We start from the raw sequence: 56,587 nt of genomic DNA, 5'->3' as shown, positions 1-56,587 counted from the left end.
TCTTTTTGCTGAGGAAGACTGGCCCTGAGCTAACATCATGGCCCGTCTTCCTCTACTTTATATGTGGGCTGCCTACCACAGCATGGCTTTTGCCAAGCGGTGCCATGTCCACACCTTGGATCTGAACCGGTGAACCGTGGGCTGCCGAGAAGTGGAACATGCAAACTTAACCACTGCACCACTGGGCCGGCCCCTATGTATTTTAAAGAGGTTAAGACCCAAAAAACCGCTCACCTTTTACATTTACGCATGTATTTACCTTTTCTCATGCTCTTCCTTCCTTCCCAATGATCTGAATTTCTATCTGGTATCATTTCCCTTCAGCTTGAAAAACAATTTAGCATTTTTTGGAATGCACTTCTGTTAGTGATGAATTTTCATAGTTTCTTTTACTGAAATGCCTTTGTTCTTGCAGGATATTTTTTTCTTGCTATAGAATTCTGGGTTTTGTTTTGTATTTTTTTGAAAAAAGATATTGTGTCACTGACTTCTGGCCTCCATAGGTTATGATAAGAACTTGTTTGAATTATTTTTCCTCCGTAACATGTCATTTCTCTCTGTGTGCTTTCAAGATTATCTCATTACCTTTGGTTTTCAGCTGTGTGCATGCTATGGGTCAGTGTGGTTTTCTTTGTGTTAATCCTGCTTAGGGTTCTCTGAACCTCTGAAATCTGTACACTTATGCTTTTCACCAAGTTTCAGAAACTTCTGGCCATTATATCTTCAGATATATTTTCCTACCCTTTCTTCTCCTTCTGGGATTCCAAGTACTCATATGTTAAATCTTTTGATGTTGCCCCAAAGGTTACTGGCTCTGTTATTTATCTTCAACCTTTTTTCTTTTTTTCAGATTGGCTAATTTCTATTGCTCTGTCTTCAGGATCACTGATTCTTTTTTCTGTCATTTCAGTTCTGCTATTAAGCTTATCTAATGTTTAATTTGAGACACTGCATTTTTCAGTTCTAGAATTTTCATTTAGTACTTTTTTATAGTTTCTAATTCTTTGCTAAGACTTCCTGTTTCTTCATTGCGAGCATATTTTCACAATGCTTTTGATCCTGGTGAAAATATTCTGTATATTGATTCATGCTAGGAAAACATGTAAACTTACTAACTTATGAAAAGTTTCAGTTTCAACAAATGTCCCTACCCTTTTAGCTAGGTCACAAAAAAGGCTTTTCCTTTCCTTGGATTTTGTTCATATGCAGTGTGATACTGGTGAGAAAAGATAAATCACACTGTCATGTTTTGGGTTTTGATTATGAAATATTTGGCAAGTATTTTTCTTAAAGTCTTGAACTGGAGTTAAAAGTCAGTAAGTCTTTGTAAAACTCTTCCACCGTTCAACCAATGAGGACTTTTTTCATATCTAGCTGGAATTTTTTTGATGTATATGGAAGATTCAAAAATATCTGTGCTATGAATCTGATTTTGTAGGGTGCAAATTGACAACATTTCTTCTTGATTTTAAAGTCTTTTGAGACAAAATGTACCCACAGTATTAATTGGGCAGTGTCTCATATTGCACAACTCATCTAAAGCTGAAGAAGAGTATGTGTAGCCTTTCTAATCTTGAGTTAATTGCTCCTTGATATTGTTAGAAAGATCTTCTATGAGCAATTGTTTGGTGGCTTAATTGAAGATATTTTTCACTTTTTATAAAATATAATTTAGTCTTTTTTCATAATATCCTAAAAAATTTTCTATAAGTAAACTAATAATTTATCTTTCTATCTCTCCATCTAAAATTTGATTTCTTTTTTGTTTTTTTTTTTAATTTATTGTGCAAACAGCTTTTTTGTTTTGCTCTGTCACAGCAATTACAGTTGGCGTTCATTGTGAAATTCACAGTACCTCTTTTTCCAGTCTCTTTTTTTTTCACTGTTCTGGCCATGGCATTGGTCTCCACTTGATTGGGCATCATTAATATACTTTCATTTTAAGTTTAAAAATTTGGGGGCCGGCCCAGTGGCACAGTGGTTAAGTGCACGCCTTCTGCTTCAGCAGCCTGGGGTTTGCTGGTTCGGATCCCGGGTGCAGACATGGCACCACTTGGCAAGCCATGCTGTGGTAGGTGTTCCACATATAAAGTAGAGGAAGATGGGCACGAATGTTAACTCAGGGCCAGTCTTCCTCAGCAAAAAGAAGAGGATTGGCAGTAGATGTTAGCTCAGGGCTAATCTTCCTCAAAAAAAAAAATTTGTACATACTTATTTTTAAACCTAGAATAATAATTTAATTATAATTAAAGTAGCATTTAAATTTAATTAACAATTATTACTTTTTTCATATCACTGTAACTCATCTTCAGAAAATATGCAAATAAACACATCAGTTTCTTGACATCAACTAGATCAATGATGTGTTTATGTATAATGCTAGAAATAACATATACACACAACGTGTACACTCTAACACAAAAATAATACTATGCAACACAGTGGTTAAAGTGAAATGTAGTCCTACCAAAGCAATAAAGTGGTCAGTAATGGGAAAATATTTTACACTGCTTCAGCTTTTTAAATTTCAATTAATTAAAATTAGATAAAATTCAAAAGTTAAGTCCTCAGTCACACTAGCCTTGTGTCTTAGGAAGTTCGATCTGGTGGCCATACAGAATATACTAGATGTAGGGGGGAATGGAAGGAGCATCAGAAGACACTGACTGCAAGGTGTCTGCCCAATATTACCAGGTACTGCAATAATCCAGATTGGACATAAGAAAGATTCACTACAGCTGTGATGGTAGAAAAAGGTCAAATGTTTTTCATATGTTAAGTAGAATTAGCAGGATGTGAAGACTAATGGGACGTGAGAGACCAAAAATTCCAGAAAGATTATCAAGCACTGAGTGTTCCTGTCAGCTCCCAGTTCAGTTATTTAAGTCCAGCCTACTAGAATCTTTTGTACCAGTACTGATGTCCAGGAAGTTGCATTCCAAGATTGGTATTTGAATTAGGGGCCAAGTCTGCTAATTACCCCCAATATTCACCTCCCTTTCCTCCATAATAAAAAAAAAAATCATCACTTTTTTACTTGCTTATGTGGCACTCAGGATCATGATCATCTTCCTCCGCCTTATTGGTCCATGGGTCTTCAGTTAGGGCCAACTGGAGATAGCTGGAATTGTGTGGCAATTTGGGGGAACCTTCCTTTAATGCACCTGGTTCATCCCCTTTTCTTTCTTCCTCCATGAGTCCATTCTGCCTGGATTTGAATAATGTGATTTGGAGGGCTTTGGAGCAGAGCTACAATGCCAGGCTTAGACTGCCCACCTCCAGAATTTTATGTGACAGAAAAATTTTCTTGGTTGAATCACTGCCATTCTGGGTCTGTCTATCTTACTCATAGATGAACATAATCTTTACTGATTCGTCCAGGTTGCCATCTATACTATATACATCACACCCAACAATCTTAATCAAAAGCAGAGCAAAGATTTCTCATGAGTGTTCTCATGTAAGTACTCATCCCCACCTCATCAAACATTCAGAGTACTTGCAAGTGGGAGACACATTTATTTTCCTTCTAGGACATACTTTTCTGCGTTTCTGGTAGAATGAGAAAAGTGCTAAATGACCTTTTGAAAATTGCATGAACTTTGGAGGTAAAGGCATTAGGAGATGCTATTTGAGATCATCCGTAGGGAAAGAAGAGCAGCCATGTTAATTTATAGAACATTGTAAGACAGAAGCTTTAATAAGATGCTCCTAAGCTTGAGACACGTAAGCAGTGAGTGTTAGCAGAAGTAAGTGGAATTTCAAACCCTGCTATACTTGGCTTTTAAAATGGGAGCTGTTCCCCCAGGTTTGGCTTTGGAAGATTGAAATAGAGCGATGCTTTGAGGCAGGTAGAGAAAGGGGAGCTACAATCCGTGAGGGAACAATCCTGTCTTGCATCTCCTAACTGACCAATTGACGATAATTCCATTCTGAAACTTGGGCTTAAGTCTGGACTGCTATCTCCAACCTTGGGAACCCTTCATTCTTTCAGGAGTGAAGATAGAACTCCAGCCTATCAGGTGCCATATTTCTGATTTAGAGTTTGCAGAGAGGGCTTACAATTTCTCTTAGAAAAGGTAGAATTGGAACTAGACCCATGGAGAAGTCTGAGGATTGAGATCTACACCATGATGTCCATCCTTGATCTTTCCTGAGCTGAATTCCTGACAGAAAGAACCAGATAAAAGGCTTATGTCCATGTCACTGTAAGGATGAAGGTTTCCTAAGGCCTGGGATAGGTACTCCTGTGAACTCCCAGACCCAAATTACCTCCTGTAGACATACAATTGGCCCTTCTCCCATTCAACCCAGAAACAAATATTTCAATTCCTTCTTCCACCAGCCTACCATCTACTAAGTTTGCATAAGTTCCAATCATGACCTCTCAAACTTTGTCTCTTTGATTCATTTCCCATCAGGATGCTGGGACCAAGCACTTTCTTTTGTCCTACAGCTAGCCCTTCTACTGGGGACCCAGTGACAAATCTAAAATGTATCTGCCTTCAAAGATCTGCCTGTTGAGTTAGAAATGTAGACCAGTAAGAAGATGCTCATAATGCAGTGCAACTAAGAGCTGTGAAACAATGGTACAGGAGGCTGAAGTAGGTAGGCACCAAAAACAATCTGGCAGGACTTCATGAAATAATATGGAGACTTCTCTTTGGGCCACACTAGATAACCAAAAATCCTACAAAGTGTCTGGAAATGCTCAGTAAAATAGAAAAATTATTATTTCAAATGCTCATAGATAGTCTGTCAAATGTTTAGATAGCTGAGTATCTAAGAATATTAAATCTGCCTTGGGGCAAAATGGACAAAGAAAACTGAAAAGTCAGTAATGCTGGGCTCCCCTAAGATGTTACAAAATGAATGAACCTGGAGAAGAAAGTGATGCCAGAAGCTACAAGGAGAAATAGACACATCCGTCCACATAGTGGGAGACTTTAACATATCCTCAGTAAGTGATAATGCAAGCAGACAAAAATTGTGTGATGAACATACTGATTTAATGATAACATACTGACTTTATTATAAAAGCCATGCACTTAACATGCACTGAATACCTGCTAAAGTGCACATGGGTTATTTTAAAAAATTGACAAAGTTAGAGAAGTCAAACATCTTGATTTCAAAACTTACTACTAAGCTGTTGTCCTCAAAATTCTGTTACTGACATAAGGATAGACATACAGATCAATGGAATAGAATTGAGAGTCCATGAATAAACTCAACATCTATCATCAATTGATTTTGACAAGGGGGCCAAAACCATTCAGTGGGGAAAGAACAAATGGTTGAAAACTGGAAAAACTGGATATCCACATGCAAAAGAATGAAGTCAGACCCTTACCTCACACCATATACAAAAATTAACTCAAAATGGATCCAAGACCTAAAAGTAGGAGCTAATACTATAAAACTCTTAGAAGAAAACATGGGGGAAAGCTTCGTGACATTGAATTTGGCAATGATTTCTTGGATATGACACCAAAAGCACAGGAAACAAAAGAAAAAATAGATCAGTTGAACTTCATCAAAATTAAAAACCTTTGTGCATCAAAGGTCACAATAAACATAGTGAAAAGGCGGCCCTTTGAAAGGGAGAAAATATTTCAGATTTTTTATCTGATGAGGTTAATATCCAAAAGATGTAAAGAATACCTAAAACTCAACAACAATAAAAAACAACATAATTTAAAAATGAACAAAGGAATTGAATAGACATTTCTCCCAGGGAGATATACATATGGTCAATGAGCACATGAAAAATGATCAACATCATTAATCGTTAGGGAAATGCAAATCAAAACCACAATTAAATACTACTACATACCCATTTTGATGGCTGAAAAAAATAAAAAGATAAAAAGCATTGTTGAGGATGTGGAGAAATTGCAGTGCTTGTACATTCCTGGTAGGAATGTAAAATGGTGCAGCTGCTGTGAAAAACAATATGGTGATTCCTCAAAAATGTAAACATAAAATTACCATGTGATCCAACAATTCCACTTCCAGGTATATGCCCAAAAGAATAGAAATCAGGGGGGCCAGCCCCATGGCGTAATAGTTAAGTTTGGAGCATTCCACTTCAGCGGCCCAGGTTTGCGGGTTCAGATCCTGGGCACTGACCTACACTACTTGTCAGCCATGCTGTGGCGGTGACCCACATATAAAAAAGTAGAGGAAGTTTGGCAGCAGATGTTAGCTCAGGGTTAATCTTCCTCAGCAAAAAAGAAAAAAAAACGATTTGAAAGCAGGGACTTGAACAAATATTTGTACTCCAATGTTCATAGCAACATTGTATCACAATAGCCAAAGGTAGAAAAAATCCAAATGTCCACAATAGATGAATGGATAAACAAAATTAGTTTATACATATTGTGGAATATTATTCCAACTTTAAAAAGGAATACGTTTTTGATACGTTCTATAATATGGAAGCTTTGAACACATTATGCTAAGTGAAATAAACCAGACACAAAATGACAAATATTGCATGCTTCCACTTACATGGGGTGCCTAGAATTGTCAAATTCATAGAGACAGAAAGTGGAATAGTAGTTCCCAGGGGCTGGGGGGGGGGGGGGTGCAGAGGCCAAGGGATGGGGAGATGTTTAATAGGTACAGAGTTTCAGTTTGGGATAATGAGAAAGTTCTGGAGATGGATAGTGGTTGTGCAACAATGTGAATGTACTTCGTGCTACTGAATTGTACACTTAAAAATCATTAAAACTGTAAATCTTATGTTACTTATTTTACCACAATAAGAAAAATGATGAAGGAAACATAGACTACCCATATCTTTATAAAATATAAATGAAGGCCATTTAATCCTTGATGTGGGTACATGACATCCAAGTAGAAAACATAACGTATCTATGAAAACGTATCTATGAAAATAGAAAAACTTCCATTTCAGTACCTCCTTGAGCAAAGTTAAAAGTGAATTAAGTGGAAAATTTTTAACAAATTTACCAAAATTAACAAAGTTTGGAAACAATCAACAACAATTATGTATAGATAAAATGGAAAAATTGGTAGGCATTAATAATAATTATGTAGAAGTATCATGACTAATATTTATAAGGTTTTTAAGAAATGAGGAAAACAGGTTACTTGCAAAAATTCGAGGTCTCCCCAATTTTGTAAAAATTAAAGATATGCCCTAAAGTATAAATGTCTAATATATACCCAGTATTTTTTTTTATAAAGATTTTATTTTTTCCTTTTTATCCCCAAAGCCCCCCAGTACATAGTTGTGTATTCTTCGTTGTGGGTTCTTCTAGTTGTGGCATGTGGGACGCTGCCTCAGCGTGGTTTGATGAGCAGTGCCATGTCCGCACCCAGGATTCGAACTAACGAAACACTGGGCCGCCTGCAGCAGAGCGCGCAAACTTAACCACTCGGCCACGGGGCTAGCCCCTATACCCAGTATTTTTAAAGGCACATTTGATACTGGACGCTGGCTAATTCTCACGAGTTGATAAAACTTTCGAAATTGAGGTTTCTTCACTCCTAAGTAGGTAACAATTCCTTCTTTCATGTTTGTGTCATGTTGAGTGAGTAAGCCGTGAAACACAGCCGTTTCGTTCAAATCCACGTCACCCCCTAGAAGCTCATGGGCCTTGGCAAAGTTGTTTAACTTGCCTAAGCTTTCTTTTTCTTCATTGGTATAATGGTGACATGAGTCCCACATGCACAGGGTTTTGTTGCTAGATTTAAATTAGGTAATGATGTGAATCTGTATCTAGTGCTATGCCTGACACAGGAGAGTGTAAACATAATTGACTCAGCCACCCTCCTTGGGATAGGCGTGTTGTTGCTGGAATAGAACTGGCAGTGATCGTTGGGTGGGACACTGACAGTATCTAGTGCTCTGGCCAAGATACCCTGTCATATGAGAGCTGTGATGGTTCATTTCATGTGTCAGCTTGACTGGGCCACAGGTGCCCAGAAATTTGGTTAACCGCTAATTCTGGGTGTGTGTGTAGGGGTGCGTCGGGGGAGACTGACATTTGCATCAGTGCACTGACTAACGGAGATTTGCCCTCCGCAGTGTGAGTTGGCCTCACCCCGGCCATCGAAGGCCTGAATAGAATAAAAAGGCTGAGCAGGAAAGCATGCTTTCTCTCTGCCTGCCTTTGAGCTGGCCATCAGTCTTCTCCTGCCTTTGGACTCAGACTCCAACTGGAACTTACACCAGCTCTCCTGGTTCTCAGGCCTTCAAACTTGGACTAGGATAGACCATCGGTTATCCTGCTCTCCAGGTTGTCAACTGCAGATCTGAGGACTTCCTGGCCTCCATAACCGTGTGAGCAATTCCTTACGATAAGTCTATATATCTGTATGTACATATTTGTATCTATACACGTATGTATATATTATCTATATCTAAATTTATATTTCTACATAGATATAGATAGCTCCTATTGGTTCTGTTTCTCTGGAGAACCCAGACTAATAGAAGAGCGAAAGAGAAATCTCAGACATGCAGGGGCTCAGCATCATGCCGTCTAGACTAAGTGACCCCCAGAGGGTGGCTGAGGGAACTCAGGGGAGGAGGTCCAGCCAAATGATATTTAAATCAGAACCAAGCTTTCACGGAAGAGGAGATGGGGCTCACACCCAGCAGCGATGCTCCCACAGCTCTGACCCTCCTCCAGTTCCTCTCCGTCTCCATGCGCTTTCCCTTCTTGGTGGTGGTTTGCAATCTCAGGAGTTCCCGGATGAAATTCGAAACCGCCCCTACCCCTCCCCGCTGAGAGAGAGCAAGGAGAGTGAAGGAAGACGCAGACCACTCCGGTTTGGTAGGTGGCAGGTTTAATAAGCAAGGGAACTTACATAGGAAGCCTGTCTTGGGCAGCTGCAAGTGAGTCATCTCTGGACCACCTGCCAGAGACTTAAAAGTTTATACAGAGGCCTTAACTGGGTTTAGCCACATACCCAGTCCGGATGGTCTCAACACATTATTCTCTCAAGGCTGTGTCCTAGGCATGGCTGCTAGCGCAGGAACAGTGGGCAGAACGTACATGCCAAGGAGGAGGGTGGGGATGAGTGGGGAAGGGGCCTCCGGTTGCCCGGGGCCAGCTCTCAGGTCAACCAGCAGTCAGCTCCTCTCCATGACCTCCAACAGCCTCCATCTTTTCAAAGGCTGCCGGCGGGATTCTGCAGTCTTCTGTTAGGGCACCTCGCTATCCAGCGTTGTGGTCAAGAGAATAGTCATTTGAAGGAGTTCCCTGTTGGGAGCCAGCCCCAGAACACCCACTTGTCTGTTCAGACCTTTTGTTTCTTCCTCAAATTGTGCTCACACAGTGGGTCATTTTCAGGAAGTTTGTAGGAAGAAGAGATGTCTTTAACTTCGGATATTAAAAAGCATCTTAACATACAGAGTTCTATCACATTTTTTCCCTTTTTTCTGTAATTTTCTCCACAATTATTCATAAGCAGACATATCACATGGTGATTTGAATCATTCTACCACAAGTCATCATGAGACTCACTTTAAACTATATAATGTAGAATAATTTGCCGAACTTTTTCACTATTTTTATATGTATAAGAAATACATGTAAATTTATAAATTCATCTAACAGCTATGAACATGTTTATAGGAAAAGTTTATATTTTTTATCGATTACCATCATAGGGATAAATTATCATCTCTGAAATCATCAACTGTTGCTCAGTCATCCGCATAATGGGTTGTGTTGACTCACATTGATGCCAGCAGTGTTGGTCTAAGTCTGGTAGCTTCTAGTATGTGTCTAATTCTTGCCTTACTGTCTGTCCTTGGCATGGCTCACCCCTGCCCCATTAATGTTGCGCTTGGCCATATGACTTGTCTAATCAACAGAATATGGACTAATTAGAATGGGTGTATAGACTTTAAAGACACTTTAGGCCAGCCTTTTGTGCTTCTGCCATCTGCCATGAAAATAAGATGCCCTGGAACTTGCTGGCCAAAATAAAGAGACACCAGAAACAGAAGGGTAGAATAACCTTTTTAACCACGTGAAGTATTTCACAATCACCCCTTCTAAGAAAGCAACTGGAGGCTTTCCATCAGGTGAGCGAGTAGAAAACTGGAAATTCAATATAGGAGAGACGTGAAGAGAATCCCTAATGATGGTGATGGGTAAGGCCACAGTCTCTCTTGTGCACCAGGCACAGAGGGCGACCGGTCCAGAGTGGATATTTAAAAATTGTGGCCAAAGATGATGTAGACCCTTTCTTCCACAGTAAACACTCAAGTATAATAAAGGTAAATTGAACCCAAATTTTTATTAGTGAAATCCATAATACTGGTATACAGCTGACGCTATATTATGAAGCATTAAAGGAATATTTTTAAATCTTGAATGTCTACCTTGAGGCAATATACTCTATTTACATAGAACGTCTGCCCAAAAATATGGAAGAGGCTGAAAAACCTAGTTTTTCAGTAGTTATCTCTGAAGATCTTTGAGGAAAGCAGAGAGAATAACACTTTTTTTCTTTTGAATTTAGTACTACGTGTGCACGTGCTATGAAAACGAACTGAATAAATATATCTCCCCAAATTCCAATTACACCTTTGTTCATTTCCTCATTGTAAATTTTGGCCATCTTTAGTCTTGAGGCTAACAGAATTCCAGGAATTAAAAGAGTAGGCTCCTCTGACTCTGGGAGGAAAAAATACTTACAAGGTTAGACCAATAATATTTCCCCTGTTCCCCACAGCTCCCAAAAATCAGATAATAAAAAACTCCTAGTAACTGTTCTCACTAAATATATAGACTTTAATACTTCAGAATTTTTGCTGTCTTTTTAAAATAAACATTAACCTCTCAATGGTCTGTAATTATGTTTGGTGGTCTTAATTATACATACATTTAAATTGTCATGTTTTATGAACTGTATACATATTTGTAAAATTTTTGTTAAAATAAATGATCTACTTTATTCTGGTTCTTTCTTCATACATGCATGAAAAGTTAATGAAATTTATGAGTCTGCTAGAATTCTTATTTAAATGAAATGTTAGAAAGTCTGTGACTAATTTAAAATAAAACCAGTAATTATTTCAGAAATTATGCATAACCCATTTTAGCAATTAATGCAAGAGCACACGTACACTCTTGGCTAATGGGCAATGCTTCCTTGCTCCTAAGAGAGAGTCACAGGAAATGATCTCTCTTTTTCCTCTGGATGTTGTCATGTCAGCATAGAACGTCTAGCAACCTATCATGGTACCAACCAACACCAGGAGATGCAGAGTGAAAAATGGAAGAGAATCTCTCTGTACATTTCATTTTGCTGATGAGTCAAAAATCTCTGGAGCCCGCTGTCCTTCTGTAAACCTGTTATCTGACTCCATATAGTTTCTCATTGCTTCAGTCAGTTTGTATCCTGTGTCTAACATCTACGGGTCATAGTTCATACCGGGAGCTGGAGATACCGAGATGAAGCCGATTTCATCACAGCCATCAACCAGCTCACTGTCTGCTGGGGGATGAACATACACACACACAAACACACACAGAGCCATGGCCTGGGTGTTAAGTGTTGTCCTACAGGTTGTACAGATGCTTTGTGAAGCAAGACGCACCTAATGCATCCAGTGTCAGGAGCAAGGAGTGGAGAGAGATTGCAAGAATATCCAAAACGCCAACAATCAGAAAAAGTGGAAATGTAAACCACAGTGATGGCAATCAGGTACCACTATATACCCACCAGAGTAGCAAAAAAGAAAAAAATTTTTTAACTCATGATGCTAAGTATTGTCAAGGATATGGAGAAAGAACACTCATACGCTGCTGGTGGAGTGCCAGTCAGTACATTTGTTTGGGAATCTATTTAGAAGAACTGAACTTACTAAAGTTGAACACAGACATACTCAGGACCAAACCCAAGCAATTCCACGTCCGGAATATACAGAAAGTACATGGTGTGCAGTATCTACAGAGTACACGTGTGCTCTGTAAGACACGTACACGCATGATCGTAACAGTCCTATGAGGAGCTCCAACCTCCCAATACAGTATTCCCAAGAACACAGAAGGAAGGATTTTCAGTGAAGGGCTGTGTTGGAAAGTTCCTTTTATATGGATCTTAGCTGGGACTACAGGACTATGAAGGCTCCTTAAAGAAATTGTGCTGGGCACACAGTGAATTTGTGGTGTCCAAAGTAGGAATTCAAAGACAAGAAAAGCAACATATGGAACTAGAAAAGTGATTAAGGATCTCTAATTCAAAACAAAACAACCCAATACAGTCATCCAATTTTAAAAACAGGCAATTGCAATGCAAAAACAAACAGAAATACATTTAAAAAGAAAACTATTATACAGTCTCACTCATGAGATGTAAAAACTCTAAATAAAATAACAGCAAATGAAATCAAGCAGTGCATCCCCAAAAAACAGAAAAGAATGCATCAATGACTAACCTGGGCATATCCAGGAATGGGAAGAAGTCAAAGAATCTGTCATCATAAATTATCACAGTAACAAAGTCAGTCTATACAATTGTAGGAAGAGATGATGAAATGACATTTGATACAACCCAGGAGCCATTTCTACTTAGATACAATGAAGACTTTTACTCAGAAATAAGAGAGAACATTAGAAGGCATCCTTTTGAGAGCATGACGCTAACTGCCATGCCATCACAGCTAAGAGCCAGAACTGGTGACTGAAACTTGCAACTTCCGAGTTTCTTTTAGTTATGGCAACATTTCCCAATGCAGTTTCACATCCCTAAGTAAGGGAAATTGGTATTTCCAGGGCAAAGTTTGAGATACACCAATTTAAACAAAGTTCAGCACTTTTCTTCACTAGAATAATCTCAAGTCTTTTGATAAACTGATAAGGTGCTTTTTGGTTGTTCCTTAAGAGGGGATTTAGATTTTGCTTCATAAGCTGCTTTAACCAGAGAAGCCCCCTCGTTTTTCAAGTACTGTTAAGGACTGGTGATTTTTGAGAAATCACTTCAGAAATACTGGGATAAGGCACCATCTCCACATCTCCTAGCTAAAATGCAAATATGGTACCCAGGAGGAATAAAATACTGATTAGGAATGATTCATCCTATTAAAACACTCGAAGTATTCTGCTTTGTGTTATACTGATTATTAAAATTGCAATTGTGTGGGACAACGCTGTCAACCACTAGATGGTAATCACTGAACAGTGAGTTCATGAGTGGTCTGTCCGCACAAAATGGACATCGAGGTGAGATGCAGATTAAAACAATGACTGAGACAAACTACAGACATTTGTTTGTCAATGCAGTTTTGATGGAACTGAAATTTTTGGAAATGAATAATTTTTAAAGGGTTATTCTGTGAGTATATAAACACTCATCTCATCATAACTAATATGCTTTGATGCTAGCACTAAATCATGACAGACACCTGGTTGAAAGCAATTGTGAGAAGTCATCAACTTTGAGATGCATTCTAATATCCAAATATGAGATTCACTCGGAAATATGAAGTGAATATAAAAGATTATTACAGAATTATTGATGATTTTCTTGTGTGACCATGGTACTAGAGTTAAGAATAGGACAGTTCTTATTCTTAAAAGAAGCATGCTGATGTGTTCAGGAAAGAAGTTTCATGATTTCCACATCATAAGTCAAATGGTACATGAGCATAAATACACATACATACATATATATTCAGAGAGAAAGCAAATATGGCCAAATAGTAAGAACTATTGATTCTACACAGAGTATATGGATGTTCATTATACTACGCTTTAAACTTTCTGAATGTCTGAAAATTGTCATAGCACAATCTTGGGAAGGAATTCCCAAATGCACATTTTCTTTTTGTTCTCTTTTTAATTTCTAATTTATTTTGAAATGAGTGGAGAATTTTAATTACTACCTGTCTGTTGGAATTCATTACAGGTACATTGCTTCACAATGTTCCCTGATTCTTCAACGGGTATATTCCCAACATTTTAACACTTACTAAATCCATAACAGTTCTTTTCAGTCTTAATTTTTGATGCAGCTTGAGGGATAAATTCTGAATAAGAATCCTCTCTAGTTTTTTACATTTTACTAGATTTTATCCAGAATGAACTATCTGAAATTCAAATAGATGAGTGGTTATGGGAAGCTTTTCTAAATCCGTTACATCAAAAGGGCATTCCTGTCTTACGAATTCACCAGTAGTGATACTAATGATGAGGATAATAAGAATAGCTATTGTGTATTGTTCGTAGGTTACATAACCAGACACCCTTCCAAAAATCTGACCCATACTAAACCCACTCAGTCTCTACAACAGCACTATTAGATAGTTACCCTCACCAGCATTTTAAACAAGATGCCCACAGGGGATGAGCATTTTGCTCAACAGCCCACAGGCAGTAAGGAGGTGGAATTGAGATGACAATAGATATGGTTTGTGCCATAGATAAGGGGTTTCCTACATTTGTTACATTAACAGGGTTATTCTCTAGGATGAGTTTGCTAAAGTTTAACAAAGATTGAATAGTGTTGGAAGGCTCTATATATTCACTAAATGGACACATCTGGTATAAATTCTCCGTGCTTTTATGGGCATAAGAAAACCGTGATTCTCACATTAGCCAAATCTTCCTATTGTATGAATATTCTGCTATCCTAATAAGAGAGGTGACAAGCAAAGGATTTCTTATTCTAAGTAAATCATATTGTGATTTGTCTCGTGTTTGAAAAAGTGTCAAGGTTGTCTCTCAAATTATTTCTGAGGAAGGACAAACTTTTTGTTTTTTATTTCCCATTATTCGTGGACTGCTACTTTTGTAAAATACAATGATAATGTTATGGCAATATCAAATTGCTGCAGAAGTTTCCAGACACTTACGCTCACTTTCTGCATTAATCTCATGATGGACAGCTAATAATTTTGTGGACTAGCACCTGCCTCTGGACAATAGTTTGAGTAGCACTCGTCTGAAGCCTTCCTATAATTCTAATTCAAAGGGTGTCTCATTTGGATGAATTCTCTGATGTGCTCTAAGATGTTTACCACGTCTATGAGCCTTCCCACATTCCTTACATTCACAGGATTTCACAGCAGTATGAATTCTCTGATGTGCAGGGTAAAAACCGAATTACATTTAGGTCGTTCCCACCTTCCTTAAGGTGTTTCTAATGAGCATGAATTCTCTGGTGTGTATCAGACTTTGTGCCATGAATTAAAGATCTTCACACATTCCTTGCGTTTACATGGATTCACATCAGTATAAACTGATGTTCAGTAAGATTGTACAGAAGTCTAAAGTCCTTCCCATGTTCATTATATTCAAAATACTTCTCACTAGTAAGAGTCTTCTGATAACAAGTAAATTGTCCATACACAGGTAAGGCTTCTGCACATGCCCTATGTTCATAAGGTTTCTCAAGAATAAGATTTCTCCTCATGTTGAATAAGTTATCCACACACAAAAACATCCATATGTTCTTTCATATCGCTTCACTCGTAAGTTTCGCCAGTATCAATTGTCTCATTTGAGTAAGGTGTCCACATAAAGGCTTCCCCCCATTCTTCATATTTGTAGGGCTCATCATTACTATGAGTTCTCTCATGTTGAACAAGGCTTGAGCCATGAGGAAAGGTGTTCCCAAATTCCTTACATTGATAAGGTTTCTCGTCAGCGTGAAATATCTGATGAAAACTAAGTTGATAGCCATTATCAAAGGCCTGCCCACACTCTTTACATTCATAGGATTTCTCACCAGTATGGATTCTCTCATGTTTCACAAGGCTCGAACCCCAACGAAAGGCCTTCCCACATTCCTTACATTTAAAAGGTTTCTCCCCAGTATGAATTCTCTGATGTTGAGTAAGGTGATAGCCACGAATAAAAGCCTTTCCACATTCTTTACATCCATAGGGTTTCTCACCAGTGTGAATTCTTTCATGTTTAACAAGACTTGAGGCACAATTAAAGGCCTTCCCACATGCCTTACATTCATAGGGTTTCTCACCAGTGTGAAATCTCTGATGTCGAGTAAGCTGATAGCCACTACCAAAGGCCTTCCCACATTCTTTACACTCATGCGATTTCACACCGGTATGGACTCTCTCATGTTTAACAAGGCTTGAACCCCAAGTAAAGGCCTTCCCACATTCCTTACATTCGAAGGGCTTCACACCGGTATGGATTTTCTGATGCTCAGTAAGGTGATAGCCACGACTAAAAGCCTTTCCACAGTCTTTACATTCATAGGGTTTCTCACCAGTATGAATTCTCTCATGCTGAAGAAGACTTGAGCCACAGTTAAAGTTCTTCCCACATTCTTTACACTCATAAGCTTTCTCGCCGGTGTGAAATATCTGATGTCGAGTGAGCTGGTAGCCCCAACGAAAAGCCTTTCCACATACTTTACATTCGTAAGGTTTCCTGCCAGTATGGATTTTCTGATGCTGGGTAAGTTGATAGCCACGACTGAAGGCCTTCCCACATTCTTTACATTTATAAGGTTTCTCACCTGTATGAATTATCTCATGTTTAGCAAGGCTTGAGCCCCAAAAAAAGGCCTTCCCACATTCCTTACATTCATAAGATTTCACACCAATATGAATTTTCTGATGCTCAGTAAGGTGATAGCCACGACTGAAGGTCCTCCCACATTCTTTACATGCAAAGGGTTTCTCACCAGTATGGATTCTCACATGTTTAATGAGACTTGATCCCCAACTAAAGGTCTTCCCACATTCCTTACATTCATAGGGCTTCTCACCAGTATGAAATCTCTGATGCACAGTGAGGTGATAGGCATTTAAAAAGTCCTTCCCACACTCCTTACATTCAAAATGCTCTTCAGCCATCTGAGTTCTCTCGTCTTCACCAAGTTTGGAGTCAGGACTACAAGCCTCCCCAAATTCCTTACAAACGTAGGGTTCCTCTTGACTATGAATTCTTTGATGAGCAGTAAGAGATTCGCTTTCTCTGTAAGTGGGCATTTCTTCATAGCTGATTATCATTTGACTGAAGTACCCCTCCTGAGGTCCTTGTAGTCCCTCAAATTTGCTTTCGCAGTTCCAATTATTTTTGAAAATGGATGCCTCAAGGCCAAGGGTTTTGCTTCTTTCCTTTATCTCCCATTGGGAAAATTTTATTTCAGAATTGTCCTTTTCCGAAAATGTGTTTTTGGTCTCATCTGTTGACTCCAGATCTGAAGGAAAACAAGAAAACCACACACTTTATTTCCTTTACCCAAAAAGAAGCCCTCTATAATATAAATAAAAGACAAATTGAAAATAATACCCCTAGGGAACTGGATTGACAGATTTACTGAACTCTTAAGCATCAAGTCTCTCCCCTGTCAAATGACAAACTCAGCTTTGATTTTTCAGTTCTATGATCTTAATGTTCAGTCTGACAGTTTTCTGGAAGATCACTAACAAGTCCCTTGTCTTCCCATGGAGATGGTCCCTGACACCAAAATGTGCCCATCCATCAATCAAACCTTTCTGTGCCCAGGTGTAGTTCCAGCTGAACTTTTAATGACTGTGTAGGCTGACAGGATGAACTAGAATCTAGAAAATCCTGAAACTCAGAAACAAACTCATTACACAAGATAATTCTCCCTCACAGGAACTTCTCTGAGAGATTGATGTTGGCTAGAAAGCAGGCAAAATATTGTAGTTCATATAGTTATTAAGTTCCAAGATTCTGCTGGCGTTCAAACAAGAAGTGAAACAAAACTAATTAGAGCTGTACTACAAGCTCCATCCAGCTCAAACTCTTAGACACAGAGTTTAGCCCATCAGTGGTCATGTGGGAAGTTCAGGGCAAAGAAAGATCTTTTAATCTAATTTGAAACCAGAAAATAACTGAAACTAATCAAAGTGTGGGGGATCAGAATTGGCTGCCCCAAAATCGTCTCCTTGGCTTGATTATTTTTAAGAACAAAAGAACCTGAAAGAAATTTTGACCTCCCCCATAACTGCCTAAAAGAATTTAAGGGGTCAGCCCAGTGGCTGAGTGGTTAAGTTCACGTGCTCCGCTTCAGCGGCCAAGGGTTCACTGGTTCGGATCCTGGGTGCAGACCTAGCACCGTTTGTCATGCCATGCTGAGGCGGCGTCCCACATGCCACAACTAGAAGGACCTACAACTAGAATATACAACTATGTACGGGGGTGCTTTGGGGAAAGAAGAAAAAAAAGAAAAGACTGGCAACAGATTTAGCTCAGGGCTAATCTTAAAAAAAAAAAACAAGGAATTTAAAATAGAAGGGCCTATTCCAGGAAGGAGCTAATACCATGAGATAACTGTAATGCAATGTAAAGTAATGTAAAATGTGTCTCTCAGGTCACATTGTCTGTAGTTGGCCCATGTATATTTCCATCTCCATAAATTGCCTTCCACCCCCTTGAAGTCCCAAACCACTACCTCTAACACCCTCCTTTGTCTTTAGCTGAAGATAGTATTTAAGATGAGAGCCTTTGCCATTTTGGTGATTTGCTCAGTTTTCCTGAGTGTCTCCCACATATACATATTATAAAGCTTTGTTTGATTTTCTCCTGCTGTTCTGTCTCATGATTTAATTTGTAGCCCAGCCAGAAGGACCCAGAGGGTAAAGGATGTGTCTTCCTCCCCTAAAGTTTGGTGACTGGATAGGATAAAACTTCACTGGCTGGATGCTGCTCACTCCTGAACTAATGCAGCTGAGAGATCCTGGACCCCTGACAAGAGCTGGCAGGAGGCAAGAGTTCTTACCACATCAGTCTCCTGGATCTCTGCCTGCAGGGTCCAATGGAAGTGAGAGTGGTGAGTTTTTCGCTTTTCTAAATTTAGATTAGCAGGAGAAAAGTTTAGTGAAGCTGGCCTCTTGGACTCAGCAACTCTAGGATTTGGTTGAGCACTCATTGGTTGTAGATCTTTTTCCTCCCAGAGATAGTATTTTTCTTTATCTCTGTCTTTTTTTTGTCATTTGTCATAAGACACAGGCATCTTTCTGAGCCTGTTGTCTGGGAATACGCACATGAAGTGAAAGCTGTTGCTAAGGGCATCTTGGAAGCCAAAAAGGCCAAAAATTTGGTGGGCAGTGAAGAGCCATTGAGGCACTCACCACCTCAAGAATTGTCCTGAGAAAGGAAAGGTGGTCATGGAATGGGGTAAATGACACAGGTCACCCCGCCAACTTCAAGAAAATGTCCATACAATGACAAGGTACTCTGTAAAGCACACATGACCCCCAAGCCTGTGGCTCCTCCCTCCTGGGTACTAATTTGGCCCTGAGATACCCAAGGCTTAGCTAAAGCTGCTAATGTGCTTCAGATGAGGTTTTTCTTTTGTCTTGTTCTGTGTCTTGAGAGCTTGGCTTTGTGACCTTTCTGGTCTCTGACATCCAGAGGATGCATGTACCAGCATGCATCTTGGTGGCCAGTTGAGTAGACTGGGGCTCTGGGACACACTCTTCATCTGGCTGTGTGAGCTCTCAGGGGAGTTTGTCATAAGGGGTCCCAGCTGCTTTCATAACAGGCCTCTGTCATCTCAACCTTCATTGCTTGTCATGCAATGAAGCCCTTTGCTTTGACTATTTTTGGATATGAACTTTCTGAATCTCTTTTGGGGATGCCTCTTGTATCCATGGTTAAGCTTATTGGTATAAGTTGCTGTTAACATCCTACTTGTCAATGTGGCCAGGTATGGATTGTTTAAATTGGAAAAACTTCTAAATTGGGGGAAAAAATTGTGAGAGCTCTCATAACTTTTATTGGACACTATGAAAAGGCCAAATTAAACGGGAAATCCAAAAAAAGAAAACAAATTACTAGCCTTAAGACCCACACTTGGGTTACAGTTAAACTGAGAAAATGTGAAAGTACAAGTGTTGATAAGATTTTAAAGGTTGGAATGTTTGAGCTGACTTCATATAAAGAGGTTATATCAACTGTGCCTGAGTATGTTTTAAAAATGTCTGACTGAGGGGCTGGCCCCATGGCCGAGTGGTTAAGTTCACATGCTCCACTACAGGCGGCCCAGTGTTTCATTGGTTTGAATCCTGGGCGCGGACATGGCACCGCTCATCAAACCACGCTGAGGCAGCGTCCCACATGCCACAACCAGAAGGACCCACAACGAAGAATATACAACTATGTACCGGGGGGCTTTGGGGAGAAAAAGGAAAAAAATAAAATAAAATAAAAATGTCTGACTGAGAATGCTTCCTCTATCCAAAATTATAAGACCAAGACCTATTGATAAAGTCCTAATGAAAACTATGATGGAATTTAGATGAAATTTTGTAGAAAAATTAATATATTTATGGGCTTTACATGGAGCAATTGTATCTTTTTCCATGATTGTATTATAGATTGTATTGTGAGAATAGACAATGTGTCTCACTGGAGAAAGGGAATATTTCCCATGCCTGATTGTAAGACAGCATATAAATCTGCCCTTCAGACAGTGTTAATTAAACTTACTAAAGGGACGTCAGTAAGGTTGCCTGAACCCACAGAACATGAGGTAAAAACCAGGGTGCTTTAAAGGATAATAAAACCTCCCCCACCAAGGTAAATTGGTCTGGGGTTAAATTGTACACTTAGAAAGAGGGCCTTTGTTAAATGCTTTGTGCAGACTTTTAAAGGTGTGATACATTGTCCTGAAAGTTTTACAACATATAAATCTTTGATTCACCTCTCAAGCTAAAAATTCCCTGATATAAAGAAGCCACTGGAAGGATGTAGCTGGAGGGGTGGGTCAGCTTCTTTTTCTGTCATTCAAGCTGTAAACCGGTTCTTTGGGGAACTGGAAGCAACTGTCTTTGTCTTGCAAATCCCTGCAAAGGTGGAGGTACAGTCCTAGAAGGCAGTTCAAAGTTCACCTGTCTTTTGCCAACCCCAGAGACTCCCCTGTTCCTCCCCAAATACTCCTAGATGTTGACTGAGACAAGAGATTGAGACAGTAGAAACAGATAAGGCAAATATGCCCCAGAAACTCCATCTTGAAAAAAACTCAATGGCTTTCTCTGTGCCTTTATGATGCAGATTTTCTGCTCCCGTCTTACTAGGACCTGAGAGCCATTCTTTGAAATACAAATGTTTCTCATCAACTAGTGTTTTGCACTGCACCTGATTTGTAACAAAAATTTTACGTCTCTGTCTGTGTCTACCTGTGTGTCTATATGTGTGATATTTTACCTCCAGATGATATTGCCAAAATTAAGAGCTCTATTTAAGTGTCTTAAAGCAAGTTCTTACATGTCTTTCAAGTTAACATGATAGGAAATAATCTTTGGTAACTGAAAGCTTACTTAAGTTTGTTGGTTTGATTAAAATGGACATGTCCTCAGAGTTATTGGCATTGCATATGATGCACACATGGAGCCTTTATTGTACATTTATTGGTCAAATAAGCTGATGTTATCTCTATTACAAAACTAGTTAACAAAAGTAATAAAATGATAGCTAATTTTGTCTAATGTCTCATGAAATTTTCATGGGTAATCTAAACATAATTGTTGGGAAGAAATAATTTAAATGTAAATGAGATGAGTTTAAACTTTTAGCAAAAGTTATACTTTATAACTTGTATTTAATAACTTCAAAAATCTCTTTAGTAATTTGAAACTGTGAAGTTTGGCTCAATTAAATGATGGAAAATTCATTAAATATGTACATTATTTCTAAATAATATAAAATATTAGACATTAATTACTAAATATAAGTTTACCTACTTTTGTCTTATTACAGAAAAAACTAAAAGGTGTTTTGGGTCTATTGGTAAACATGTCTTGTATTTAAGTAAAATATTTATTATAAAGTAACATATTTCTAAAACTATAAAAAGTATTAATAAACTTGCCAAGCCACAGTATGCTAATGTAAAAGACACTCTGTAATTACTTACTTAGTTTTTACATAAAAAATTAAGGTTTCTAAGGGTTAAAAATTCTAATATGTGATTAAAGCTACTAAAAATTAATAAGAAAAATGTTTGTATTCAAGCAAAGTAAGATGTAAGTTTTTAGTAAAGAAGATATAAAGAATGGAAATATTTTTGTCAGGTTAAGAAAGATAAATTGGGGGGCTAGCCCCATGGTACAGTGGTTGTTTGCACATTCCACTTTGGTAGCCCAGGGTTCATGGGTTCAGATCCCGGGTGTGGACTTATGCACTGCTTATCAAGCCATGCTGTGGCAGGCATCCAACATATAAAGTAGAAAAAGATGGGCATAGATGTTAGTTCAGAGCCAATCTTCCTCAGCAAAAAAAGAGGAGGATTGGTGGCAAATGTTAGCTCAGGGCTAATCTTCCTCAAAAAACAAAAAAATTAATTTAAAAAAAAAAAGAGAGAAAGATAAATTTGTCCTAAACCACAAGAAGAAGGAAAACAACAACAACAACAAAAAAAAGGCATGGGACAAATTCTGAATGTAAGAAGAAAGTTACAGAAGGTTTGTGAAAGAGAAATTCTGAAAAGAGTTTTATGCATGTTCAAGTTGGCTAAAGTTAAATTTAAGTAAGTTTTAATATTAAAAGTAAGCTGGTGCAAACTTAGAATTTGTTTTTTTCCCCTCTCTTAAAAGGATGATTTTCTTGAACTTTTAGTCTATTCTTGGTAAAGAGATTATAAAAGGTTTTTGCTTTGAGTAGTCTATCAGGGTATGGATTTTGTGTTTTACCAAAATAAATTTCCTATATTGTTTTATCAGGTCTTTAATCACAGGTACTAAGGTTTTTCTTACAACTAGCCTCTGCATTCACCTAAAATTCTTTGACAGTCACCATGGTTAAATGGATAACTAAACATTGTTTCATAGACACCTGTGATAGTGTGTGGGTAAATGTTATTGACTTAAGTATTTCAAAAATTAAATAACATTCCAAAAAATTCTAATCTGTCCTGGTTGTCAGTCACAATTCTCGTTATTATCTTACAGTGTTGTGTGTCACAGAATAAACCAAATTTCCTTGTCAATTGTCATTTTTAAGTCTTTTGTCACTTCCAGACAGTTATTGTTTTACTCTGATGCTTTTGAAAATGTTTTTCATCTTCAGAGAGATTCATGAAAAGGACCCTGATACCTACTCTAGAATACAAGCTTCTGATAAACTTTCAGATTTTAAAACTGAACTGGGTAAGAAATTATCAAACTCTAATGGAGAAAGTGATGACCCCATAAAACTGCTAACAGAAGATTAAGATCAAAAATTGATTACACAGGACTGAATGAACTGATGAATATGATTATAAATTTTTGTGACTTTTATTAGAAATATTGATTTTAAAAAACATTTTTTTAAGAAAAACTTTTTCTCTTTTCTCTTAAGCTAACTATGACTTACAACAATTTGGAAAATTATACTTCTGTAAACAAAACTGAATCTCCCTACCTGATCCCTCCTGAATTCAGAAACTCTTAGCAAGTGAGTTTTGTTATTTTCATGGCAATATAGATATTTATATAAGTTCAACAAGAATTTGTTCTCCTTATAACAGGACACAACTGGAAACATTAGTTATCTTACCAAAGCTTTGACTGAAATGTCATATTTGAGAGAAACAGGCATAGACTCAGATATAACCAGACAACTTTTGAGAATTAAAGATTAGACTTTACAGAATAAAGCCACTTGGAAATGTTGGCTTGGTACCTTGTTTACAGGGTTCCTAGCAACCTTACCAGGTAAGGAAGGAAGGTCACTTATCTGGCTGGTGCAAGAAACACCTAAATATTTTCGGGACCTCGAGAAGAGAAAAATACACCCAAATCTGTAGGTATTACAGGCTTTGTCTGATAAGTCCTTGGCTTTCCTAGCCTCAAGAGGCCTTTAAAGTTCAATCTGAGATTCCTTATAAAAAGTTTCAGAAAACGGGTTTAAAAGAACCTATACAATCGCTATTCTTGCTGTACTTACATAAACAACTGGGCCAAATTTATTGAAACTAGACTTATTTTGCAAACCGTTAGTCTTAATTTGGCTGTCTTTGGTAAAATTGAGGGTGATTTTAGAGAGAAAAATTATGTTTCAGTAAAAAGTATAATACACATTTGTGGATGTTAGGTCCTAGTTCTGTTAACTGTCTTTGAGGTTTTTGTCCTCTACCTGTGAAGTGGACTGGATCCTGAATTCTTCTGGTCTCCTGAAATATCTGGCTACAAATCTCCAAACTACCACTTTCAATTTTTTCCATCATTTTTATTTGAAGTCATTGAGAACTGAAACCACCCTTGTTCCAAAAGCCCTTGCAAACTGAAGCCAGGCAACTTGATATAACCAAGAGAGATCACCTGTTGCATGCCTGTTGCTGTGTCAGCCACTCAAAAGGATACCTGAACACTCAATGACATCATCAGAGACATTTTAAGCTGCAAAAGATGCTTCCACTGACATCTACAATCTTCTTTGTTTTCTGAGGAAGATTAGCCCTGAGCTAACATCTGCCACCAATCCTCCTATTTTTGCTGAGGAAGACTGGCCCTGAGCTAACATCCGTGCCAATCTTCTTTTACTTTTTATATGTGGGACACCAGCCACAACATGGCTTGACAAGCAGTGCTTGGGTCCGCACCTGTGATCTGAAACAGCAAACCCCAGGCTGCTGAAGTGGAACATGCAAACTTAACTGCTGTGCCACTGGGCTGGCCCCTAGAAATCTTAACTGGCTGTCCTCTGAGCTCTGAAACTGGTTTACAATTTGCTCCAACCGTGAACCTTGTTTTTCTTCTTATTTCCACAGAAATACTTCTTACTAAATACCTGATTGCTTGCTTCCACAACACAGGCCTAGTTTTGGGAGCCCACTGCATCACTTTCTCCTGAAATGAATTTAACTGGGCTGATCTATTATCAGGACTAAGAAATGTGTTCAGTGAGATGGAACAATCTACCACTCAGCTGCTGGACTATGAAACTTCTTAAAGTTTCAAAGGTGGAACTGTGGGGGATCAGAATTGGTCATCCCAAAATGTGTCTCTTTGGCTTGATTATTTTTAAGAACCAAAGACTCTGAAAGAAACTTTGACCTCCCCCTCAACTGCCTAAAAGAATTTAAAACAGAAGAGCCTACTTGAGGAAGGAGCTAACAGCATAGATAACTGTAATGTGATGCAGAACGTATCTCTCAGGTCATATGTGTGTAGTTGGCCCATTTACATTTCCATCTCCATGTAAATTCCCTTCCACCCCCTTGAAGTTCCAAACCACTACCCCCAACACCCTCCTTTGTCTTTAGCCAAAGATGGTATTTAAGACGAGAGCCTCTGCCATTTTGGTGAGTTGCTCAGCTTTCCTGAGTGTCTCCCATGTATACATGTTATAAAGCTTTGTTTGATTTTCTCCAGCTATTCTGTCTCATGATTTAATTTCTGGCCCAGCCAGAAGGACCCAGAGGGTAGAGGACATGTCTTCCTCCTGTACAAAAGCTATGACTCAGGCCCAGATCAGCTCCGTGCTTGGCGGGATCTGTGTTATCAGCCCCTCATCCTAAATGACTGACGGAAGAAGGGCATATACATTCGGGGAGGGGAAGGATTCATTCTTTACTGTTCTTTTATTCAAAATGTCTGCACACAATAAAAAATTATGAGACAAGTGAAGAACAGGGCAAATCTGACCTAAAACCCCAAAAAAAAACACAATCAAAAGAGAGAATAGATGATGCAGATGTTAGAATCAGCAGACAAGGTCGTTAAACAACTATATGTTACAGATTCTGGAAGAAAAGATGGATAGTTACCAGATGGGAAATTTCAGCAGAGAAATAGAAACTCTAAAATTCAACCAAATGGAAATTCAATAACTAAAAAACCAAACTGAAGAACAAAGAGAAAAAAGACCAAAAAAAAAAAAAACCAATCTGTGCAACAATATCAAACAATCTAACTTCAGGCAATGGAGTCCCAGAAAGAGGAGAGAGTTAAAGAAATACTTGAAGAGACGATAGTTGAAATTTTCTAAAAATGTATGAATGACATCAGCCTATTTTTAGCCATCTGCAAGCAGGATAAACACAAAGAAAAGCAACAACCGGGAGCATCATATCAAAAAGTTGAAAACCAAAGAGAGAACACAGTAAATCTAGAGGGACAACGATAAGAATGATGGCTGACTTTACATCAGTAAAAATGGAAGCTGGAACATAATGGAAGATCTTTAGGAGCTGAAAGAAGAAAGATTTCAACCCAGAATTCTATGTATAGCAAAAAATATTCTTGAAAATGAAGGTAAGAGGTTTCCAGCTCTGTCCATAAAGAAAAACCTGGCATTAGACTTACTGCCTTGCTACAAAAAAACTATAAAACTATAAAATTGGATACTAGGCACAGGGATGAAAAACTTTGACATAAGAAAAACATATCAGGAGAACATTCACCCTTTCTATTGGCTGTATCCTCTAAACCAAGGCACAGGAAAGCGAAATCCACATAGACAGCAGTGGTCTCACTGGGCAAAGGATATTAAGATCCCAGTTCAGGGCTGCTAAGGTGGCTGGAATTTGTGGTTTAAGGTTTATTACAGGGAGGAGTCATGCAAAGAAGACCCAAAAATCTAGGCAGAGATTGCCCCTTGGAGCTGGAAGCAAATATGAAGTTACGCATCCACAGGGTGACTCCACAAGGTCCGAGATTCCAGAGGTTGTGCATTGGAGCACCAACCCAGCCTGAGTGGAAAGACCTCAGTGAACACCCCCAAGCATTCATCTGAGGCCTTAGTAGCTCTCAAATATTTTGGTCTCGGTATCCCTTAGATTCTTAAAACTTACTGGTGAATCCCTTGCTTGCTCATGCATAAGTGTATTTGCAATACAAAAAGACAAGTTTAGCATTTTTGCCTATTGGTGATTGTAGATTTTGGTTGAGCTATTAAATGGTGGATGATACTGTGGATGTTTGTGGAAATTTTGATTATGGATAATTGGTCACAGCTGCAAACTGCAGTAACTATTGCTATTTTATTTAACGATGCCTTATTGCTTTGTAGACATTAACATTTGGGAGTAAAGACTGTGTGTGTATCTAAAAGGAAGCCACAGGATTTCAGTTGACCAACTTAATACTAAAACTACTTTGAGGTAGCCAAATGTAAACTAAAAGGAGTGTAGTTTTGTACAACTTAGCATCAAAAGATAGTTCAATAAATTTGAATTGTTATGCAAGGACGTGCAGTATAATTACTTGGTACTTGAATGTTTTGTGTAAGGCTTAATGATGTTAATAAATAAATAAATACAAGCTTAACTTCTTTTTAGATGTTAAAAAAATCATGGAGGACTCAAAAGAGCTTTTGTTGATGTGGGTTATATCTTGTGATGTTTACCGTCTTAGAAATTAAAACCGAGAAATTTAAAGAGGTATTCATTCATTTTAAAACAAATCATTAAATGTTAACACAATAAACATATTCTATGAAAAGTAATTATATTTCCCAAGACAAAAAAATTAATGAAGTGTTGTTCTAATCTTTTGCAAATCTCTTGAATATCTGGCTTAACAGAAGACAACTGGATTTTCATACATGCTTCTGCATTCCATCTGTGGCAATGCTATTTTGGTTGAAATATATGAAGAAAATCCAGCCTCCCATTGATATGTAATTGTAAAATGGCAGAATATTTTATGAGCCTGATAAGATAATTGTGGGTATTATTCTTTGATACAACAGTAAAACTTGAGAAGTGGTAGTTTGTTAAAGCTTAGCAGCAACGTGGAATATGCAACCACACCCATGAACTTTTCATACTATGTTACATTGAAATCCATTGCAGGGGCCGGCCCAGTGGCACAGCGGTTAAGTTCACCCGTTCTGCTTTGGCAGCCCGGGGTTCGCCAGTTTGGATCCCAGGTGTAGACATGGCACTGCTTGGCAAGCCATGCTGTGACAGGCGTCCCACATATAAAGTAGAGGAAGATGGGCACAGATGTTAGCTCAGGGCCAGTCTTCCTCAGCAAAAAGAAGAGGATTGGCAGAAGTTAGCTCAGAGCTAATCTTCCTCAAAAAAAAAAAAAAAAACCATTGCAATTTGGATGATCTTTATCCATGCATAATTTTGTAATCATGCACTGGTTATCTGAAAAATAGTGGTTTACTGAGTTATGTAGATCTTTGAGATATTGACATATTTCATTATATAGCATCAAAAAAATCACATTAATATTACCACTTATCTCATCAGAAAAATGTTTATATATTGGGAAACTATAAAGCTCCAATTGGCGGATATAGGTTTTACACAATTCTCATTTTTACTTAAAAGTTTGAATTTTATCATTGGCAACAAATACCATTAGTTGTTCTTGCAGTGACAGGCTCACTTGCAAGAAAATGTTTTCCAACTCCCTTGGTCTGGATAGCCATAGTTTGTCCATCAGTCATTCTTTCAAGAAAAAAAAAAAAAGGTGTTCCACGAAACAAGCAGCTAGTTTCATTCACAATAAACAACTGCACCAGCGGTCTTCGTCACGGCAACCGTCACACTTTGGTACACGGCGGAAGAGCTGAACGAATACTTCCCATTTCATCACATGCGATATTTTTAAAATGCATACTCAGCGGTCAAGATTTAATCAAATGAAGCCCAGAGGAAGGTACTGAAGGTCAACCAGGGTGAGAAGGGTGTCAGTATAAAGGGTTGCCCATGTGGGGAGTCAGGACAAGCAGGATAGGACAAATGTCTGTGTGTAAGGGACCTGTCATGGGTTGTCAACCCAACTGGGATGAGAGGGGCCATCACAGGGTCAAGGTGGTGGTGGTGGTGATGCAAGATTGCTTACGTAGAGAGAGTTTGATCAAGTAAGCAAATATGTGAAGGGTAACGGAAGCCAGGTTTTTCACTGTCAGAGCAGGGAGTTAGAAATACGGAAAGTGAATAAGCCAAAATGAAACCCGCAGTGTTGACCTGGAATTGGAGAGGTCTGTGTGAACTCACGGTTTTCAATATATAGATGTAATGTGTTTGCATGGATATGCTGTATACGCATATTAGTATAGTCCCTAGCTCTGTCCACTGAGAGGGCCTGGGAGCAGCCGACTCCCAGTAGAAATGAGCAAATCTGTATTCAGATTTTAGTTTCTAAATACCATTCTCAACTAACTGAAACCAGGGCACCTTGAAGAAACGGCTGAGTGGGCTGGAGCACGGGAAAGCACGGGATGAGCCTGGAACGTGTTGCTGTGTCAGAAAACAAGGAGGTGCTCAAAGAGTGATGGAGATGTGCCGACGGACGCAGAAGCCATCGTGACAGGTCCCCACCGGACAAATCTGGGACAAGCTCAAATATTCTGAACTTCAAAATAAATAATGGGAAGAAAAGATTACAATCCACTGACTAGAAATCCATTATATGAATAAACAGAAAGTTTGAAGAGGAATACGCTATTTATTAGTCTCCAAGTTCCTCCTCACAAAATACTCATGAAAGGAAAACTGCTTAATTTTACAGGCAGGAGGCTGGCAGACACCACTCGAATCAAAGTTCAAGGGGAGCATCATCAGTGATGACAAGTCATTTGCGCTGCCTGACAGAAGGCAAGGAGACTGGGAACGCAGCATCGATTCTGTGATACGCCCACCAAAGACGCATAATCTGAATCAATCAAGAAGAAGGAGCAGGCAAACCCAAACCGAGGAACACTGGACAAAACAGCTGGGTCATGCGAACTTCCAAAGCAGCAGGGAATGCAAGCCAAGGAAAGATGTATGAACTGTTTCAGACCTAAAGAGACTAAACAATGCAACTTACTAAAACAACAAAAAAATTGCATATTACCTAGCCCTTGCCTATCACCCTGACCTGATTTCTCAGTATACCCTCCTTTACTAATTCTGCCCTGGCCTTCTCACAGGTGCTCCAATAAAGTTCCTTTCTAACCACAGGGCCTTTGCATATGCTGTTCATGGTGCTTGACATATCTTCCTCCAGATATTCATATAACTTGATCCCAGGCTTCATGTTTCTAGTCAAGAAAGCTTTCCCTGACCATCTTATCTGCATCAGTCCTGTCAATTCCTATCATTTTCTATTCTCTTATGCTGTTTACCTCTCCTGAACAGCATGTTTCATTACATGACATTCTTTGTCCATTTATTTACTTATTTATTTTATGTTTTTCCTGACTACCTAAACTGCACAAGAATGAGTGTTATCAATCTTGTTCGTGATTGTATTAATAGTGCCAGTACAATGCTTGGCTAGGAGTAGGCACTCAAAATATTTGCAGAATTTATGAATGAATGCATACATTCGTTCACACACACACACAAATGCAAAAGGGCTGGCAAGCAGCTGAATCCAGCATATAAGCAAAATGGTTGCACTGGAAACAAAAAAGAACACCTTCCTCACTGACGTGGGAGGGAAATGTGAGAAGAAAAACAAGGAGTGGGAAACGAGAGAAAGATGAGGTTCCTTTGGGAGCCCAAACTGAGATGTCTATTTCCTCCCAGGGGTCGGGCCTTCACTCCCCAGACCATGGTCCATCATAGGGAGCTTTCCAACCCCATCCCAGCTGTTCCTCCTTCTCCTCTGGGACCAGTCATGGTTCTCTCCTGCCTCCGCCTTCCTAGGTTGCAAATTCTTGGCCCTCCCCTCACTACCATCCAGGGCTCTTCTTCTTGCTCCAACAATGTGGTCACATCTGGCTTAGGAAGGGAGGCTCTGCTTATAAGAAAAAGAAATGCCAGATGGTATAGACATTTGAAAAAAATTATAAGCTCAAAAGACTTGGTTAAATTTGCAATGAAGGTAGAAACAATATTGATAAAGACTTCAGAGAAGAGAAGGATGACAGGAATGAAGAGCATGAGATCACATAAACAGGAAAAGGATCTTGTAGACATATCCGGGCGCCACGTCTTTAGAGCAAACAGAACACAGCGGATGAGGACACAGACTCTGGAGCCAGACTTCCTAGTTCAGTCGCTGCCACTGCCTCCCACCCGCCGTGTGACCTTGTGAAGTCACTTACACTCTATGTGCCTCACTGTGCTCATCTATCATAAGGAGATGGAGATGGCACCTACCACACGGGGATGCTGCGAAGGCGCAGTCAGTCAGCGTGTTTGCACTGCTCAGAGCAGAGCCTCGTTTCCAGTAAGCACAGGGTAACTAGACACATTCTTATTCCTGCTGCTATTCTGCTAAGGGGAAAACAGGAAGCTTCCTGAGACATTTTTAGGATTTACCTCAGCGTAAAATGCAAAGGTCACAAATGTAATGTTCAACTTCGAGTCTGTTGTAAGTAAAGGCACGTGTCCACTTAGTAGGAAATGAATTCTGTGCATCAGTCCGCCCCTGCCTAAGGTGGGGGGCTCTGTGGAAAGTCAGAGGTTATCAGGACCCGTGTCGAGCTGTACTCCCTGCCTGTGGGTCTGAAAATAACAAAGAACGGTGCTTCTCGAGTGTGCATAACAATCACCTGGGGATCTTGCCTCAATGCAGATTCTGTCCTGCAGGTCTGCGCTGGGAACTGACCTGCTGCCTTTCTAACAAGCCCCAGAAGAAGCTGACGTTAGGCATTTGTGTAATACTTGACCAGAAAACAGTTAAAACCCCACATAAACCAAATCACGGCTTCTGATCACTGAGAACACAATCCACATGCTTTGCTGAAAGCACCAAAACTGCCTGTCACCTGGGCCCTCCCTCACTACCTTTTTGGTCCTCTCTCCTTCATGAGCTCTGCTCTGGCCTTCCTGTGATTTCTCAAACAAAAGAACCACACTGAGCAGCAAGGACACAGATTGTCTAGAGCAATGCTGACGTTAAACACAGTAGGAAACCTGGCTTCTTTGATAACCGTTACGACATAAGCACCCCATAATGTGAATCCAGCTCCCCATCCTTCAAGAAAGGCCGTGCAGGAAGGGCCAGAGGACGGGGCGAGGCTCACTGAGGGGTGGGGAGATCAAGCGCTTAACGAACCCACTTCTAACCCAACAAATACCAAAACATTTCTTTGAGAGCACAGAGGAGAAAGCCACCTGCTTTCTTCAAAGCGAGCCCTGTAATTCCCAGGGGAGGAAGCTGGCACTGCAGAGATTTCATTCAGGCAGACACCTTACCCAGTGAGGCCACGTTACTATAGTTCTCCAGCATCACGTCCATGTACAGGTCCCTCTGAGCGGGGTCCAGGCACTCCCACTCCTCCTGAGAGAAACCGATGGCCACGTCGCTGAAAGTCACCAGGGCCTAAAGCCAAAAACCCACGCATTACTTGTGAACTTAAATTAAGGAAATACTTCAAAGAGGAAAAGAAGAGGTTTGCGAAGGATAAAGTGCAAGAAGAGAGAAGTGTAACAGTCAGGTTGGCAGGAAGCCTGTGAGATGGGTAGGGAAAAGTAAGGAAATTAGTGTGACTAAAGCAGGGTGTCAACATGTTCTAGAAGAATCCTGTTACAGCAGAAGAAACTTCCCGGGTACTGCGGGATGACTCAGCCATCCAGATCTGTGTGGTAATATACAAAATAATCCCAATTTCTTCTCCATTAAATAAAAATAGTGTGCGTGTCTACAAACACACAACCTTCCTCATAAATTCTGTATAAATGTAAATTGCTCCACCCTTGTTTCCCTTTAAAGAATAAGGAAAAAAAACATGAAAACTTCTTTTTGCAAATGTACTATAAAATCTCTATTTGAGAAAAATAATTCCCATTAAATTAAGGATTATCGTTGTTAAACCTCAAGTCTATCATTCTGTTAGGTTACATCATAAGCAGTTTTTCTTAGGATGACTACAGAAAATGTTTTTATTAGCTACAATTCAGTTCATCATACAGATATATGAGATGAATAACTCTATTATATTTATACACGTAGGTTGGACAAAGCTTCTAAAGATTTCCTTAATTCTGGGAATCTATTATCATCCAGTACCTAAGAATCTGGATTATCATCTTACTTGTTACCGTCAACCTGCCCTTGCTCAACACCTTCCTTTTTCTGAGTTGGAGGATATTGATACAGGATACGATACATGACACAGATGTCACCCAAGACCTCTATGTCCTGGTCAATGACAAAACAGACTTTGACACAGATGATTATATGCAAAGCACATAAACTGAGGCTGAGACCAAGAAATCCCAAATTCTGCCTTCTCTCTCTGGAAAACTCAGGTCTGTAAAGACGTTCCAAGCTTTCCTGTGTGGTCCAATGAGCCCCTCATCACTAACTTATCACATCCCAGACAGGACATGGGAACAGAAATTCTGGGAAGGGAAATGGAGCAGCCCTGGCCGGATGAAGATGGACATGATAATGAAGGGCACGACCCAGGACAGCCTGCCATGGACATGTCACGGCAAAACAAGAACGCGCAAACAACTGAACTGCTCTCCTGGGTGACCATCTAGCTGCCTAAGGGCATGGTGTCCTGCCTGGCTTCTTTCCCAGCGGGCTGCCAATCTTTGCCTGAAAAAGGAAAACTGTTGTTTTCAAAATGTCTGCAGCCTTCCATTCCTTCCTCTTTCCTCCTTCTCTTATATAAACCCTGTTTGTGCCTCTGATACACGAAATCTGTCAATTAAACTATTGGTTTTCCTTGTACACAAGTAAAAGTGTGCTGTTAACTACATTTCCTTGAGTTATTCTTTGACAGAAGCGCCAGTATTTCCCTCAAAAGACTCCATTCCTTCACTGCCCTTGAGTGAGGACACAAGAAAGGGGAATAACGTGTCCTGTGAATATGGTGACACTGACTGGAGAAGGCGCACAGGGAGGACCCCGGGCTATCTGGCACCATCCTTCACTGGAAGAGGAGAAACAGAGAAGCAGGCTCAGGGATGGGGTTCTGTTAGTCAGAAAGCTTTAGGATAAGTAAAGAGAAGAGTCACATGACCTAAAAATCACATTATTTCAAGGAAAGAGAAATACCAACTTACGTCCGTCATGGTTCTAGAATCGCAGGAGCTCATTAATGTTCCATGGGGCTCCTCGACTGGTGACGCACAGAATCCAGAAAAGTCAGAGCTGGGGAAGGAAAACGAAGCTTTAGAGCAGGCATGCTTGACTGATTCCATCCTGACTTGAGCTAATATCAGCTTTCTCTCCTCCACTCCCGCTTCCAACCCACGTCCCACACACCATTTGTGGAATCTAAACTCTCATCCCAAACCCCAAGGGCCTCGAGCAGGAAGGTTTCCAGCACTGCCCGGTTCTGGGGAATGCTGATGTGGACCTGAGATGGGCCCACTCAGTCATGCTCAGACCACATCCTCCTCCCTCCGTTCCCACCACTCAGGGCTGAGAAGGGGCCACGTGGTCCACGCTAGAACATCCTTCACAGGCTCAGGAGCAAAGCAAGCTGGTCAGGACACAGGGGCAGACAGGATGTACAAGTGCCTGAGCCCAAAAAGCTGACTTCTTAAGGCATTCAAAACACCCATGCCGTGGAACACTACGGAACTACGCTAGGCTGGAGAAAATAACGAAGATATATTGTCAACAGAAAAAACAGGTTACAGGATGTATAGTATGATTATGTTTATAAATTATATGTATATATCAATATAGAAAGACTCACAATCAGACATCAAGAGATGAAAAAAAGTTTGGAAAGTTATCTATCTCTATACTACAATCTTACCTTTTTATTGTGATCATAATGTCCTCTTTGTTTAATTATTCTGCAAAACTATTGTAACCATGACCATGCATTATACTAACTATGTGATTTCTACGTATGCTCATGTCCTACCTAGAAAAAAATGGCTGAAATTCCTCAAGAAATGTCATGGATATATTGATGAGGTCTCGATCTTGCTTCTTCTCAGGGCTTCTGACAAAAGCGTTTATTCTGTATCTGAACCTGTCTTTTCAGACATGACACCTTCCAGATAACTGCTGAATCACCTGATCCTATCAGTCTCACTTTGCAACTGACATGAGCAGGATAAACTCTGTACGGAATGAAACTCACAGGATCAATTCCACTTGCCTCCGCAAAGTTGGTCATGACCCAACAGTATTGCCTATAATTAATTACCTTCCCATGAGTCCCTAAGAAAGGTCACCTGAATTAACCTTTTGGTCTTTGCTGCGGGCTGCCTTACACTTATTCCTATGTACATTTTGTCTTCCTTGTCTTAAAGGTAACAACTACGTCTTTTAGTCGTTATATTAACCCCCAAGCATTACTATCTCAGGGTCTTATATTGGAGGCAAATTTTTACCCAAAATTCCACGTATAGAAATGTATCCTTAAATAGCTAGAGAAGTACACAACATGTATACACAAGGATGTTCATCCCAAAATCATTTATGATAACCAAGAATTAGAAACTACGTAATAGTAGGCAAGAGGTTTAATAAATTATGGCTCACTATACCCTCACTAGCCATGATGCTATTGGACCATATTAAGGGACAAAGAAAGACAGGCATAATCAATTTCCTAATGAAGCAGGCAGGTTTGTAAAAGATACACAACGTGAGAAGTGTTTCTGAAATTAAGACAAAGGCTCTGGTGTCAGATTTTCAGGATGTACATCTGAGCTTGATAGTCACCAATTTCTCAACACTTGTATTTCCTTGTCAATAAAAGAGGGACAAGAACAGTGTCTACCACAGATGGCTGCACTGAAGAGTAAGTAAGAAAGTCCACACAATACACTGAATGGTGTATAATAATTGCTTAATCTAAGCTTTAACCATTATTATTTTTTTTTTTTTAAGATTTTATTTTTGCTTTTTCTCCCCAAAGCCCCCCGGTACATAGTTGTATATTCTTCATTGTGGGCTCTTCTAGTTGTGGCATGTGTGACGCTGCCTCAGCGTGGCTTGACGAGCAGTGCCATGTCCGCGCCCAGGATTCGAACCAATGAAACACTGGGCTGCCTGCAGCGGAGCGTGCAAACTTAACCACTCGGCCATGGGGCCAGCCCCTAGCCATTATTATTGAAGATGAAGATTACTGTCCCTTATCCCATGATAATAAAGTTAATGCCACTCTCTCCATTTTTCTCATAATGAAAGCGGTGCTTCTCAGGCCTGCTTTCTTATAATGCTAACTAAAATTGCACAGCCCAGCCTTGAGCCACTATTCTTCCTGAATAATAAAATGAGCAAAACGGGTTCTCAGAAAGAGAGAGAGGAAAAACGCCCCCCTCCCAGAAGCTACAGATGGAGAGACAGGAGTCAGCGTTCGAAAGCTGGCTCAGAAAACACAACCCAATTCAGTGTCAAGCTGAGAACATTAACTGGAGGCTCATTCTTGTTCTTCTGTGCAAATTAGTGGCTTATTTGAATATTTATAACTATAACCTTCTTATTCCACCCTCTGGTATTAATATCTGTCCTTGGAAATATTATTTGTAAAATAGCCTTTCATGAGACAACTGTATATCAGAGATCGTTGCTCTTCTCTGTGGAAGTAACCCTGAAAATAATCTAATTCTGAAAGTCTGTCTTTGCTGCCCTGGTAATCAATTTTTAAATGGCATTTCTATATTTCTCAAAGTTGTAAATACTTGAGGGTTTTCGAATAAGAAAGGAGGCACTGGCAGGTCCCTCTTCTTTCTTACATATTGAAGATTGAAATAAAATCCATCTCTGGCTTGAGTTTCTTTCTCAAACCAAGAGCCAAAGTCTTCAACTCAGTTATATCACCACTTACTGTCATCTTATTCCACAGAAATAAAATCAGACACAGAGGCTCACGGGAAAAAACTCTGAATAAAAATATCAAAATATTAGGCATGATTAACTCTAGAGGATGTAATTTTCGCTGCCTTCTCTATATGTTTCCTGGCTTGCTGAATTTTTTGCAACAAATCTGTATTAATTCCATAATCAAAAATACAAAGATACTTGCAAATATAAAAAAACGGAGTGATAGGGGCGGGGCATATTTCAGTTATTAAGAAAACTGAACCACCAGGTCTGACGCTGAAAATCAGTGGGTCTGAAACAAATGACACCTACCAGCTGTCGAACATGCTGGAGCTGTAACTCATCAACACAATGAGGCTTTCACTGTCGAGATTCTCCCGTGAGGGAACACGAATTCTGTGCGTCACCCCGGAAGTCTGAGAAGGAAGTAAATGCACGTAAACAGAACAACATGGCACACAAAGTGTGTGCTTCCCAAGTGTGGCCACGCCTCCCCACCTCTTCAACAAATGGTCAGTTAAAGCAACGTTTTAGACACAATCCTTGCAAAATGTCTTTCAAAACCCTGTCTTTTTGAATGGGATTCATAGATAACTCATAATAGTCTTGAGTACTTTTGTTCATAACTACAACTATTGCTTAATATTCTATCATTCCCGTTTTTCCTTCTCTCAATTCTTTTTAAACATGATTTTTATTAGGTGCATGTTATTCCATCATAGGATATACTGCAATTTACTTAACTTTTTCTGTAAAACCGGACACTAATTTTATTAAGGCTATTATGTCTTTATTCCAGACCAATGGAACTAGATCTTTTTGGGGTCACGTACACTTGATAATCTCATGAAATTATAGACATTTTGCCCATTAAAAAATGAATTTGTGGGGCTGGCCCAGTGGCGCAGCAGTTAAGTTCACACATTCCGCTTTGGTGGCCCAGGGTTCGCCAGTTCAGATCCTGGGTGTGGACCTACGCATTGCTCATCAAGCCACACTGTGGCAAGCATCCCACATATAAAGTAGAGGAAGATGGGCATGAATGTTAGCTCAGGGCCAGTCTTCCTCAGCAAAAAAGACGAGGACTGGCAGCAGAGGTTAGCTCAGGGCTAATCTTCCTCAAAAAAAAAAAAAGAATTTGCAAATACTTACAAAATTTCTGTCTCAAGTTCAAGACGTTTGTGGTCACCTGGAAGCTCAAAAATGGAATAAGACGTGAGGTTAAGATTTCCTGTACTAGGCCATTTGAGCATCTGATCAGTTTTTGGGGTTTTTTTGTTTGTTTGTTTGTTTTTTGAGAAAGATTAGCCCTGAGCTAACTGCTGCCAAACCTCCTCTTTTTTCACTGAGGAAGACTGGCCCTGAGCTAACATCCTTGCCCATCTTCCTCCACTTTATATGTGGGACGCCTGCCACAGCATGGCTTGCCAAGTGGTGCCATGTCTGCACCTGGGATCCAAACCAGCGAACCCCAGGCTGCCGAGGCGGAACGTGCGCACTTTACCACTGTGCCACCAGACCGGCCCCATGATCAGTTATTTGAACCTGCAAACACCCATCACAATCATCTTCCTATTTCAATCCATGAAAAGGTGATGGAGAATGATCCAGAATCACTCCATAACAGCATCTCGTAATATTTCCTAAGCCTGAATCATGGGGCAGGCACTGTCCTTAAGGAGCTTTACACATACGAACTCCTCTTCCATCATTACAACTCCATTAAGCAGGTATTATTTTGTCTCAATTTTGCAAATGCGGCACAGAGATGCTGAGTCATCTAAGCACACAGAGCTGGTCACAGCCAGAGCCAGGATTTGAAGCCAGAAGCTCCAGATCCAGAGCTTAACCACAACGCAGTCCTGCCTCTTACAACCCACACAAACTTGGACCTGAAACAACTCAAGGCTAGCAACGTCACAGATTTCTACCTAAAGATTATCTGGCAGTCTCTGCCCTTGTTGGTGCAAACTGCAAAAGCCCCATGCTCACAGCCCAGTCATATTTCAGCCCTTAAAAGCCTCAATGTTGTCATTTATTAACTGAAATAATCCCCTTCTACCTTGCCTTGCACCAAAAATCATGACCGTGGAGAAGACAAAAAATAGTTTGTACACGATCCCATGTAAGTAGTAATCTCAAGTAAGTGAGTCTAAAATAAAGCTCTAACGTTCATCTCCGGGAGTTGTATTGTCACGCCACCAAAATCCTTACAGAGAGAATGCACTGAAGGATCTGAACACTTTGCCATAAGAGCAGATGGCTGGTAATTGAGAAAGACGATAGGGGGCCGTGCGAAGAGCGATGCATCCCCCTAGTGGGTCATTCACCAAAAGGAAGACCCGGGAACGACCCTACTCGGCAAGATATTTCAGGCCAAGGAAAGCTAACATTCTCATGATCTAAAACCAAAAGTCACTCTATAAATCAAAAAGAAACACAAACTCACCTGAACTCTGATTTCTAAATATGCCACAATTCTTTCCTCCTCTTCAGGGTCCTTCTTAGAAACCCGGCAGCAGTGGGGGGAAAAAAGGAATCGTGAGACACCAGCATTTCTGGGAGCACAAAGAGACTAAACTAACAAAGAAAAAAACCCAAACAGAACACCCTCTGGGGCCACATCTGCTTTCATCCATACAGAGCCAAATGGAATTAGAAGGGAGGTTGGGGGCTGGCGTGTCCTAGTGGTTAATTCGCCAGCGCCGCAGACCTAGACTGCTCATCAAGCCATGCTGCAGCAGCGACCCACATGCCAAAGAGAGGACGACTGGCACAGATGTTAGCTCAGGGCTAATCTTCCCCAGCAAACCAAACCAAACAAAAAAAAAAAAACTGGGAAAAAAAAAAGAGGAAGATTGGCACAGATGTTAGCTCAGCGCGAATCTTCCTCAAGCATAAAAACAAAAGAGGAAGATTGGCGACAGATGTTAGCTCAGGGCGAATCTTCCTCTCTCAGCAAAAAAAAGAAAAAAAAAAGGGAGGGTTGGCTTCTATCTCTGAGTTGACGGAATTCTCGGTGACAGAGGTCTGGTTGCAGTGGCTCTGAGGCATGTAGTGGCCCCTAAGGAGCTCTGAGAGGCGCCCCTTGTAGAAATCCCACCTCTGGGTCCTCCCCATCACGTCTTCCCAGGAGCCTGTCACGAAGACCCTTCCAGAGAGAACATTCTCACTGCAACCCTCGAGCTGTGCCAGTGCCTTCTGGCTCGAAACCAGCTTGAAACGTCCCCTCTGTGGCTTAGGGTAGGACTCGTTCCTTGCGGTCACGGAACTCCGGCACGCCCTAAGAGAGTCTAGAGAGACCCAGGGCGCACACAGCCAGAGCTAAAGCACCAGGCCAGCCCCCATCCCCGCCTCCCCACCCCGACCGCACACGCGGTCACCGAGGCACACCCAGCCCGGGCACTCCGCCTGTCACACACCATCCTGCTCAGCCGCTCCCGCACCCCGGCTTGCGGCTCCGGACTCGCCACGCTCCGTCCGCCCCTCGCGGTGCCCCCCATCCCCCCCGGGGTCCCAATCCGGCTCCGGTGAAGTCCGCGGAGCCCTCCCACCCTCACCCGGCGCCGATCACTTCCTCGGACACGAGCGACTCACCGCGCAGGGTCCAAAAGCCTTGAGGACACCGGAAAGGGACCCAGAGATCGAGGCGAGCTCGGGCCCAGATGCTTCTGGGAAAGAAGAGCCGGAAAAGCCTCCGAGGCGGGGAGCCCGGCGGTTCGAAGCGCTCTCCGCAGGCGAACGCTCGTCGCCCTGAAAGGACCTGGGCCCGGAGACTTCTGGGAAATGTAGTCCACAGCCGGCGAATCTCCGGAAGCTGGGAACGTGGAGCTTCAGAAGGCTCCCAGCATGCAACGCGGCCCCGCCCGTCTGCGGCGCGTTTTGCGAAGCTCCACCCGAGCCGTGATCCCTGCGGCGGGGAGTAGGTTCCGGCTGGGGCCACCTTGGAGGCTCGGTTGTCTGTGGCGTGGCTGAGGGCGAATTCAAGGTTCACAGCGAAAGCTAGGGCACGCATTCTGAAGTCCAGAGTGGGTGGAGATGGGGATGAAGGGTGACCAGGGACTGGTCATCAGGGAGGAGGGAGCATCCCTGGTAAAGTCCACGGGAGTGACCCTGGGCAGGGCCACCAGCTTACCTGGGTGTGAGAGACGGACTGGAGCAGGGTCTGGCAGTGGAACAGATGGGTGTGTTTTGCACTGGGTGAGTTTGTGGGTCCCATTCGGTGTCTGGGACCCTGTGTGGAGTTGTGTATGTTCATGGGGTAGTTTCTGCCAGTGTGAGTCTTTGTTTCCTTAGGTGTAAGGCTGTTTGTGTTAGAGGTGACCTGCTGCTGTTGGAAAGCAACAATAAGTGGTGGTGAATGGATATTGTAACCATGGGGACTTGTGCCAAGGTCTTTATAGCACTGAGAGACGTGAGGAAGTCTGTGACATTGTTTCTGTTAATATCTGTAAGGTAAAGATGACAGTATTTGTGAGGTTTTTTTGATAGGCTTTTCTTTTACGTGCTTACTATGGTGATTATGAAAGTGAATCACTGTCCAACTGGCTTTGAAAAACAGGGTTGTGCTGTCTAGCCTGGTATGTGTTAGATTGTGTGACTACCGACCACTATATGTTCCTGGGAAATTGTGACTTTGTGTTGTGACAGTGAGTGACAATAATCCACAATTTCATTATCTATAAAATAGAGTCGTGTTATTACATCTTCTTGGAACATCAAATTTCAGATGCAGAAAAAGATTTGCAATTTATCTGTCAAATGATTTAGATGTTTTCTAATGAGTCAAAGATGTTTTACAGGAAAGAATGCAAAGCAGCATAACTTTTAAAAAGAACGAAGAAATAGAAGTAACATCCAGTCATGGAGTGGCTGAGGTAGGCTTCTCCTGTCATGTTGAGGAGGCTTGAGCAGATAGCTTTAAAAGCCCTAGATTAAGGAAATAACTTCCCACTTGTAGAGGCAGGTAGATTGGAACAGAGCACAGAATTAGGGAATCATATGTCCTAGTGCGTAGGTCAGGCAAGGCAAGGAACCCGTTTGAGACTACATGATCAGTACAGCAGAAAACTATTTGTTTTGCCAAAGCAGTCCTGAGAAAACAGAACATAGCTGGAGGGATCACACTCCCTGATTTCAAAGTATACTACAAAGGTATGGTAAGCAAAACATCATGGTATTGGCAGAAAAACAGATACACAGATCAATGGAACAGAACTGAAATCCCAGAAATAAACCCACACATCTGTGCACAGCTAATTTTTTGCAAAGGAGCCAAGAACATACAATGGAGAAAGGAAAGTCTCTCCAATAAATGATGTTGGGAAAACTGGACAGCCATATGCAAAAGAATGAAAGTAGACCATTATCTTACACCATGCACAAAAATTAACTCAAAATGGATTACAGACTTGAATGTAAGGCCTGAAACTATAAAACTCCTAGAATAAAACATAGGTGGTAAACTCTGTGACATCAGTTTTTGCAGTATCTTTTTGAATATGTCTCATCAGGCAAGGGAAACAAAAGCAAAAATTTAAAAATGGGACTACATCAAACTAAAATGCTTTTGTCCAGCAAAGGAAACCATCCACAAAATGAAAAGAAAACCTACCAATTGGGAGAAGATATTTGCAATTCATCTGATAAGGGGTTAATCTCCAAAATATATAAAGAATCATACAAGTCAACAGCAACAAAAATAAACCACCTGATTGAAAAATGGGCAGAAGATATGAACAGACATTTCCCCAAAGATATACAGATGGCCAACAGGCACATGAAAAGGTGTTCAACATCACTAATTATTAGGAAAAGGCAAATCAAAACCACAATGAGCTATCACCTCACATCTGTCAGAATGGCTGTTTTTAAAAAGACAAGAAGTAAGCATGGGAGAGGATGTGGAGAAAAAGGAACCCTTGTAGACTGCTGGTGGGAATGTAAATTGGTGCAACTGTTACAGAAAACAGTATGAAGATTCCTCAAAAAATTAAGAATAGAACTACTATGTAATCCAGCTATCCCACTTCTGGGTATTCATCCAAAGAATATGAAAACACTAGTTGGAAAAGATGGGTGCACCCGTGCATTCATTGCTGCATTATTTACAAGAGCCAAGACATGGAAACAACCTCTGCGCCCAATTACAGATAAGTGGATAAAGAAGATTTGAGAGAGAGATATATATATAACTCCTACTCGGCCATAAAAAAAAGATGAAATCTTGCCATTTGCAACAACATGGATGGACCTTGAGGGTATTATGTTAAGTGAAATCAGCCAGATGGAGCAGGACAAATACCATATGATTTCACTCATACATGGAGGTAAACAACAGCAACAAACAAACATAGACACAGAGGAGAGATTGGTGGTTACTCGAGGGGAAGAGTGTTGGAGGGAGGGGGAAAGGAGGAAAGGTGGCAGATGGAAACTAGAGTTTTGATGGTGAACACACTGTAGTGTATACAGAAGTCAAATTATAGTGATGGACACCTGAAATCTATATAATACTATAAACCAATGTTACCTCAATTTAAAAAAAAAAAAGACAATTGGAGAACTCCAAACACTAGACATTGGAAAGAATAATTAATTTTTCTGGTTATGATGATGGTTTTGTGGTTATGCTCTTTTAAAAGTCTATCTCTTTAGAGATAACATCCTAAGATATTTATGGAAATGGTACATTATTCGTAATTTGCTTTAAAATAACCCAGTGGGAAGTCAGTAGGGGTGTTTATGAAAAACAGCTGCAAATCAGTAATTGCTCAAGGTATATGAGTACATAATATTCGTTATGCTCTTCTCTCTACTTTTGTGTGTGTTTGAAAATTTCCATAATGAAAAGTTAGAATATGAAAAGAGAAAACCAGGCTTCTGTTTCCTAGGCAGGGCCTGATTTCTCTGTTGCAATTGGCAATTTTGAATGTAAACATTTGTAGTTTCTTCTGACATTTATGACAGACTTCTTTTCTGATCTGAAGTGGTAGATAAAAATAGGTGAACAGGGGCTGGCCCTGTGGCTGAGTGGTTAAGTTTGCGCTCTGCGGTTTGGTGGCCCAGGGTTTCGCCAGTTCAAATCCTGGGCATGGACATGGCGCTGCTCACGGGCCGTGCTGAGGCAGCATCCCACTTGCCACAACTAGAAGGACCCACAACTAAAAATATGCAACTATGTACTGGGGGGCTTTGGGGAGAAAATCGAAAAATAAAATAAAATACTTTAAAAAATAGATGAACAGTTAATGGATCCAGTATTGGGCAAGAAGAGAAAATTCCTTTTCTGTTACCATTTCAGAAGAAAGTCCTAAATGTTCCTGAAAAAAAAGGAAAAGAGTTTTTTTCTGGTTTATTATTGGTTTGTTTCTCCTCCAAACGTCTCTCTTTTGCTTCTCCCTAACTAGCCTCATCACAGCTAAAAATCATTAAAAACACTTTCTCTGTCATCAAACTCAGTACCATTGCTTTTACTAATATCATTGCAGTAACAAATCTGGAAATAAAACATGCCCATCAAAAGTAGGATGGATAGGGGCCAGCCCGGTGACATAGCAGTTAAGTTCACATGCTCTGCTTCAGTGCCCCGGGGTTTGCTGGTTAGGATCCTGGGCATGGACCTATGCGCTGCTTATCAAGCCATGCTGTGGCAGGCATCCCACATATAAAGTAGAGGAAGATAGGGACAGATGTTAGCTCAGGGCCAGTCTTCTTCAACAAAAAGAGGAGGATTGGTGGCAGATGTTAGCTTGGGGCTAATCTTCCTAAAAATAAATAAATAAACAAACAAACAAATAAAAAAAAAATAGGATGGATAATTAGGTGTGGAGTACCTACGGTGGAATAGTACACACCAGTGAAAATTACTGAATCTAACAAATATGATGAGCAAAGAGTCATCAAAATATACATACGGTACGATTCCATTCATAAAATTTTTTAAAAGAGGCAAAATAAATTGTACTTTGTGCATAAGTGATACATAATGAAAAACAAGGGTATGGTAAATAAAATTCAGGAATGGTAAATAACTTCAGGGAGGAGGATAAATGAAGAGATAAGTTTGCAAAGGGTCAAAGTTATTTTGTGTATTCTATTTCTTAAGCTGGATTGTATTTACACAATTGTATATGGTTACTTTTTATATATTCCTCATTAGTCATAAATATTTTATCTGTGATGAAATTGTAAACATTTTTGGTGTATGAATTGAAGGCAACTGTGTCGTATTGTATATATATGATTGTATGAACATGGAGAAAGATGTGGGATATGTTCACCAGATCTGTAACATTGTTCTACAGAAGGGGACTGTGGGGATTTGTGAAGGTATGTATATAGGAGAAACTGATAGGTAAGCAATGTAAAAAAAGTGCCTGTTAAAAGTGTAAAATACATGCATACATCTCTGTTATTTACATGTATATATGTTAGAAGATAGTTAATAAAATGCTAAGCATAATTATTACAAGGTAGTCAGCTTTTGGGTGTTCTCACTTTATAGTTTTATGTCCTGCTAGAATTTTTTTTACTTAAAGTCTATTTTGTCTAAGTATGCGCACTCCTGCTTTCTTTTAGCTGCCATTTGCATGGAATGTCTTTTTCCATACTTTCACTTTCAGCCTATGTGTGTAGTTAAATCTAAAGTGAGTTTCTTGTAGTCAGCATATAATTGGGTCTTGTTTTTTTTTAAAATTCATTCAGCCAATCTATGTCTTTTGATTGGAGAGTTTAATCCATTTATATCTAAAGTAATTATTGATAGGGAAAGACTTAATATTGTCATTTTGTTAATTGTTTTGTTTGTCTTCTAGCTTTTTTGTCCCTCTTTTTCTCTCTTGCTGTCTTCTTTGTGTTTCATTGATTTTCCTTTGTAATGACATGCTTTGACTCCTTTCAGATTTTCTCTTCTGTATCTTCTATATGTATTTTCTTTGTGGTCACCATGGGACTTACATAAAACATCTTATAGTTATAACAATCTATATTAAGCTAATAAAAACTTCAATTACATATGAATACTCAACACTTTTACATCTCACCCCAACATTTTGTTATTGTTGTCACAAATTGTCTTTTTATATTGTGCGTCCATTAACATAATTTAATACAGTTATTTTTTGTATTTCTATCTTTAACTTCTATACCAGAATTAAAAATTATTTATGTACCACTGTTATAGTATTATAGTGTTCTGTATTTGTCTATATATTTTTCTTTACCAGAGAGCCTTATACTTTCATGTTGCTATTTAACATCTTTTCATTTCAACTTAAAGGACTCCCTTTAGCATTTCTTGTAAGGCAGGTCTAATGGTTATGAACTCCTTCAGCTTTTATTTTTCTGGGAAAGTCTTTATTTCTCCTTCATTTTTGAAGGATAGTTTTGCCAGATATATTATTCTTAATTGGCAGGGTTTTTTCTTTCAGCATGTCAAACATATCTCACTCCCTGTTGGCCTGCAAGACATCTACTGAGAAATCTGCTGAGATTAAGGGTCTTAAGGGTGTCCCCTTGTACATGGTGAGTTGCTTTTCTCTTGCTGCTTTCTGAATTCTCTCTTTGTCTTTGTCTTTGACTTTTCACAACTTGATTATAAGGTGTCTCAGTGTGGATTTCTCTGATTGGCCCTATTTGGAGTCTATAGGGCTTCTTGAATATGATGTCCATTTGCTTCCCCTGATTTGGGAAGTTTTTGGCAATTATTTCTTCAAATACTCTTTGTGTCCCTTTCTCTTTTCTCTTTCTGGGGCTCTCATAATACATATATTGGTCCATTTTATGGTATCCCATAACTCCCTCAGGCTTTCTTCACTCTTTTTCATTCTATTTTCTTTTTGTTTCTCTGACTGGATAATTTCAAGTGACCTATCTTTGAATTCATTGATTCTTTCTTCTGTTTGATCAAGTTATCTGTTGAACCCCTCTAGTGAATTTTCCAGTTCAGTTATTGTATTCTTTAGCTCCAAAATTTGTGTTGAGTTCTTTTTTAATGTTTTCTCTTTGTTGATATTATCATTTTGTTCAAGCATTATTTTCTTGCACTTGTAGAGCATCTTTATGTTGGCTATTTTGAATTATTTTTCAGGTAATCCATATACTTCCATTTCTTTAGAATTGATTTCTGGAGATTTATTTTGTTCCTATGTTTGGGCCATGCTTGTTTCTTCATGTGTATCATAAATTTGTGTTAAAATCCGTGCATTTGAAAAAACCACCACTTCTCCTAGCCTTTTGGACTGGTTTCATAGAGAAGAAGACCCTCACCAATAAGCTGGGCTAGAGATCCTGGGGTCCTCTGAAACATATTTTTTGGAGGGGTGTGACTTCTCTGGGCCTGTGTGTGCAATTTCTCAAAGAGGGTTGCCAGTTTCTTTTACCAGGGACTGTAATCTCTTGCTCCTCTGGTCTCTGTGGTACTACAACTTCTCCATTTCTACAGCAGCAAGCCGCCCTGCTCTCCCTTGTTCTCAGCAGCCATGAGGCATCCAAGGTCTGCCAACTCCCCATCAGTGTCCTGAGTCAGGCAAGACGGATCCCAGCCCCTCATGAATCCTTCTGAAAAGCCAGAATGCTGGATGCATGCACCACTCCTCTCCCTCCCAAGGGAGAAGCCTCAGGTTTTGCTGCTTCTCCCCCCATTAAACTGTACTGGCTGCAGCAAGCTGCCCCCACTCTCCTTTGTTCTCAGTGGCCCCAAGGTATTCAACCTATGCTGGTTCTGTCAGTGCTTCAAATGAAGCTAGACAGAAGCCAGTCTCTCAGGCAGCACTCCAAAGAGCTGGAATACAGGACACACTCTTCTCCCACCCAAGGGAGAAACCTCAAGTTGTGCACCTTCTCCTGAGTACGCAGAGCCGTGCCAGCAACAGCAAGCTGCTCCCTGCTCTTCTTTTTCCCTGCTTTTCTTTTTTCTCATGATCCACCTGTATCCAAATTATGCCAGTTCCATCAGCACTCTGAGTGAGGTGAGACAGAAACCAGTACCTTGGGCACCCCTCCAAAAAGCCAGAATTTTGGATGCATGCTCCACTCTTCTCTTTCCCCTCAGGGGAGAAGTTGTGAGCCAAGGCGTTTTCTCCTGGCACTGAGCTGGGGGAGGGGCAGACATGGGTGAATGAAATTGCTCCTACCCATTTAAATGCAGCTGTTCTCAGTTTTGTCCTTGCCTGGACTACTGCAACTTCTTGGCTGGATTCTGGAATTCTCATAAAGGTATTTAGGTTCACATATCATTGTTGAACTGTGGGGAAGCAAGGGCTGGGACCTCCTATTCTGCCATCTTGCCAATGTCACTCTGAGTCTGCTTGAATTCTTTTTTTTTTTTTTTTAAAGATTTTATTTTTTCCTTTTTCTCCCCAAAGCCCCCCGGTACATAGCTGTGTATTCTTCGTTGTGGGTCCTTCTAGTTGTGGCATGTGGGACGCTGCCTCAGCGTGGTCTGATGAGCAATGCCATGTCCGCGCCCAGGATTTGAACCGACGAAACACTGGGCCGCCTGCAGCGGAGCGCGTGAACCTAACCACTCGGCCATGGGGCCAGCCCCCTGCTTGAATTCTTAATAAGCTCCCATATATAAGGTCACAATAGAAGCAATAAATGCTTTTTCATTGAGGAAAAAGTAATTAGAAATAAATTCATACTTATTATGCCTCTGATATTTTTGTTTTTTGAGGAAAAGTGTAGCCAAGTAAAAACAACTAGAATTATTAAGAATTCAGCAGCAGCCAGATATTAAATAACAAAAGTGAGGGTTTCTGATACCATCAGCAACCTATTTGGAAAAAAAGAGTTAATTCAGTACCTCACGGTTGCAATATAAAATACCTAAAGAAAAACAAAATATATTGTTTTTAAAAGAAACTTTAAAAAAGAGTTGGATTAGTGGAAAGAGTTGCTCTGAACCTGTATGTAAACATTCAGATTTGGAGCCATCCAGTTCTTTCCAAAACTACATAAATTAGTTCCAGTTCAAAACAATACTCCAAAGTATATTTTTCCCATATATTTGATAAAGTGTTATATTTCAAATGGAAAAAAATACAAAGGAAAAGCACAACAATTTTGAGAACTACGTGTTAGGAGGGAAATTTTTTATTGCCTTTTAAAAAAATATTTTGTTATGGGAAAGTATAATGAACCCTCATGTACCTACCACCAGCACCAACAATTACCAATTTATAAGCAATTCGGTTTTCTCTCTACATCTACCCACTTCTCCCAATCTCTTATTGTTTTGAAACAAATACAACACATTTCATTTATAAATATTTCAGTTTTTCTTAAAGTTAAGGATTATTTTTAAAAAATATAACCTCATTGCTATTTTCTCATACATATGTAATTAGGAGCAAATCCTTAATGTCAAATATGCAGTCCTTCCATTCTTCCTTCTAGCCCAAAATCCGTTAGGTGGAGCTGGTGGGAAAGGGTGGAAGGGGACATGGCTGATGACCCATCCCAGCCTGGGATCAGTGCCCAAGCATGATAATGACATCTGAGCAGGAGGCGGGGGAAGGAAGCCCAGGTTGGTGACTGAGTGGAAGAAGCAGATGTTGCTATGGGAGGAAGCAGTGGCATGAGTTGAAAGATTTGCTACTTAGAGGGGAACTCATCAAATAAGTAAACATATTAGAGACAGTAGGAGCCAGGTGTCTCGCTGAAAGAGAAGGAAGTTACAAACATGAAAGAGAATAAACTCTATTATACATTGGAATTGGAGTCTTGGCATGAACGCATGGTTTCCAGTATATAAATATATGTGTGTGCATATGTATATACATATATTTCTTACATCTTGAACTAGCGACACCTCTCCCACTCATAGCAGTGAGCAAAACTACTGCCCAGATCTTAGTTTCTCAATATCATTCTTTGCTAATAGAGAAGTGGCTGTTTCCAGGATTGGACCTTGGAAGGCACAAGATGAGCCTGGAACATCTTGTGTCAGTAAATAAGGAGGTGCTCAAAGAGCACCGGGGACGTTCCAAGAGAAGCCTGCTTGAAGGAGATCTCACTGACCACCTCTGGGGTCATTTGTAACAATGATAATGGATTATAGTACATTGAATAAAATAAGAATCCATGAGCCTACGTTAATAGAAATAAATAAATGGTGACACTTTTTTTTACAGCAGAATTCCGAATGAATAAGTGTATAAAGAATGAGGAACTACAAAAAATCACAATCTAGCAATCACTGTGGTGATAATCGTTTCAAGCAAGAATCATCAATGGTACCAAAATGGTGGGTCTGGGTTTAATGAGGAGTAGGATATTTGCGTAGTCTCAAATTATCTCTTCACAAAATGCTTATTAATGACAAAAGAAAAACAGTGAAGTGAAGAAACCTGGCAAGCACCACCTGAATCAAGTGATGCAAATTAACATCACATGGGACAAATTGAAATTGTGTACTACCCAAAAGGATGCAGTGAAAAGAACAGCATCCTGCCAAAAAATAAAATGCATAACCTGAATATTATGATGAGGAAACATCTGACAAACTCAAATGGAAAGACACTCTACAAAATAACTCTTCTGTAATCTTCAAAAATGAAAGTCAAGGAAAGACTGATTCTTGCAAATCGGAGAAGAATAAAGAGACTTGACAGCTAAAAGCAGCACTTGCTTCTGGATAGGATCTTTTTGCCATGAAGGGCATTATTGGAAGAGTTTGTGAAACTCAAATGGGGTCTGTGTATTAGATGGTAGTAATGAACTGATATTTATTTTCTGGTTGTCGCACTGCAAATATGCAAGAAAATGTCCTTGCTTATAAGAAATACACACTAGTTTATTTGGGAGTGATGGGGGCATTATGTTGACAACTTACTCTAAAATTGTTCAGGGAAAAGGGTTTTGTGCTATTCTTACATTTCTGCACATATGAAATTATTTTTAAATGAAAATTAAATTCAGTGAGGTTTCAAATTTCTAATGTGTTAGAGTCATTATTTTATAGTTTGCTTAAATCAGAATTCAAGTAAGGTCTACACGTTGTAATTGGTAGATTTGACAGTTAAGTCTATTTCAATGTTTGGTTCCACCTCCATCTCTTCATTTCTAAACAACTAATTGAAGAAGAAATTACATTGTTTTCCTAGTAGTATTTTTCACAATCTGGATTTTGCTGATAGCATCCTGTGATTTCATTAATAGATTCCTATGGTTTTTTTTATTTCCTGGACATTCTCAGTTGAGTGTAAAGACCTTATCTAGATTGAAGTTCCATATTTTTGGCAAGACCACTTCCTAGATGGTGTCATGTTCTTCCAACAGGAGACACACAAAGACTTGTTGTCTCTCTTTTTTTAAAATTCCTGCTTGTCTATCAATTCCTACATTTATTGATTCATTAGAAATTAAAGAGTCGTGATAATCAATTTCCTTCATTTCTCCCACATTTATTAGTTTTAACGTTTCCATAAAGAGAAATATTCTCTCAACTATTTGGTTAGCCAATGGTATGGTTAATATAGGAAAATCAGAATAAATTCTTGATTCTTTCTTTTTATTTGCCAGTTATCAACCTAATGAGTTGGTTTATTAGCATCCTTCGATGGCATTGAATTAGATTTCTTTAGTATCATTTTAAACTCAGGTATTTAACTGATATGTTTTAATCCATTGCAGTTATTATCTTTATTGGTACTCAAAATGCTGTTCCTTTAGAGTGAGAGCCTCTTTAACGTGGTTCCTGAGTCGTGTTTTGTTTTGCGTGGACCACGTAGTGTGTTATATACCTCCTTTGCAATCTGGCTTTGCGAGATATTCCAGGGCTATCTTATAAATCTCCTGCCCCAGATCTGGGTTCATACATTTCTTCAAGGTTCGTTTTAGTGAAAAGTAGTATTTAAAGCCCACTGTCTGAGTGATAGGGGTACTTATCGCTATTGGGTTGGTATTTTCAGTGAACAGTGAAATACTTTGAATTAATGTTTTTTATTGATCTTGTATCTTGCCACATTGCTGAATTTGTTTACTATATCTAATAGTTTTTTTGTCAGATTCTTTAGGATTTTCTGTATACAAGGTTATGTCATCCGCAAATAGAGATCGTCTATTTCTTCTTTTGCCATTTGCATGCCTTTTGTTTCTTTTTATTGTCTAATCCCCTGGCTAGAACCTCCAGGAAAGTATTGAATAGAAGTGGTGAGTGGACAACCTTGTCTTGTTCTTGATCTTAAGGGGAAAAGTTTCAGTGTTTCATCATTAAGTATGATATTAGCTGTGGGTTTTTCACGGGTGCCCTTTATCAGGTTAAGTTCCTTTCTGTTCCTAGTTTGTTGAATGTTTTTTATTATAAAATAATGTTGAGGGGCTGGCCCTGTGGCTGAGTGGTTAAGTTCACGCACTCTGCTTCAACAGCCCAGGGTTCACAGGTTCGGATCCTGGGCGCAGACGTGGCACTGCTCATCAAGGCATGCTGAGGCGGCGTCCCACATAGAAGAAATAGAAGGACCTACAACTAGGATATACAACTATGCACTGGGACTTTGGGGAGAAAAAAAAAGAGGAAGATTGGCAACAGATGTTAGCTCAGGGCCAATATTCCTCACCAAAAAATAAACAAACTAATTAATTAAATAAAATAAAATGCCACAAAACTCACTGTTCTAAGATTCTACTTTTTCTTGAATAAACATTCCCCAGATTGCCAAAAGCCTTTAGTTAATTTCTGGAGTTCTGAAAAAATTTATTCTGTCCATATTTGCCAGTATTCTCATTATTTTTATGAAAGAAAGTATTTTTGGGGGTCCTTACTCCACTATTTCCACTGATGTCCCTTTAAACGCATCTTCAGAGTTCAGGAATTTGAAAAGTATGAAACTGCTTATTTTGATACCACTCCAACTGGTGTACTACAATACAATTTAACTCTGATGTCAACCATCGGAGTTAGCATCAGACTCCATAGGTTTAACAGCATGGTCCCAAAATAGACTGCCCCCACTTCAAACACCAGACACAGCTTCAGGGGTCCCCAGGTCACCTGCATTTCTGATGAACTAGCTACAAATCTAGGGAGTTCCCACGACACCCCTGAGGTTTGACAGCTCACTGGAATGACTCACAGAACTTGGGAAAGCACTATACTTATGAACACAGCTTTATTATAAAGGATACAAGTTGGGAACAGTAAAATGGAGAGACAAATAGGGCAACATGCAGAAGAGTCCCTCCCCCCTTGGAATCAGGGCATTACCCCTCTCAGTACCTCAGTGTATTCATCAACCAGGAAGCTCCACTAAGCTTCAGTGTCCAGAGTTTTTACTGAGGTTTCATTATGTAGGCATGATGTTTTAATCATTGACCATGTGATTGAATTCAATATCTACCCCTCCTCCCTCCTTGGAGAAGGTCGGGAGATAGAACCTATAACAGTGGCTCAAATCCCCAATCCTCTAATGACATTGGTCAAGCTATTGAGGGGCCTACCATGAGTCACCTCATCTAATTTAATTTAATTTAATATATCTACCAAAGGGTCAAAATAAATAGTTCAGTGAAAGACCCAAATACAAAGGAAGACTAATATCTGGGAAATATATTATTTAATATAACAGGAGAAAGATAGTTTATTCAATAAATAGTGTTAGGTAAACTGATTAACAGTATGTGTGTGGAGGGGTAATTATGTGCCCATTTTATTCTTTACATATAGATACATTTTGAATGGATGGAATAGCTAAATGACTCAGTGAAAGTCATGTAAATATATACTTAAATCTTGATATAGACATGGATTTTCTAAGCATAAGACCAAAACCAAAAATGCTAAAGAAATATGGAAATATTGAACTTGATAATTATTTGTAAATATCCAAAAAAGTGCCTGAATGGCAATAATTATATTTTTAAAAATCTAATTGAGGCAAAAAATTTAAACTACGATAGAGAAACTGTTGATAATCTTAACACAATGTGGCTGCTTCACTCAGTGTGTTAATAGTCCATAACCAAAGAGGAAAAGAAGTCAGTCATTTTGTGTTTTAGGATTTCATCCTGACTTCCATAACGTGCAACCTATGAAATTTTTGACCGCTCATTACTTCCTTAAATAATTTTTTGGATTCCATGCTCCTCAATAATCCCAGCATTCCCCCTACTTCCCGAATGCTCTCTTCCCTCTTCCTCCTCAACGAAGACATTCCTCCCATAGCTCTCTACACTTTTCCATAGCTATCTCCACTTTCTTCATTGGCATGATTGATTACTCCCATGTATATTAGGCTTATATTTTGGTATATTAATCACTGTAGGTTTTCCCTCCTGTTTTTTTTCTGTTGTTTAGCAATCCTGCCCCATTCCAACCTTCGTCCCAGAGGCATCTCTCACCCTAGGGTCAAGAAAGGAGTAAGAAGAAAACAAAACCCGCTGTTTTGAAGTTTCAAAATCAAATTTTAGATGCAAGCTGGCAAACATTTTTAAGGGATTTTGTGCTCCTCCAGACTAGCTCAGATGGCTTGGTTTTGCTGCAGAAGACAGGATGTCATAATGTGAAACTTCCTCCTCTACAAAGTGACAGGAACACACTGAGAGGATTGATACGACTGAATGTCGACTCAGCTGATGGGAATTAAACTCCACCCCGAAAACAGAAAGAGACACCAAAGTGACCCATGACACCCTGAGGGGGATGAGTTTACCCTCAAAGTGACAGGGAATAAATTTACGCTACATGGAAGAACGATGACAAGGAGAAATTATAATGAGTTGTAATAACATAAACATGCATGCATTTTACTCATGAGATTGTGCACTAATTCCTTTGAACACATAATGTGAAACGGCTCCATAAATATTAGGATTCACACACAGGTTTTCCCTTTTGTACCAGCCGTCATTTTGAGGGGGACCATTTGTTTTATCTTGCTCCCTTACTGGTGTAAAAGGTATGGACGAAAACTAGAGAAGATGGTGCAAGAAAGAGAGAGTGTCTATAAAGGAGGGATGAGAGGAATCAGGCTGGTTATTTTTTGGTTGCCTATAAGAAGTGTATTTTTGTTAACCTGCCCTGACAAACCTAACAAATTCAGTGAGATCTGCTCAAATAATATTTTAATGATCCCACTTCTTCTCTAGCCAAATGTCCTATTATCTGTGACGGCTTTCATCTGTCTCATTTCCTCACATTCTCCAGGAGATAGGCTGTTGCCATTTCTCCTCCATAGTCAAGGGTTCCCCCTTTCTCCAATAATATGAGAAACACAGCAGGGCAGTGCAGTAGCTATCCCGGATTTCAAACCCTATCTGTGATCTGATTAGCAGTTTCTCTCAGGGACCTGGACAGTATCAAACTAAGTTCCTCATATTCATATATGGAATATTTGTGAGGAGTTGGATGAAGTTAAATGAACAGAAGAACATAATCTTCATGTGACCTAAAGTAAATTTATATTCTCGATTTAATCGGACTCTAGCAATAGAAGCGTAGACTGGGGTGGTGTAATGGGATCAAAATTTGAGGCTGGAATTCCAACCACACCAAGAATGTTAAGAACATGGACTCCAAGACCAACTGGCCTCCCAACCAAGGTCAACTTCCACATGCATAATCATTTAACACATTCAAGTCATTTAATCTCCTTATGTGTCAGTTTTTGAATCTCTAATATGGACAAATAATAATATACTATATACTGTTATGAGGATTACATTAATTAATACACGTGGCATGGTTAGTATACTGACAGACACATAGTGAATTCTATATTTTCTCAAAAACCCCCAGTTCTGGCTGGCCAGGCCATGAACAGCATCCAAGATGCATGGACACAAGCCTGGGGCATAGCCCTTCAGAAATCTCCCATTAGGTCTAACAATTTGTCCAGTGCTTTTATTGGATGTTCATCATAGACTATCATATTATCTGAAAATAATAGTTTTAGCATTTCCCTTTCATTTCTTATATAATTGGAGAAGATCTCCAGTACTATTTTAAATAGAAGTATTAATGATGGACATTCTTTCTCTGTTCCTGACATTAAATGAAATGCATATATATTTCTCCAGTATACGTTTGCTAGAGATTTTTAATGTATAACCTTTACCATCTTAAGGGCATTTCCTCCTATTTCTGACTTGGTAATATTTTTCACCATAGACACTGAATTCTACCAAGTGTTAGAATCTATAAATATCTGAATTTTTACTTTCAGAATTGATATGGCGAATTATATTAACAGACTTTGTACTGTTCGTACTTTGATACCTAGATTAGTATTTTCTTGATTATTTTGATGGGTACGGTAAATTGACCTTCAGCATCAATCACCCTCTTTTTAGTGTGCCTTCCTGAACTGAAGAAGCTGTAATTCTAAGAAGTCTAAATTCACCAGTTCCTTTTCTGCTATGTTGTGGGAGTGAAACAAGTTTTTAAAATTCTCTTAACATTTTTAAAAGAATTTAAATAAAATCTAAGTTTTCTTAAAATTTTGCTGATATATGGGAGCTAGAAGTGAGACAGGTGCCATTTCTCTGCTGATTGCTTTGTCAAGCAAGTTTGTGGGGATAATGATCTTATTCGCAGAAGGTTCTATTCCCTGTTACTGGCTATTCAAAATGTTAAAAGTCGAATGAGGTGGCAGTGGTAAAGGGTTCTGATGCCTAGATTTAGTTATAATATTGGGCCTTGGACATGAGAGTTCCAGAGGTACTCTCATGACATGCCATCCTCCTGTCTGTGACAGAAATCCCTTGCAGAAATAATACCTCCAGTTTGGCCAAGTTTTGCTTGAAGACACTCCAGAAAGTTCAGTCTAGATCTCTTCCTTCTAGTATATTCAAAGATTTTGTAAGCCTCTGTTTATTTTCTTTATGCTTCAAATGGGTAGAGGGGATACAGATTCCTGAATTCAAACTTTGAATTTGCTTCCAGAAAGAGTTGTATATGACAGATGATCAAGAATGGGGATCTAGGATTGGAAATCAAACCTGATTGGGTTTGATGGAAGTGAGGATTATGTTGTCATTACAGAATAGAAACTCAGTTTCCATAGCCCAGTTGTATAACAGTTAACAGAA

The 56,587-nt window shown here is 39.6% G+C and overlaps 1 protein-coding gene across 11 annotated transcripts; it reads right to left on the bottom strand.

The window, feature by feature from the left end:
• Positions 1 to 12,212: 12,212 nt before the first annotated feature.
• ZNF283 (zinc finger protein 283) lies at positions 12,213 to 40,351 on the bottom strand. Of its 11 annotated transcripts, XM_070632837.1 has the most exons (8): positions 40,154 to 40,286; positions 39,660 to 39,849; positions 39,006 to 39,056; positions 37,709 to 37,745; positions 36,869 to 36,972; positions 33,829 to 33,916; positions 32,008 to 32,134; positions 12,213 to 17,163 (listed from the first exon to the last, which is right to left on the bottom strand). In XM_070632837.1, exons 5-8 carry the CDS (start codon positions 36,898 to 36,900, stop codon positions 15,458 to 15,460), a joined length of 1,953 nt encoding a protein of 650 aa, XP_070488938.1. In that variant the 5' UTR covers positions 36,901 to 36,972; positions 37,709 to 37,745; positions 39,006 to 39,056; positions 39,660 to 39,849; positions 40,154 to 40,286; the 3' UTR covers positions 12,213 to 15,457. The 11 variants fall into 11 exon arrangements, with proteins under 11 accessions (XP_070488938.1, XP_008518305.1, XP_008518304.1 ...); XM_008520083.2 differs by lacking the exon at positions 37,709 to 37,745 and having other exon boundaries at positions 40,154 to 40,343; XM_008520082.2 differs by lacking the exon at positions 39,660 to 39,849 and having other exon boundaries at positions 40,154 to 40,336.
• Positions 40,352 to 56,587: the final 16,236 nt, after the last annotated feature.

Source organism: Equus przewalskii, chromosome 9 (genome assembly GCF_037783145.1).
Source record: "Equus przewalskii isolate Varuska chromosome 9, EquPr2, whole genome shotgun sequence".
Taxonomy (NCBI): domain Eukaryota; kingdom Metazoa; phylum Chordata; class Mammalia; order Perissodactyla; family Equidae; genus Equus; species Equus przewalskii.
This window is presented reverse-complemented; position numbering and strand designations above follow the sequence as displayed.

Coding starts and splice junctions, on each gene's coding strand:
- ZNF283 (XM_070632834.1), bottom strand. CDS start 40,059: ATGGGGGGCACCGCGAGGGGCGGACGGAGCGTGGCGAGTCCGGAGCCG. Junction 39,060..39,978: donor GGGAGCGGCTGAGCAGGATG/GTGTGTGACAGG, acceptor CGGGTTTCTAAG/AAGGACCCTGAAGAGGAGGA. Junction 17,164..32,007: donor TAGTAACGTGGCCTCACTGG/GTAAGGTGTCTG, acceptor GTTTTCCTTCAG/ATCTGGAGTCAACAGATGAG.